The sequence below is a fragment of the Sander vitreus genome, chromosome 18, assembly GCF_031162955.1.
Source record: "Sander vitreus isolate 19-12246 chromosome 18, sanVit1, whole genome shotgun sequence".
Taxonomy (NCBI): Eukaryota; Metazoa; Chordata; class Actinopteri; order Perciformes; family Percidae; genus Sander; species Sander vitreus.
In genome coordinates, this window is record NC_135872.1 from 27,141,101 (window position 1) to 27,198,917 (window position 57,817).

A 57,817-nucleotide genomic window follows, 5' to 3' on the forward strand; every position below is an offset into this window, starting at 1 on the left:
TCCAGATGCAATTTCCTCCGGAACAAACGATTCTGGGATTTCTAAGTCACATGGAAGAAAAAAAGGTTATCAATCTTCCCTCTTCCCCACACAGTTTATTTTGAAAGCATTGTTGTCCCATTTGATAACACCCTGTTTACCTGCTACATCCTGCAGCCTAAAGTGCTCCATGGCAGTCGTCAGAAGCAACGCAGTTGTGTCTGTGATGAAAAAAATGTTTGTATGCGTTGTAGGCACCGTGGGGCCCCCTGTTTCGCATTGCTACACCTGTGACACATACATATGTTAGTCAAAAGTTGGTACGCACTTTTCTATGTATCACTATCACTCTCCTTTTGAACCTATGGGGGTGTGTGCATACATGCACACATACACTTGCACGAACACACTCTCGGGAAGTAGCGGTACGCAAGAAAAAGTGCAGGAGTAAAATGTAGAAGTGCCGGTACTGCATACCGGTGAGTACCGGCCCACTTTGAGCACTGTACAGGATGACTGGAGTTTACGTGTCAGCAAAACTGCAGAGAACAATGTCAACAATTTAGATAACATTAGGTAGCAAGCTCAAAATAATTTCTGCTGGCCAAAGTGGCCAACGGTTCAATCACAGCAAAAAAGTAATAAATTCATAGTGTCAATGCAGCAGCTGTACCTTAACTTTGTCATGTTGTCCCATGGTCCTTTGCAGATTTCTCGCTGAAGAAAACTTTAAAGTGGACCTCAGTGAAATAAATAAGTAAAGACAACAGTAAAACCAAACCAATGGATAACAGCCTGCAAAGCAGCAAGGCACACTGCAGCATAACATTGTTCAACTACGACTACTGTCTAAAATGAAATAATGAACTGAATATAACAGTTAAAGCAAACATGTATCATGTTTCATTGTGATACATTACTTACTCCGAATAGCACCCTAATGGCATGCCACTCCTCAAACATGAACTCCATGCCATCAAACCCCTCCTCTATGTTGATACCATCAGCATAGGCCCACTGTACATTTCTGCTATTCGCTTCAGAGAGCCTATCACCTCCGACCAAAATTGTTGACAGTCCATCAGGTCCTTTTGGTACATACCTACAATGAAGACAGAGGCACTTGTTTTTATAACCACTGCTCACAGTGATTAGACTGGAAGGAATTGTGTGACCCTACTTCATGCTTACGTGTTCTGAAAGCAATCGTAATGGGTACTGTAAATGGAAAAAGTCTCAATTAATTTCACTACGCTGACATTGGTCGGTACAGGCGTTAATAGAATATTATTGGAAGTTCTTACATCAGTCGAACGCTGTGCCATTTCTGCTGAATACTGATGTATGTGACGCAAGACCACGTTGGAGAATGGCTTGAATACAGAGAGAGAACTTGTCAGGATTCGGCTGGTAAGGACAACGTATTCCCTTTGCATTTGCATTTGTTGACCCTCTCAAGGGAGTGACAAATTGTGGTTTGTCATTAGCCAGGTGATATATTGGGATCCGGTCTTGGACTGCAATGTGGTGTATCCAGTGTATTGACCGGTTGCTGCGTAGGATGGACTGGTGGTGTGCGTGCATGTAGAAATCCAAATTGTCAAAGATTATGGAATATGTATGTGGTGGAGTTGGCTATGTCTCCGTCAACGACTGGGATGTGATCCTCACATCATCAAGTCCAGAAATCTGGTCCACGGCACTGCTTTCAGCCACCTCCTCTGTTGTCATACATTAAAGACACATAGACATAAGACAACATAACCCCATACATGTCATGTAGATAACATTATCTGTGTGTGTGTGTGTGTGTGTGTGTGTGTGTGTGTGTGTTTGAGTTAGGGTGACCACATTTCCCAGAACTCAAACCGGGACACTTTGCACGTGACTGTAGTGCTCGTGCACGCACAAGCTTTTTTAACATTTTGAACATGTGCCAGCCCAGGTCAGACAGACACAGACAGATTAGACATAATTTTGCCAACAGCACTTATAGGCCTACTGCTCACAACATAATGGGGGATCTCAGTTAATATTTATGAATTTTCTTGGTATGTAGCCTACATATCTAAGAAATAATATTAAAAGACATTGAGTGGGTTTCGTGTGGGACCAACGTTATTTTTCAGACTTTACTTTTGGAAAATGCACCCATTGAACTTTGTGAAAAACTTTGTGAAAAGGTATTTTTCATTGCATGGCACTAAACGAATTATTTGGAACTGCTGCCACAGGCTTGAACTAAAGTTATGGTAACACTTTACGGTAAGGGTACATTAATTATGAATTTATGCATGAATTAATTCATGATTTGTGCATTACTTCATTCCTTTATATCTTATGAATCATCAGGAATTGATATGTGTTCATAGCCTCTCATTCATGACCTCATGCACATGAATGAACAACACATCAACTAAAGTTTTAGGTAAGGTGGCTACATCATCATGCACAAGTTGTGTTCAAATCAGAATTTGCGCAGTGATGACCACATTTCTTTGCAGAAAAATGTAATAATCATGCTTAATAAATCCTAATTCATAATGATGTGCCCACGTACCTAATGCTTTAGTTGTGTTGTTCATGTATGAGGTCACGAATGACACACCATGAGCACGTCAATTCCTGATGATTCATGGGATATTAAGGAATGCAGTAACACATAAATCATTGATTACATAATGCATAATAATACATAGGCCTACATCAATTAATTCATGCATGAATTCATAATTCATGTACCTTTACCGTAAAGTGTTACCAGTGTTATTCTAACCAACAACACACACACACACACACACACACACACACACACACACACACACATGTAATCTCACACTGCTCCCAGGAACTACAGACCACCCAGATACCAACAAGACAGTCGGAACTCTACACCCCACCCTCCTGCGGCACCACGCCCCCATACTATATCCCACCCTCCTGCCCCACCAAAACACAGAACACCCCCCCCCCATCATCACCAACGGATAACCTACCCATCTATGATGAACAATACTCCCCCTCTCCAATCACGTACATCGATGTCTGGACTTGGGGCGATCAAAGAGATGCTCCACACTCTGTGTAACAGATTACTGCAAACATGAGGTACAGAGATACCATAGATCACACACACACACACACACACACACACACACACACACACAGTAATTGGTTTTAGCAGGTTAGCTTTGTCCGTCTGTTTCGTTTTATTCATGTTTTTAGTTGAATTTAAATAGAAAATGTAATGCCAAATGGCTGACGGGTCGTGAATGGTAGGCCTTTCACCGACTTCGCATGCATGTGTCAGTAAGTGAATTAACGTTACTATTTACATGTTTCAGAAACAGTGCAGTGATGGAAGAAGAAATGGTCTACGTCAGGAGTGCCAGTGAGGGAAAGGTAAAAGCTGTCTCAAAGCCAGATGCTACAAATATAGCTGAAGCAGTGTGCAGTATAATGGAAAGTGGAGTCAGCACTGATTGGAAGAACAAGTTAGTGGCAATCACCACAGATGGAGCATCTGTAATGACAGGAGTAAACAATGGTGTAGTTACAAAACTGCGTGTAGACAGACCAAATGTGCTGGGGATCCACTGCATGGCCCATAAGCTAGAACTTGCCTTTTCAGACGGAATAAGGGAAAAATGTGATGGCCAGGAAAGTTGAGGACCTGTTGAGTGGACTCTACACCTTGTATCATAAGAGTGGAGTGAACAGGGCCAGCCTAAAGCAACACTTCAGGGAGCTCCACATGAAGGCTTTGATGCCAACCAGAGTAGGTGGAACCCGGTGGCTACCACATCTCTTCAAAGCACTATGTTCATTTATAGCCTACTAAAACCAGCAGTGTAGATGGATTATTTAATGTCTGCTTTCTTGTTCTCTTCATCAGTTTTAAATGCTGTCTGATATAATGCAGTTGTTTTGTTTGTAGTCCCAGGAGGCCACGAACATCAATTCTGTTCTGAGGGCAAAAGCCAAGGGGTTCCTCAACATAGGCAAGGATGGTGGAGTGCTAGTCAATGTATGTATCTTATATCCTACAATTTATGATTTGATTTTAGGTTGTGTTGGTGTGTTTTCACCTCAGTATAAATAAAAATGAATAAAAAGACGCCCATCCATCTATCTCTGCACAACTGTAGACCTGGGCCTAAGCTGAGAGCAATGCTGTACACAGACTCCTATGAGGGAGTCCTCCTGAAGCCTACTGATGCCGACCAGCATGACAAGGCAAAGAATGAGCTAATCGATTCTCTGTGCCGGTGCATCACTGCTAGATTTAGCGATGTGAACAGTGGTGTCCTGCAGGCTATGCGGCTGACCAGTTTCCATTGCTGGCCAGAGGCAGACACGAGTTCAGGTTAGCAATTCAAATGTAATCTTTACGCATTTTATGTTTTAAGACAACTGCTTCACTTTATATTAATGTTTTCCCTTTTGTTCTCAGATTTTGGTGATGAAGAGGTAAACAAACTCATCAGTCACTTCCGACCTCTTTTACTGTCTGCTGGAGTGGATGTGGAGTTGATCCCTGATCAATGGACAACTCTCAAGACTGAACTGTACACAGCAGGATTCAGCCAAGGTACTTATCTCATACTGATGTACCTTATCAGTAGCATTTTTAAACAAGTGCTTGAAAAGTTCCCAAGCTCTATAGAAATGTCTAATATTGTGAGACAATTTTATTTTGTTAATCAGAAATCAGAGTAAATGTCATTTGTTAAAGACACAATCCAAATTTGATGCCATCTTTTAATAACTAAAGTTGCATTTGAAAATGTATAATTGTTTGCAAATGCATAATGCATATTGTCTGTCTCACCCTGCTACAAGAACCTTTGAGAAGACCTGGCCTACTGTGAACAGAATGCTGCGCCATCGGTGTCCTGATGTCCTTGATCTTTTTGATGCTCTCCTCACCATCCCTGCAGCTACAGCTGACTGTGAAAGAGGGTTCAGTGTTATGAAGCAGGTAAAGAGTGACTGGCGCTCACGCCTAAAAGGTGAGACCCTCTCCGACCTCCTTAAAACCCAGTTGTGCTCACCTGACATCAAAGACTTTGATCCAACCAAAGCCACAGCCGTCACAGCATGCTGACAGTTTGCGCTCACGCAGGCCTGACTTTGTGCGCAAACATGGAACAAAAGGAACAGAGGGTGGCTCAGATTCTGATGGCACCACCTCTGAAGAAGAAGAGCTCTGAAGACATGTGATTCAAATAATAGATAGATAGATAGAAGAAACTTGAAATGAAATGTTTGCACTTTCTGTGTATATTTTGTTGTATGTATTGTACTTTATATGTATTTTTCAAGCCAGCAATGTAATAAAATGATCAAATACATTCAGTGGCACTCATAATTTCTCTTATTTTCACCGGAAAAAATTTAGCTAGTGGAAATTCTGATTGGCTGGTGATCAAAAAGGTTAATTTAGAACCCTGCATATAAATGGGCTCCAAACAGTGATGAACAATTTATACACACTTTGAGCTCAAATGAAATAAAACATGCAATAAACACATTCAACATAGTCCACTATCAAAATAACTCTGGAGGCATTAACAAAGCAACAAAAGACATTACCCATATCTTCCAAAAAGCTGCATTAAATGCCAAACTTGAGAAAACAAAAGAAAAACACGTTCACAGTGAACAAAAAACCTCTGACCAAAAATGGTTTGACGGTGAATGTAAAGAAATGAGGAAACATTTAAGACAGCTATCAAACCAAAACCACAGAAACCAACATGACCCAACACTACAACATGAATACTTTGAAACTCTGAAACAATATAAACAGACCATAAGACTAAAGAAATTCCACTATACCAACCAAACATTTCAGGAGATTGACAACGCAGTAGACCAGGGTCAGTTCTGGGACATGTTGAACAGTGTAGAAACCACAAAGCCACAACCATTGGCAATACAAGATGGAGACATCTGGAAAAAAATACTTCAGTGACCTTTACAAAAGTATCCCACCTGGTCAAGTGTAACGCTTATCAGGGATACACTGGCTAAGCAATTTACAAAAATGTCTGTGCTGACATAAATAGTTTATATGAGAATACATTATAATTTTGGCCCAAAGTTGGAGATCATGTAGAAATTGTGTTGCAATTTCAAAACCAGATTACCCGGGAACCGCTTGTTGTACCGATGCATTGTTGAGTGAAGAGTTTGTGAGATATTTCACAGAGAGTAATGGGTGTGCAAAGATGTATGCAGAATGCAAATATGATAACATTTCATGTAAGTTCAATGTTAATTTTCTCGCAGCAACTGGCGCTAATTGGAAAGCTTAGATTGTGGTTGAGGTGGTTGTGCCAGACTCACGCCTTTAGCTGAGTCTCTATCTGTCAGAGGGAGAGCAGGAGTGCGGTTGGAAGAAGTTGGTAATTTCATGGTGCAGATTAACACTTTTGCATGCACTATATCAGAGTCACACTCTCATTAGGGGCTGAGCCCCCCTAAAGGTCTGATCCTAGAATCGCCCCTGCTGCTACTTCATACTTGTACTCCACTACACCTCAGAGGGAAATGTTGTAATGTTTACTGCACTACATTTATCTGTAGTTATCATGTATCTCACTCAAAACAGCATGGATGGTTTTTTTGTCAAAGTTTATATGCGTGTGTAAGCACCAGAGACACAAAATAACACTCCAAATCCCAGAAAAAGTGTTTTTTTTCATAATATGGGTACTTTAACCTGTTTTTCCAATTTTCTGTTTTTATTCAGAGGATCAGAAATATTGAAAATTACATCACAATCACAATTGTGTCTGGCCTCCAATTATTCAATACTGCAATGATATTCTCTCCCTCGTTCCGCCTAGCTACGCCCTGCCCCCCCCACTCGAGCACAGCAGCCAGACCTAAAGACAGAATGAGAATGGACGACGTGTTCGAAGTCGAATATCCAAAAACAGTCAGCGTTCACCGAGAGGTGAAACGCTTGTCAAAATCCAGCACAGACTTGAATCAAGATCGCCTATATTTAAAGTAAGTACATTTGGTTCTTTTAACTTAATAGCTAATTTAATTTTAACCATGTTCACGGACTAGCTAAGTTAATGTTAGCTAAGTCAGGGCTGTACAGTGCTACGTAGCATATGCTTCAAAAAATGAGTTGGTGTTGTGGATAATTTAGCAGCATAACACCGTAATTAAAATGTTTTCTAGGGTGTAGCCTACAGATGTGGTGTTTGTAACTACATACTAAGGCTAGATATTTTGTGGATTGTGCTACAAAACTATCAACCTCCATAGCACTAAGTTAGTAAAAAAAGTACAGCCCTGCTAGTGTTGATGGCCATTAGCTAACTGTTGAATGGCTAAACTGCAGAGTATTGTAATAAACATTACGAAACGTGATGCACTCAAATTTACCTTAAATTACCCCTGAAAACATACCAAAAACACTTAATTTATATTAAATGGTCCTTATTTTTTATAAAACAGGTCCTTAATTTTACCTTAAAATGCCATTTTAAGGTGTGACCCCTTAATCTACATTTAAGGTGTCAAGTAAGGGGTTCCCTTTATTTGGTGTGATTAAGGGGTAATTAAGGACACTGTAAGTATATCTTAATTTTATTTTAAAGTGTCAATTCAGGGATTCCTTGATTAAGAGGGGAAATTAAGGGGAAATCGGAAAAGTATGGGGTAAATTCAGTAGGTTTTTCTTCTTAATCGACCTTAATCTATGCCAGTGGTTCTCAAACTTTTTCGGTCATTCCCCACTTTGGACAAGGGGGAATTTTCAAGCCCCACCTGCCCCATCGCCCCAACACAATGCTAATGAAATACGCAACAAACTTAAAATGTTCCAATTTATTTAAGTACAAATGTTGAGGTACTTGTACTTTACTTGAGTCTTTTCTTTTCATGCCACTTTCTACTTCTACTCCGCTACATCTCAGAGATAAATATTATACTTTTTACTCCACTACATTCATCTGACAGCTTTAGTTATTAGTTACTTTACAGATTAAACTATGATGTTTTATTATAAAATAGACTATCCAACAATATAACGGCCTACAAGTCCAGCTGAAACGATTAGACCATTAAACACTTAACTACTAACAACAAGTAGTATCAGTATAGTAACAAGTTGTATCTAAATACAAACTATCTACATCAAATAACAGCAATAAAGAAAATAAAAGTGCAGCTGTGTCAAAATTTGTATCAAGTTCAAAAATAGAAAAGAAATAAAAGTGCCACTTTGCAATCTGTTAAAAAAAGAAAAGAAAAGAAATCCATTTGGCAAGACAGGTCTATTTATCCCTGCATTAGTGGCTGCAATGAGCCTGTTTTGCATTGCACAATTTCTCAAAGCGGGGTTGCAGGCTTGATACTGCCACTCTCAAGTCATGCTCAATGTTCAGCTGAGATCTGTACTTTGTTTTCAGTGAAGCAACAGCTGAAAAGCCCATCTCACAGAGATATGATGTGGCAAAGGGAAGAAGAATGCACACAGCTCTCTGCCCGATGAGTGGATACTCCCTCTCCACTCCAAACCAGAATTCACTAAGAGTCTGAGCTTTAAACATGAGCCTCAGGGTGGAGTCAGATGTCATCTCAATAAACTGGTCCTCCTCAGCAGACCTAAAATCAGCAGGTGCTGCAGACAGAATATAAATAAATAGGCTTACTTTATTTGTCATTGCATAATAAACACAAAGAAATCTGTTTGACAACAATCCATTCCAGTTAGTAAGTAGCATACAACATAAATATGTTGTAAATATGTATAATATGAGTATAATATTCAATAAAATGTCAAAATACCAACCTGCTGCATTGAATGGATCCATAACCCAGGCATACTGAGCTGAGTTGTTCGGGAAGTATTTTTGAAACAATCCTCTCAGGGAAGAGATGTGCTGCTTAATGCATGGGATCACTGTGGTGGCTCCAGAATCAGTGGTTTGAGCAACTTCACTCAGGTTCTCAAAGACATCTATGTTTTGCTGATCAAGGCGCCTGCCCCATACCTCAAGCTTTCTGGTGAATGCAGTGATCTTGTCTGCCAGGTGAGGTAGGTGCTTGTCTTTGCCTTGAAGCTGAAGATTTAATTCATTCAGCTTGCCAAACATATCACTGAGGTAGGCCAGTTTAAACAGAAATTGTTCATCACTGAACTTGCTTGCAGCCTCATACATGCGCTCCTCCACCAAGAACATCTGAATCTCTGCCCTGAGCTCAAAGACACGCGACAGCACTTTCCCCCGAGAGAGCCACCTTGCTTAACTGTGAAACAGCACAGATGTGTGATCAGCTCCCATTTCCTCACAAAGTGCGGAGAACAGTCGCGCTTTCAGGGGTCGGGTTTTGATAAAATTTACCACGCTCACAACTTCTGTCAAAACCTCATTTAGTTCAGGGCTGAGCTGCCTTGACGCGAGCGCTTCCCTGTGAATGACAGTGCGTCCAGTGCGCATCTGGCGCAACCCTCTTTATTAGTGCCTGCAGCCCGTTTCTTGACCCTGCCATGGTCTGTGCGCCATCAGAGCAAAAGCCCACACAGTTTTCCCATTTAAGGCCGTGTTCTTTGAGGTAACTGTCCATGATCTTAAACAGCTCATCAGCTGTGGCTCTATTTTTTATGTATTTGCAAAACAGCAAATCCTCGCACAGTGACTCGCCATTCACAAAGCGGACGTATGAGATGAACAAGCAGTCTTTATTGCTGTCAGTAGCTTCGTCCACTTGTAATGCAAAACGACTGTCTTTTAATTTTTTCTATGAGTTGTTTCCCCCAGATCACTTGAAATGTTGCATATACGTCTCGCAACTGTGTCGTTTGACAGGGGGACAGCTTTTAATTTTGCTGCGCTTGTCTCGTCAAGCATAATTGACACCATGTCTAGGGGGGAGAATGAGCTACTCTGCAATTGTGCGTGGTTTTTTGCATTGTGCAATTCTGTATGCCACTCTATATGAAGCCATCTGTGCTTTACTGTTTACTGATGCAGCTTTTACCATGCGAGTCTCCTGTTGACGGGATTCTGCCAGTTTTCTTTGAAAGAAATCAAGTGGCTTATTGACGTGACTGGGGTGTGTGGTCTCTAGGTATCTTCTTAATTTGTTGGGTCTCATACTGTCTGCTGCTAGCGGTTTAAGACACAGAACACACATCGGTCTCTCCTCTGCCCCCACCACCGCTGCCGTGAATCCAAGAGCAAGATACCCTTCATCATATTTTCTTTTCGGTTGGCTTTTTGGTTGATTAGGCCCGTCTGGTTCGTGTCTCTCTGCTGGCGCTGGCTCCACAACTTTTGAGGTCCGTGTCACAAATTTATCCATGTTGTGTTATTGCCCACACTAGCCTGCTACCCATCGGCGCGAAAAATAGATATATACACATAATATGCGGGAGACTCCCGGAACTTCTGGGACAGTTGGGATGTCTGGATAAAGATATAAAGGCATAAAAAGGAAAAATTCCTCCCGTTTGGCACGCCCCACCTGTCACGTCTCTATTCCCCACCAGTGGGGCGCGCCCCACACTTTGAGAACCGCTGATCTATGCACATTTCTACTTAAAAACTACTTAATTATATAAGGGTTTTAAGGTCAAAAGTAAGGCATTTATAAGGGGTGAAATGAAGGGGTTTTGTTTCGTAGTGAAACACGTCTGTATATGTCACCAGGTGGAACCAGATGGAATTTATCTAGAAGATGACATCACCCACTACACATTTTTCCCAAGACCAAACGGATCCTTCCAGACAGAACGAATGAGAAATCAAGGGTTATTTGCCGTTTGTGGATCAGCCACAGACTTTGCTGGTGTGCATCCTGGTGCGCATCACGCATCTACAATCAACCAGCTGCCCTACAATCAACTAGGCCAACATCTGCTGCAAAGGTACCCCACCCCAATCCAGTGGAAGTCCTATGGAGGCGCATACTTTATGTCTAAGTAATTCAACAAGGCGTTAACACAGGCTTCTCCATTTATTTATTTTTGTCGTAGGCCCCAACCACCACCAGCAGTAGCCAGCTCATCTGTGGCCTTTCACAACCCCCAAAAGAAAAACAGGGCCATAAGAAAGCAAGTGTTTGTGTGCGATATCGATGACGTCGGAAAAATGTGCCCATATAGTATGTATTCATTTTATATCCACTACACCCACCTAATGGATGTTGAACGTTCTTATATTGATACTAAATATTGATTTATGTGTCTGCAGCTCAAAAATCCTATGAAAAATCGAGGAAGGGATGAAGTGACCCTGCCCGGAGGAAGCCCGGGGCCCCCGTCTGGAGCCAGGCCCAGATGGAGGGCTCGTCAGCGAGCGTCTGGTGGCCGGGTTTGCCACGGAGCCCGGCCGGGCACAGCCCGAAAAAGCTACGTGGCAGACATCTCTCCATCCCATGGGCCCACCACCTGTGGGAGGAACCGCTGGGGTCGGGTGCGCTGCCACATGGGTGGCAGTGAAGGTCAGGGACCTCGACGGACCAGACCCGGGCAGCAGAGGCTGGCTCTGTGGACGTGGAATGTCACCTCTCTGTGGGGGAAGGAGCCGGAACTTGTGCAGGAGGTGGAGCGCTACCGGTTAGATCTGGTGGGGCTTACCTCTACGCACAGTCTTGGTTCTGGAACCATACTCCTGGATAGGGGTTGGACTCTTTTCTTCTCCGGAGTTGCCCAGGGTGTGAGGCGCCGGGCGGGTGTGGGGATACTCACAAGCCCCCGGCTGAGCGCCGCTACGTTGGAGTTAAACCCGGTGGACGAGAGGGTCGCCTCCCTACGACTGCGGGTTGTGGGGGAAAAACTCTGACTGTTGTTTGTGCATATGCACCAAACAAGAGTTCGGAGTATTCGGCCTTCTTGGAGACCTTGAGTGGAGTCCTGCATGGGGCTCCAGTCGGGGACTCCATAGTTCTGCTGGGGGGACTTCAACGCGCACGTGGGTAATGATGGAGACACATGGAGAGCGTGATTGGGAGGAACGGCCTCCTGATCTAAACCAGAGTGGTTGTTTGTTGTTGGACTTCTGTGCTAGTCATGGATTGTCTATAACGAACACCATGTTCGAACATAGGGATGCTCATAAGTGTACTTGGTACCAGAGCACCCTAGGCCAAAGGTCAATGATCGATTTTATAATCGTTTCATCTGATCTGAGGCCGTATGTTTTGGACACTCGGGTGAAGAAAGGGGCGGAGCTGTCAACCGATCACCATCTGGTGGTGAGTTGGGTCAGGGGGTGGGGGAAGACTCTGGACAGACCTGGTACGCCCAAACGGGTAGTGCGGGTAAATTGGGAACGTCTGGAGGAGGCCCCTGTCCGACAGACTTTCAACTCACACCTCCGGCGAAGCTTTTCATGCATCCCTGTGGAGGCTGGGGGCATTGAACCCGAGTGGACAATGTTCAAAGTTTCCATTGCTGAAGCTGCGGTGAGGAGCTGTGGTCTTAGGGTCTTAGGTGCCTCAAGGGGCGGTAACCCACGAACACTGTGGTGGACACCGGTGGTCAGGGAAGCCGTCCGACTGAAGAAGGAGTCTTTCCGGGATATGTTATCCCAGACGACTCCGGAGGCAGTTGCAAGGTACCGAAGGGCCCGAAGGGCTGCAGCCTCTGCCGTGAAAGAGGCAAAGCAGCGTGTGTGGGAGAAGTTCGGAGAAGACATGGAGAAGGACTTTCGGTCGGCACCAAGGTGCTTCTGGAAAACCGTTCGCCACCTCAGAAGGGGGAAGCGGGGAACCATCCAAGCTGTGTACAGTAAGGATGGGACGCTGTTGACCTCAACTGAGGAGGTAATAGGGTGGTGGAAGGAGCACTTTGAGGAACTCCTAAATCCGACTAATACGCCCTCTATGGTAGAGGCAGAGCTGGAGGATGAGGGGGGATTGCCATCAATTTCCCTGGTGGAGGTTGCTGAGGTAGTTAAACAACTCCACAGTGGCAAAGCACCAGGAATTGATGAGATCCGTCCAGAAATGCTTAAAGCTCTGGGTGTGGAGGGGTTGTCTTGGTTGACACGCCTCTTCAACATTGCGTGGAAGTCTGGGACGGTGCCTAAGGAGTGGCAGACCGGGGTGGTGGTTCCCCTTTTAAAAAAGGGGGGACCAGAGGGTGTGTGCCAATTACAGGGGTATCACACTTCTCAGCCTCCCGGTAAAGTCTACTCCAAGGTGCTGGAAAGGAGGGTTCGGTCGATAGTCGAATCTCAGGTTGAAGAGGAACAATGCGGATTCCGTCCCTGGTCGTGGAACAACGGACCAGATCTTTACTCTCGCAAGGATCCTGGAGGGAGCCTGGGAGTATGCCCAACCAGTCTACATGTGTTTTGTGGATCTGGAGAAGGCGTATGACCGGGTGCCCCGGGAGATACTGTGGGAGGTGCTGCGGGAGTACGGGGTGAGGGGGTCCCTTCTCAGGGCCATCCAATCTCTGTACAACCAAAGCGAGAGCTGTGTCCGGGTTCTCGGCAGTAAGTCGGACTCGTTTCAGGTGAGAGTTGGCCTCCGCCAGGGCTGCGCTTTGTCACCAATCCTGTTTGTAGTATTTATGGACAGGATATCGAGGCGTAGTCGGGGTGGAGAGGGGTTGCAGTTCGGTGGGCTGGGGATCTCATCGCTGCTTTTTGCAGATGATGTGGTCCTGATGGCATCATCGGCCTGTGACCTTCAGCACTCACTGGATCGGTTCGCAGCCGAGTGTGAAGCGGCTGGGATGAGGATCAGCACCTCTAAATCGGAGGCCATGGTTCTCAGCAGGAAACCGATGGAGTGCCTTCTCCAGGTAGGGAATGAGTCCTTACCCCAAGTGAAGGAGTTCAAGTACCTTGGGGTCTTGTTCGCGAGTGAGGGGACAATGGAGCGGGAGATTGGTCGGAGAATCGGCACAGCAGGTGCGGTATTACATTCAATTTATCGCACCGTTGAGACGAAAAGAGAGCTGAGCCAGAAGGCAAAGCTCTCAATCTACCGGTCAGTTTTTGTTCCTACCCTCACCTATGGTCATGAAGGCTCGGTCATGACCGAAAGAACAAGATCCAGGGTACAAGCGGCCGAAATAGGTTTCCTCAGGAGGGTAGCTGGCGTCTCCCTTAGAGATAGGGTGAGAAGCTCAGTTATCCGTGAGGAGCTCGGAGTAGAGCCGCTGCTCCTTTGCGTCGAAAGGAGCCAGTTGAGGTGGTTCGGGCATCTGGTAAGGATGCCCCCTGGGCGCCTCCCTAGGGAGGTGTTCCAGGCACGTCCAGCTAGGAGGAGGCCTCGGGGGAGACCCAGGACTAGGTGGAGGGATTATATCTCTAACCTGGCCTGGGAACGCCTCGGGATCGCCCAGTCGGAGCTGGTTAATGTGGCCCGGGAAAGGGACGTTTGGGGTCCCCTGCTGGAGCTGCTACCCCCGCGACCCGACCCCGGATAAGCGGATGAAGATGGATGGATGGATGGATGGTGTCTGCAGCTTTTGTACATGTGAGCATCTTGGATGGTGGGGGGGTAGACCATGTTGCCTCCACTGTCCAGGAATACCTTAATTCGGGGGATCCAGTGTAATGGATTACTGCATGGAAGACTGAGTTTGCAAAAACAATGTTACACTTTTGTGTTATCAAACTGTATATACTCAAGGCTGCATCATGTCCTGTGTTAATGTGTCATATTATGTATTTAGTAGTTACACTGTAGCAAAGTTATTTTGCTGGTTGATTGATAATGAAATTAATGTGATTGGAGAGTCTTACACTTACATTCAGTTTAGTTGCTGGTTTCATTGTTGGTTCAATCACTTGTCATTTGTCAGTTCTTTCAGATTTAGCTTTTTCCTTGCTTTCACAAGACTTGCTTTCGTCAGCCTTGGACTTTTGGAAAAACCCCAGCGGGACGGTCTATGCCGTGAAAAGCACAGATCAAACCAAGCTGCACAAACAGGGTGCACTGTCTAAAACATTTTTAGGGGCCTGACTGAAGTCCTTTCCAAACTCGTTTAATGTCAGCACCCTCTGGCATCGGTGGTTAGATTCTCATGATGGAAACATAGGGGAAAAGGTTTCAGTTGTGTTCAGTTGTTTGTTATTATTTGTTTACTGCAAATTGGGCATTTTCAGACAAATACCTCTTTTAGCCAGGTCAGAGGTAAAAACACAAGTACATTTTACCAGGGGTACAAATAAATGTAGAGGGCACTGTACATGTTTTAAGACTCACTTTTGTAATACTGCAGTTAATGAAGTTGTTGCCATGTTGTAATAAAGGAACATCAATGTCACATTCTCACTTTATTTTTGATATGTGCAAAAAGTTTGTAAGTTTGTAATTTCAAAAACCAAAAAAACTTGACAGTACTTTTCTGAGTAGTATCATCTATCACTTATAATCACTTATAAGGGGTACAATGACTACCAGTATGGGTATAGTGTGTGAGTACATACAACACCCTAGTTTGATGCCAACTCAGAGATGGCTTTAAACAATAGATAGATAGATAGATAGATAGATAGATAGCTTACAGATATCACACACAACATACACATACATCATAAACAGGATGATAAAATAACAAATCCACATGAATAATATGGCCGATAAAAAAAATTAAAAAAAACAAAATAAAAAATTCACATGAATGTACTAAGGGATGTAAGCATGGTATGAGAGTGTGTGTCATGGTGGTAGTGCAAATAGGTCCAATAGTGCAAGGAAAAAAGTCTAGAGACCAGCATTAAATATGGACAATATAAGAGAATAATGTAGACATAGTAATATAAAAACTACAGCAGTGCAAGAATAAAGTTTAAAAACAGACAGCATTAAATATGGGCATTATAAGGGAATAAAGTAGACAGTTTGTGTCTATCCTACTGTCTACTTTATTCCCTTATAATGCCCATATTTAATGTATAATATTTACTTACTATTAAACTTAAATGTATCAATTCACACAGTAGATGTATACAAATGATTCAATTAAAGTGGTGAATTAGACTAAGTGTAGAAAACATACAAGACTGTACATGCAGGAAGGCTATTTTTTTGTACATACCAGCTTTAATTAGGGATCTAAGTTCTCCCAACTTGGCGAAGCCCTGCGGAATGGCGTCTGCCCTTTTGCAGCCTGACCCCTGATAGAAATAACAGAGTACATTATAATGTTTGAACTGTTTGTTATTTTGCTACAATGACACTAATGTTATGATTGTACTAAGTCTAAGTTAAGAGTTAGCAAACGTACATTGACACCTAGGTACAAGACATGTTTACATTTTATTCATATCACGACATTGTGAGTTATTTACTAAGTCTGACAGTCAGACTATCTCTTACCATTTGTAAGTGAGATGAACTTCATCCACCACCCATTACATTGGCTTGAAAAACATCGGAGCCTAGAATGTCCCTGCACTTCTTGTTCAGCAGCCATGATTCCGGGCTTCCGAAAAGGAGCTGGCAACGACCGTTGGTTATGTCCACCTCGTCGTGCACGCCGAGTTGCATCGCCGTGATGCCCATTTTGGTTGCTTCTTTCACTTGGTCCTCCATGAGTGCGACCAAAGGAGAAACCACAATGACCACGGGGTTTTCACTGCGCCCCATCTACTTAGCGACCAGCGGGGCCAGCTGATAAATTAAACTCTTGCCAAAGGATGGCAAAAACATCTTTCCGATCGACAAATGCCTTGATCGCGGTTCTCTGTTCCTCTTTTAAGATTAATTCGCTGTCGATATCTTCTATAACAGACACAATGGCGGAATCTACACATCTCAATTCTCCAGCGGCATCCATCTTTGTTAATTCAACCCAAGCGCTCTTTGGTGACGTAGTTGATCCCGTTACTCTTGATCATCTGTCCATCATCGTATAAAGCCCACCCTCACAATTTGATTGGTCCGAACATATCTTGTTCGAGCATAATTGCTCCACAACGGATCAAGTCCAGACCGAACTTCCCGACCTCGAATGTTGTGGGCGGGGCTAAGTTCGGCTGGCATCCAGGCTAACCGCTAGCACTATATGGAAGTGAAATGTGGGGCCCACTTAGTAGATTGGAGCATGACTCCTGGGAGAAACACCCGATAGAGACCCTACACACAGAATTCTGTAGAAGAATTCTAAACGTTCAAAGGAAAACCCCAAATAACGCCTGCCGAGCAGAACTGGGACGTTTCCCATTACTGCTAAATATACAGAAACAAGCTATTACATTTTGGACATCTTAATTTAAGCCAAAAAGACGAGCTGAATCCTGAAAACAGTCCCCACAGTCAGCTGATGGTGAAGCTAACTAACCAGGCTCCCATCAGCACTGGTTCAAAACAACACAACAGATCAAAACAGATTATGAATCATTCAAAATATCAATATTTAGAACATTGGAAAAGTCAAACAAAAACACAAAGTAGACTAAAATGTTATTTGACTCTTAACAGAGAATATAAATTGGCTGAGTATCCGCACACTGTCAGAGATCTAAAGCAGAGACGGATCCTGACTAAATACAGGCTCAGTGACCACAAACTGGTCGTAGAGACAGGAAGACTCAAGACAGACATGGCTGCCCAGAGAGGGAGGTAGAAACAGAGATACACTTCCTCCTCCACTGTGAAAAATTCTCTTTACTAAGAGATTTACACTTTGGAAAAATAGCCAAAAAATAGCAAATTTCACAATGTTAACATCAGAAAAGAAGCTGGTAGTTCTCCTAGGAGAAGGGACAGCAGCTCCACTGGCAGCTAAATATGGATCTGCCTGCCACAGCCTGAGGGACTCACCACTATAAGATCCCAACATTACACATTGGTTTAGCATTGTACAGTCATTATATTGTACAAAACCGTTTTATATAAACACTATTATATTGTGTTATGTAATTGTTTTGTAATGTAGTGTGTTGTATAACTATCAGTGCAGTATAGAATCTATGTGACACCTACTGTATGTATTTAATATGTGATATGTACTATGTATGCATTTTCTGCAAACTGCTTTGGCAACATGTTTTCTTTGTTCAAGCCAATAAAGCAAAATTGATTTGACAGAGAGACAGACAGAGAGACAGACAGACAGAGAGAAAGAGAGACAGACAGACAGATAGACAGCCTTTATTGATCCCAAACTGGGAAATGACTGCGTTGCTGGGATAAATAAAGAATTATTAATATAGGTAGGTAATATAGGTACTGAGGTAGGTGGATATGCCAGTATATATATATATTATATATATATATTATATATATATTTTGACAGATATTTACATGTTTAATTATGTGTTTAACAAAATAAATTACATCACAGTTACAAAGTTAAATGTTATAAATATAAACATGCGCCGCCCTCTGCTGGACAAACGGCTCAACTGCAACAGCTGCTTCTGTCAGAACCCCTGTTAGATACTTTTAATGAAGATAATGGAACAAACAAACTTAACAACAAGGTAACATTTTTTGTCTTATTTTCAAAAGATGCAAACAGATATATTACCCGCTGTGTCTTTCCTTTACGCCTTACTCCTTCACATTAGCAGGTAGGTAAGAGGAAACATCAAGACTTCAGGGATTTACTGGGGAGGTAAAGATAAATAAACTTGCTGTGCAAACAGAAAGAGGACACCGACACAGACACAAAGGTTTGTGGCACTATCTTTGTGGGGACCCGTCATTGACATATTGACTGGCATTCCCTAGCCCCTTACCCTAACCTTAACCATCACAACTAAATGCCTAACCTTAACCCTTACCCTCACCCTAACCATAACCTAATTCTAACCCTAATCCTAAAACCAAGTCTTAACCCTCAAACAGACCTTTAAACTTGTGGGGTCCAGCATGGCCCCACAAAGCTGTCGGGACCCCACAAGTATACTGTATATTTTGTTGGACCTCACGAATATAGTTAAACAAGCGCACACACACACACACACACATACACACACACACACAGTATATAAACTGTGCAACCTGATCTCACAGAATTCCACGGTCCCACGGATGTGATGCCTATGTAAGTCAATGACAGGCATCATCCATGGTCTACGCAGAGATTCCCTGATCACAGCACGTTTCTCTCTGCCAGTCGGGCTGCGGCAGAGAAGCTGTATAGCTTTGCTATTATTGGTATTTTTAGCCCAATAACAGCTGTTTTAATCAACATTTATTCACCAGATCGTATCAAGGTTTATTTGTATTTCTTTTAATGTTATTATTTCGGTCTATTTCGGCCAGGGAAGTTGGATTGCTTTGTTGTTTATTTATATTTTTAAAACTATAACGCTACATCTAGCAACATATATTTAGATGTTATCATAGTATACATTTCTTTATTTTAATAATATTTTTTCGGTCTTATTATCAGTGAAATATAACAGGATGCTGTAATACAGCATAAGACATAAAATACGTAATATTCGTAATTTTGATGTTTTTGTCTAATGTTGTATTTGAGGATGTAAACAATGAAGATATTAATAATAATAAAATACAGTCTCATGTACTGTTTGCTCGGCCGGCCGGTGGGCGGCGGCAATCTGAAATGGAATGGAGGCAGCAGCCACGGCAGACAGCAGAAACACAAGAGTCCCCCTACCTTTCCCGGAAGAACTACAAGTGCACAAGCTTTGTAACAGGTTCTGGGGCTCCTCTATAGTGGGAGTTATAGTTTTGAAATATATTGGTATATTTCTCATAATTAGAAGTTGGTAGAGTAGAATTTTGGATACACCCTGGGGTTTATTGGGATGGGGAACACACTGGGGTCATCAGATTTTAAAAATATAATCGTTGAATAGGTGAAAATAGCTTATTACCATATTTGACAGTGCTTACAGTGGGTAAACTTTGGTGACCATATCTACATGACAGCTGAGGTCCAGAGCTTTCTATAACAGCTGGTCCTATGTGTGTAGTACCTTCTAGAACAGCTGGTCCTATGTGTGGAACACCTTCTAGAACAGCTGGTCCTATGTGTGTAGTACCTTCTAGAACAGCTGGTCCTATGTGTGGAACACCTTCTATAACAGCTGGTCCTATGTGTGTAGTACCTTCTGTAACAGCTGGTCCTATGTGTGTAGTACCTTCTATAACAGCTGGTCCTATGTGTGTAGTACCTTCTATAACAGCTGGTCCTATGTGTGTAGTACCTTCTATAACAGCTGGTCCTATGTGTGTAGTACCTTCTATAACAGCTGGTCCTATGTGTGTAGTACCTTCTATAACAGCTGGTCCTATGTGTGTAGCTCCTTCTGTTGCTAAATGACAAGCCTTCAAAGATGGACTGGGTTCAAGGTTCAGAGGTCAATATTTCAAAGCAGGAGTAACGTATCCTCTTCAGACTGACATTTGTTACTGTCCAGGTTGAGAAGTTTCCAACGATGTCTTTGCTATAGTCCTAAGACATTTTCATTTTTACATATCATGGAGACCATGTTGCAGGTGATACTTTATTGTCCCCAGAGGGATATCTGCCTTGAGTTCAAATGCTTCACACATAACACTTGACATATTGTTTTATCATACAGCTGACATATAATTACAATAAAAGACATAAACAAAGTGATATGCAACCAGCCTTAAGCAATATTATTTAAATAAACTTTTAATTGAGGTAGGTCCAAATAAGGCCTATGGTTTAGAAATATTTAGTTTACATTGGGGTGCCAGCAGAGGATAGACTGGTTTCTGTTCCTCTCCATAACCTTCATGACAGTCACCTGACAACCAAACTTTAACTGAGATGTTTTTAGATATTGTCATGCTTTCTGACATATGAATATGCTCTGTAATGCAGCCTTGTATAACATAAACCCTTTGATTCACCGTGAGTGTCTGCTCTAAATGATAACACATACTTTGAACACGGCCTTCCAGCCAGGTGTTGTCCATATGAACACCAAGGTGTCTATAGGAGCAGAGCTGATTATTGGTTTATTATTTATGACCTCTGCTACCCTCTGACCCATGTCACAACGTCACAACCAACTGCTCAGTTTGTGAAAAAAAATGCCAAAACACATGTTGTATATGTACACAAACAAAGCTACATCTCTGTGAACAAAAACCTCAGCGACAATCTGCTTATCCTTTTAATTTCCTGAAATGCTTCCTAAAACTCGTCCCTTCTTAATTTTGAAGGCTATATAGCTACAAGCTGTAACCACGGTGATTGATATGAGGATCATCAATAATTAATATGTTAGGCCTACCATAAATTGATATTTCAAAAGAGTCAGTTATTTGCTCATTTTATGTTTCTCTGTTCGGTTCATATTGTGGAATCTGTTCTGTGTGTCTGAATGATAAATGGTGCTAATAAAAAATGTAACTAAAAAAAAGTCATTTATTTAAAACAACTAATAATGCAGTGTGATGTTAAATCAAACTAAGTCCCACCCATACATATGCTCATGTTTTTTTTCCCTTCAGTCTTTGTTATTAACATTCATCAACCACAAAATTAGAAAATTGCGTTTTTAAATAACGATGCATGGAAAATAAAATAAAAAATGCTTCTCTTTGTAAGTAGTTTATTTTTAACAACAGAACAAGTCAAAACAAATGCTAATAAGTCAAACATAAGCATAAAACACTTTATTGTATAAATTCTCCCGTAGGCTACAACGTGCAGCAAGCTTTCACAGACGCCGTGCGGTAATTACTACGTCACTTCCGGAGTCTTCAGCTGATTTGATTTGTTGTCACAATACATGAGACAAATACATGAAACTGTATTTTATTGTTATTAATATCTTCATTGTTTACATCCTCAAATACAACGTTAGACAAAAACATCAATATTACGAATATCGAGCCGAGCGGCACGTTCCACGTCACTTCCGGAGTATTGCGCGGATTTTTTTAAACGTTATTACGGTGCATAACTTACTGGAACAAAGCTGAGCAACGTGTTGTTGCTGGTGACTAAAACACTGATTGTATATATGTACATTGAAGTGATACTGGCGTTAAAAACCCGCTGATCACTGTAAATGAATGCATGCCCGCATTGCATTGTGGGATGTCGGCTTTGAATGCATGTCAGTAGCTCGGATCATGTCGTAATGTTCTGTATTACAGCATCCTGTTATATTTCACTGATAATAAGACCGAAAAAATATTATTAAAATAAAGAAATGTATACTATAACATCTAAATATATATGTTGCTAGATGTAGCTTTATAGTTTTAAAAATATAAATAAACAACAAAGCAATCCAGCTTCCCTGGCCGAAATAGACCGAAATAATAACATTAAAAGAAATACAAATAAACCGTGATACGATCTGGTGAATAAATGTTGATTAAAACAGCTGTTATTGGGCTAAAAATACCAATAATAGCAAAGCTATACAGCTTCTTTGCCGCAGCCCGACTGGCAGAGAGAAACGTGCTGTGATCAGGGAATCCGTGCGTAGACGTCACGGAATTTTCGGCGATTCCGTGAAACTGTCACAGAGTTTGAGTTAAGGGGCCGTGTTCATTTCACGGAATTCTGTGAGCTCAGGTTGAAACTGTGAGTCTGATCAGACGAACAGATAAACATTTCAGATCTTTATTTCCCTTCGAGGGCAGATTTGATTTGCAGTTGAAGGACAAAAATGCACAACGTGCAAGAGCCATTTAGCACAACAGTTACAGAAAACAACCAGATGGTTAAATGTATCAAACCGTTTGACTGCTTCAGTGCAAATTAAACATTTTTATTGCACTTGGAACAAGGGAAATTTGAAACTGACTCCTTTTTACCCAACATGTATCACTGTAGAGAAGGGAATCCCTCCAGAGAGCTACGATCGACCGTGCATCCGTCTCAAATATCTGTTAAAGAAAGCGTCTACGTGGTACCACGGTTTCTGTTCTGCGCTGTAAGGTTCCCAAACTAAGAAATCACAGAAAAGAAACAAACAAGACATTAATTATATCAAGGATCATTATTTCTTTCGATATTAACTCGATTGCTTCACACGTAATGTGTAAAAACATTCAAACATGAAACACCATTCTCAGAGTATAGTACAGATAATATATATAATATATAATAACTTGTTTCAATGAATCAAACTGGTTCTTTAAACAAATGTTTCTTCATTCAGAAACTTTGGATCAACATGTTCCGTTAATAATCACAACCAAACAATCGAAATGAAACATTTTAGATGCCTGTCATATTTTTCTGTCAGTTAAAAAAGTTGAATGATTCAGATTTGTATTGTATTTCATTAATTACAAGCAAACGATAACTGTAATCAGAGAAGAAACTGTGAAAGAGAAAACATTTTAATGTTCCAACTAACTGAGAAACCTCACGGATGTTCAGGTAGGAACCGTCTTTTTGTTTAACACTAGTGCCGTGCCCGTTGAAAATGTGCCTGTTTGGAAGGGCCGATTGCTTGGCCTGTGGTACTGCTGCTTGTAGAATTCTTCAAAACCAAATTGTACCCCAAAGTTACTTAGAGAAGGACCCCATACCACTTAATATGCAACTCCACTGCATAGCCTACTAGTGACTTACAGTGTAGGCTACGTCTACATCAGAGGAAGACGTTGTACTTACGTTGTACTTACGTTGTACTTACGTTGTATTTACCTGACAGACAACGGGGCACATTCAGAATGTAACCACAAAATATGACAATAACAATGTGGAGTAATCAGACATTAGTGTCATGGACTCATGGCAGTAAGCTACCCACCCGGCCCGTTATGAGAGCTAATCAGCACATATCGTTCATCAACCACCACAACCGGACTGTTCGTGTGTGTGTGTGTGTGTGTGTGTGTGTGTGCGCACAGAGAGAGAGAGAGAGAGAGAGAGAGAGAGAGAGAGAGCGAGAGGGAGGTTGTACAGGTTTAGTGGCTTGACGGTTAACGGTGAAGTAGGGGGTTTGATTCGCGGGGGTATTTAGGCGACGGTAATGTTATCAGTGTTGTAAGTTAGCAGTAGACTTAATTAACCCGACCCAGGGCGAGTCTGATGAAAACTGCTGTGTCTGCCCGGTTCAACTCTGAGATGTTCTCGCATTGCACAGCGCTCTGAAGGAATAATCTCTGAGATTACGTTATGTTCTGCCAGCTCACAGCAACTTAATACAATAGCAGGGAAAGAGTCAAAGGCTGTAACACCCCCCCCCCCCAACACGCCCCTAAACACGGACAAACATACAGATACGTCTCGCTTTATTAGATAGATAGCCTGCCTATAAGCGGCATCAGGCTCTGTCTGCCACTTGTCTGTAGCTGGCTGTGCTTTGCATGTGTGGGATTCTGAAACGTCCTTAAATTCGGGAATTGTCTTTTGTTTATTCAAAGTCGAAGACAGTCCAAAGTAGTGCTACTTTGCACATTTTTGTGGGTCTGAGGTGTATGTCACATTGTAGCTGCCAAAGCTCCGCTGCTCTCTGTCTCTGGTCCTCAGGGTGGGGGGAGTGGCCAGCGGCTAGAGTGGCAAAAGCCAATGTGTGCTTCTTTAACCGATATATATTTAACGATATCTTTTGCATTTCTAATCCAAACGTCAAACTTGGCACTGCACCTACTCGTGCCTGTATCAAGACACCTGTCAAGGTTGGAATCCATCGGACTAACGGTTCGAGAGATATGCGCATAACAGACAGACAGACAGACGTTCCTGCAATTTATAGATAGATGAAACAGCCCCGAAATCACTGTCACCAACCCCACCAGACTCCATGTAAATAATCAGTACTTTTAGCGTGTATAGAGCCAGCATATTTCCACATGTAAATGGGTGAATTAAAGGTTTATTTCAACCAAACCAGAGTGGTGATTGTTGGAACAGTGGAAAGATGAACCAACACGGCTTTTTATTTAGTTTCTGTCCACTTTGAATGAAGTGTGTTTTACGATGACAAAAGTCCTGATTATTTACATGGAGTCTGGTGGGTTTGGTGATGGTGATTTCGGGGCTGTTGAACAAAAAGGATCTTCCTCTTTAACTAAAAGGTCTATCTCTGTAGGGATCCTTTCATAATGTTGTCAGACACTTAGAATAATAATCTGAGTCTGTCAGCGCCAAAAACAGAACTTTTAGTGGACGCTAACTGATGCTGAACATTTGCCCTGTAGGGTTACATTACAGCTCCTTTCTTCCTGGGTAAGATCTGAACTGCTCAGCGCTTCACTTCCTGTTTGCGCAGCGGCGTGCTGCGCCGTGTGTCGCTTCATGTTCGACACTTGTGTGAACTTTTTACCGCAGACGGTGCAGCCGAACGGTTTCGGCCGCGTGTCCCCGGCGTGCTGGGCCATGTGCCGCTTCAGGTTCCCGCCCTGCGTGAAGCGTGCACTGCACACCACACAGCCGAACGGCTTCTCTCCCGAATGCGTCCGCAGGTGTTTCTTCAGAGCCCCGCTTGCCGCGAAGCCTTTGGCACAGACGGAGCAGCCGAACGGCTTCTCTCCCGTGTGGATTCTCATGTGCGCCTTCAAGTTGTGTTTGTGGTTAAATTTGCCGCCGCACTGCCGGCAGCGGAACCGTTTCTCGCCCGGCTCCGCCTCCGAGTTCTCCTCCGAGTTCGCCTCCGTCTGGCTCTCCGCCTCGCCGCCGCACTTGTGTCGCCTGAACCCGGAAAGCCAGGTGAACTGTTTGCCGCAGACGCTGCAGCAGAACTGTTTCTGGCCCGTGTGCACGGCCGTGTGCTGAGTCATGTGAACCTTCTGTGTGAAGCCTTTCCCGCAGAACGGGCAGCTAAACGGACGCTCGCCCGTGTGCAGCCTCTCGTGCGTCTTCAGGTTCACCAAGCGGCCGAAGCGTTTCCCGCACTGCGGGCAGCCGAAGGGCTTGTCCCCCGTGTGGCTGGTCATGTGACCCAGCAGCGAGCGCTTGCAGCCGAAGGTTTTGCCGCAGACGGAGCAGCCAAATGGCCGCTCGCCCGTGTGGATCCGAGCGTGGGTTTGGAGATGTTCCTTTCGGCCAAACGTCTTCCCGCAGTCGGAGCAGCGGAACGACTTCCTGCCGCCGGTACTTCCTGCGTCGTAGTTGGAACCTGAAGAAGAAAAACTGGGCTCAGTAGGGATGTAACACGCGCACACACACACACACACAGACACACACACACACACACACACACACACACACACACACTAGGGGTGCATGATATATCTACTCAATATCGTTATCGCAATATCACGTTGCGCAATATTATATTGAAAGTGTAGTCGCGATAAGTATGCAATATTTTGTTTATTTTGTGGAGCGTCCGTTGGCTGTGTGGCTTAGTTGTGTTTGATTTAGAGCTTGAAACGCTATAATGATCATCATTTCATTGGCCAGCTACCGTGCCACTTGCACATGTTCGTGCACGTCAGCGCACGGGTCCACTACGTGACAAACCCTATGGAGCGTACCACGTGACGTGTGTGCATATTCCGAGTGACAGTGCAACTGAAGAAATAGATAGAGACAACAAAACGGAACGAACATGCAGACATGCCCTTTATTTATTGCTTTTATACTGTACCCAGTAGAACATGTCTTGTTCTGTAGACATGGTCGTTATTTATTTATTCATGTTGGACCAGTCCAATTTGACAGTCAGTTGAAATAAACCTTGTGTTGTAAGAAAACGTATATCTATTTTGATGCGCTTTGTAGTGGAAAGTTTTAATCTGTCATACTGATGTGTGATTTTTCTTTCATATATTATCCATTGCTGCATGTTTTTTTATATTCTCATCACTTTATATGCATTTACTTTTATACTATATGATAGTTACTCTGTTTTCTATATGATATTATAATATATCATATTATAGGGATCCATTATAGTACTCTATTATTTTAAAAGGCAATCGTGGTTCCTTCTGCCTCCGTAGTACTAAGGCTACGCGACCCCCCTCTCTCTCGTGCTGTTCAGCACTAAGCAGTACCTGGCAGAGGGCTAACTTCAATAGCTCGAGGCAGTCTTTTCTCAAACAGTATAGACTCAGTAGTAAAAGAAGCAGAATCAGCAGAAAATAATTACTGAGTCGACGTACAGTCCCTCCCTTTGCATGCTCAGCTATAAAACCCAGAGTTTTCTTTGTCTCGCTGACCCATTCTCTCAGACTCTGTTAGACTGTCTCCTTCTCTTGCAAAAGAATAAAGAAAATAACTTTAAGCTCCATCACCGAACACCAAAGAGATTTTCCGCAACAGCTTTCCCATAACTTTTGTAATTTTACAGGTTAAAAAAATATTGAAATTAATATTGATATCGCAATATTCATAATCGATATCACAATATCACATTTTGTCAATATCGTGCAACCCACACATACACACACAGACACACAAACACATGTAGGGATGTAACACTGCATGGTGAATGGGTTAAACATGGATATAAATGTGTAAAGGTTTCAACCGGTTGAGATAAAAAAAAAAAAAATGTCCAAGGGCAAAATCTATAAAAATCTAGGAAGTCGTAATATTTCAGGAGAAAAGTCGTTAAAAAAGTCCTAATAATTTAAGAAAATCTAATTTTTGTTCTATAGGATAAAATCCAGTTTCAGTGTCATTTTTGATAGGACAAGTGTGTTGTTATACACAGTTTATAAAAAATAAAGATTATTCACTGATTTGTCTGAAGCTCATTCTGTTAAAGGAGAATTCCGGTCGATTCCAACACATAGCTCTGTCGTTTTTAAATTTGGAGTGCTCTCAGTAGCCAGAAAAACGAAAACAATCGGTGCTGCCTACACCGTGTTATCCTCCTGCTACAGTTAGCAGCCAACAGGCTTAAACAGGGCAAGTTTTAAACTTGTTTTTAGCCTCTAAACATGCTCGAAATGTCATTACAAGTGCCTACCCATGTGCAGTTATTCCTACCGAGGGAACACTGTGAATATGACTGCAGTAGCTGTGACAGAAATGCATAAAAGTTGTGTTAATTTACTGGTGTCTGGTGAAGCCCACACTAGTCGATTGCCGAACTCATACAATCCAATATTCCAAAATGTATTTTTCCCCCCAAAAAAAAGATTTTCCGTGGTTATTTCCATAGTAATGACTGTAGCAACAAGCTGTAACCTGACACCACACCACAGCTCAGCCTGCAGAGTGGCCGGCTGGAGTTCAAAAGTTCAACAGCTATCGCGCATGCGCATAAGGTAACCAGAAATCGACCGGAATTCTCCTTTAAAAACATCCTGAATCAAACCGTAACATCTAACGCTCAGCGATGGCGCTGCATTTAAGTTCCCTGCCTTCTTTTGTAACTTTAAGTCTTAATGTTTCATTCATGTTATTTATTTATTTCTACCAAATCAAGTTATTTTGTGTTACAGTTTTAAATTGATTGTTTCAAAAATTTCACAGTTTTCACTCTTATTCTTTAAGTCATAGTCATACAGATATTCAAACATACTTGCACAAAACATGTTTTGAATATTAACTGTCTCCCTCCCCCCCCCCCCCCCTCTCTCTCTCTCTCTCTCTCTCTCTCTCTCTCGGTTTTATTTTGTTCATATCAAACCTGAGTGAGGTCCTCTGCTCTCCGTCCCGTCCTCGTTGCCGAGTTCCACCTTAATGTTCAACTCGGAAGAGTCTCCAGTCTGGTCTTCAGTCTCTGGTTGTAAAAGTGGATGTGGATGTGAGTTCCTGGCTGGTTCTGGTCCTCCACAGTCCTCTCCACCAGCTTCTGTTCAAGAAGATAAGATAACATTAACACACAATAAACGTACATTTATCTCATACAAATGCCATCATCTACAGTTAACATTCAATTAGTCTTGCTTTGCCAGACCGTAAAAATCGATATTGAATCGAATCGTGAAATTTTCTGAATCGTTCACCCCTACCTGATACTACGCCACACTACTGTAGCCTATCAGACAAGGTATTCACAGCAAGTAACATCTCGAAACAAGCCGTTACATCTGTATTGAAAATAAAATACAAATAATGAAATGTCACTGGCTACAGTAACCCCAAATTACACAAACTTGTAATTATAAAACAGTACAGAGTATTACTGACAACCCTTTCAGAGATAAAGTAGGCTACTTGTTGTACCTGAAAAAAAAAAAAAAAACTGCACTCTGATGGAAGACAGACAGAAAGTGCAAGCTAGGATTTTTTAGTTAAACTTTTGGTTAAATGTGGTGAATTATTTAGCCCCCTTCCCTGTTTGTTAGCACGTTTTGAGTGGTACCAATGCTTGCCATAGTCTTCATCCTAGCAGCAAAAGTGAGCTCACTACAACCTCTCACGAAGTGAAATCGCGGTCAACCTGCGATTAATTTCTAACGCGTTTAACGTTTCAAATTAACCTAACAGAAATTATTAAAACACCTTAAGTTTGACAGCACTAAATGGCACGATATTTTTCATAGTCATGATGCACACCCATGCTGATAGCTGACTATGCAAAGGCAGCCTATTATAATGTGTCCTGCTCCTGGCACTTACCAGTAGCCTACTTCTTGCTGATGTGAAATTAACTCTGCTGTCTGTCCGTCATCATGACCAGGCTGTGGATGCTCAGGCTCAGCTTCCACTTGGTCCTCTACACTCTGGCTAAGTGATGCAGTGTGAGCTTTTTGCATTTTGCTGCATCAGTCTCGAGAGACTTGGCCCTCTTTTCTTTGAATTTTTCCCATCCACCTTTCTCCTTACGTTTTCTACTAGCCATGGTCTGGTGATAGCCAGACTAGTAGGCCTACTCTTCTCCCTCAGTTTTTTTTTTTTTACACGTAGCATACAAAATAAGTAGGGCTGTCAGCATTAACGCGTTAATCGCGATGTGATAAGCATAACGCGTTATTTTTTTTTAATCGCATGCCGGCATTTATTAATTTATTTTACACTTCACTCTGCTTTGCGTCGTGCCTAACAGGCTACTATTTTGACCCTTTGCAGCACCGTTACTTATCATTAAGCTGCCACTTCCTCGTAACACATCCTGCTGCTGCAGGCTGCAGGCATGATGGAGAAAGACAGCAGCAACACAATTCTGAATGACCCTTTTTATTTTCCAAAACTCCCAGACGGCTCAGTAGACAAGTCGAAAGCCATATGCACGTTGTGTAAAGCCGAATTAAAATATCACCGAAGCACGTCAAGCTTGAGCTACCACCTACGAGCTAAGCATAGTAGTACAGTTAACATGATGCTAGCTGCTAGCATACTACCCACTCAGGCAAAGCAGTATTTTGGAGAGTGCTACTTGCCGACCTGTGGATGAAACCAAATCCTAAAAAATTACTACAGCTCTTGCGAAACGGGTGGCAACTAACTGCAGACCTGTCAGCATCGTAGAGGACTCGGGTCTTAAAGACGTACTACGGTTGGTATGTTCTGACCCGTAGGGATTTTTAGTTTTTTAGTTAGGTACTTGGAGGAATTGTGCAACAATGACAGATTCACACATTTTTCTTTTGTTTACAGTAAATAAATAATAAACAAATACAAATCTTAAAGTAAAGCTCATAAAGTAACTTTCTTTGCATTCCTTTGATTCCCAATGAAGATACACTGGTAAGAATTGCTTTCCATTGTTTGTTGTTTAATTGTGATAAAATATGCGATTAACTATAGAAATTCAGCGATTAATCGCGATTAAAAAAAATTAATCGTTTGACATTCTGGACTTTTTTCCGAATGCACAGATTGTCAGTCCGTCCCTGGGTCTGGCTAGTCCACGCAGCATTCCTGGATGGGAGAAAAACGTGCTCTGGTTTATTGGCATTTCTTTAAACCAATCACAATCGTCGTGGACGGTGCTAAGCGCCGGACGGAGCCACGGTGCCTCTGCTAAATAGTCTCGGGAAGGAACTTGTTTTGGTGGAACCTGTGTACATTCAAAAGTTGTTTGGTGCTGTGTGTGGTGCAACAGAGAACTCAGATTGGACAGATAGTCTAGCTAGCTGTCTGGATTTACCCTGCAGAGATCTGAGGAGCAGTTAACCATAGTCCTCACAAATCCACCAGGGGTTAGAACGTCAACACAAAGAAAGAGGAAGGGGACGCACATCCGGCGGCACCGGAGCAATCCCGGAACTGAAATGTCGTGGATATAGACTAACATTCAGTAAACCTCACACAACCCCCACTCCCACACACACACACACAGAAGAAAGAAAACCTACTGCACATCCTCCCATCATATTGCACATTCTATCCAGATTGCACAAATGTCCCAATATGTAACTTATGTATTGAACATCACATTAATAATATTGCACCAATACCCTACCAGATACTGCACATCCTTGACCTACTGTAACGATGAGTACTACAGATCTGTTCCATGTGTTGAGTTTGTCGCTGGTGAAGCTGTGAGGACTGAGCTTCCTCTTCTTCGTCTGCACACGGAGAGGATTCTCCGCCACAGGTGTGTCTCTGCAGCTGGTAGCGCCAGGTGAATCTCCGGCGGCAGGCGCGGCAGCCGAAGCGGTTCTCCTTCCTGTGGACTGACATGTGCTGCGTCAGATGTCCCCCGTGTTTGAAGCTCTTGGCGCAGACGGAGCAGCTGAACGGTCTCTCTCCTGTGTGGATCCTCGTGTGGATGTTCAGGTTGTCTTTGCGGCTGAATGTTTTCCCGCACCGGCCGCAGACGAACGGCTTCTCGCCGCTGCCTTCGGCCTCTCTGTTCCCGCCGCTCTCTGCCTCTCTGGTCTCGTCTCTCCGACTCTGACGCTCGCAGACGCAGCGATGACTCTTGAGCTGCGTGTACCACGTGAATCTCTCTCCGCAGATGCGGCAGCTGAAGCGTTTCTCCCCCGTGTGCACCGACATATGGTACGTCAGATTCACCTTCTGCGTGAAGCTCTTGGCGCAGACGGGGCAGCTGAAGGGTTTCTCTCCTGTGTGAGTCCTCATGTGGATCTTGAGATGCGGGCTGCGGCCGAAAACTTTCCCACACTCGGAGCAGCGATACGTCTTCTTCTTCCTGCCGGTTTTATGTCTCAGATCGCCTCCGGGGACTCCGAGAATCTGCAGCGAGTTTAAAAGCGACGGAGACTCTGCACGGTCTTCGTCTGAAGAGTTGTCGGGTTCAGGGTGGAGATGTGGAGCGGTGTTCGAGTCGCAGACGGTTTCGGTTTCCTCCGGTTCCTCGACTTCTTCTTTAACCACCAACAGCTGCTGAACATCTGCAGGAAACAGGAAACACACACAGAGACGTTGGGAAGAGACAGTATGATTTCAGTATGATCTCTTTGGGTCAAACTGCAACATGTGGATTTAAATGTGGATCATTTTTCTGGCTGAATGGATTAGTTGTTTGGTCTATAAAACCAAACAAAAACCTTTAAAAAAGGGACTAAAACTTTGGAACAAAACGTCGAAAACATTTTAAAAAGTGACATAAACGTCAAAAAAGTGGCGCGTAAGGGCAGGAATCTTCACTGGTCTCAGGATTCAAATCGATTCGATATCAAGATGCGTCCTAGTGCTGGGCGCCATAATAGTTTAAACCGTATACTGCTATTAATTTCCCCCATGAAATGAATTTTTCATATAAGGTATTACTGGCACATTGGTGCAGAGAGCGCTGCTGCAGAGGTAAACAGCTGTGTACCCTTCTCCCTCATAACGTTACTCGGCCGTGCTAACGTTAAAGACCTGGCAGCTCGTGGCCGTTTAGCTCAGTTGGTACGGAGGCTTGTTCCTCGACGTGGAAGGTCCAGGGTTCGAATCCGACCTGTGATGGTTTTCCTGCATGTCTTCCCCCCCCCCCCACTCCCCTTTCATGTCTCAGCTTTCCTGTCCAATAAAGGCAGAAATTCCCAAAAATAAAAAAGACCTGTCAGCTCTAGCATGCAGCGGAACAACAATCCACCTACGGTCCTGCTACAGACGGGTTCACAGCAATGATTCAAGCTGACAGCGGAGCTACGCTCACTTTTCTACAACATCATACCGTTATCTGTGGCCAAGGTAACGTTAGTGTTTATACTATCTTACAACTAATATGTTTTGAAAAGGAAGTAATGTTAAAGTTGTTGGTATGTGTATTTATTTGATCATAGGTGTGATTGGCAAAGAAGCAGGAAAATATACACCCATGATGCCGCGACAGAGCACCCCCCCCCTCGCACACACAGTTTGCACTGTATTTCGTTAAATGTATATAAATTTCATGAAATACAGTGCAAACAGTGCACATTGAATGACAATCTATCCTTTTAGGAAGGCTATATACCGTTTGTTTTTCTTTGACATGTTTTCGTTCAGTTAGATGGCTTAGAGTTACTGAATGCCAGACTGTTAACCTGCATACTCAGCACGCGTTCTTTATGAGATGTGTAATAGTACCGTTGATGGGTGATTTAGCAAATACAAGCACTTCAGGTTGTAGGTTTTTAGGCAAAATTAAAACTCTTTAAACTGATTTTTATCTATCTGAATGTTTTCTTCACTCTGTCTGGAAACAACAACTAACAGTGGCTAAGACCATACTATTTGAGAATATATAGATTTTTGTTGGTTTCTCTAAATACCTGAGGAAAAATGTCATTAGCACCACATAATTAACTGTTTTAGCTGAAAAGGAAGGTACAGAAATTGTGGCCAAGGTATTGCGTATATATACAATTTCACATGATGTTTTTATGAAATCATATGTTTTACTACATGTAGTTTTTTTTTTTTTTTTTAACCATTTGTCTTAGTCATTGTCATGTTTACCCCTTTTGTTGTCTTGCCTTGTCCTTCCGGGTCAAAATTGAAAATTCACTTTTTTCAGGCTTTTGGCAATTTTTTTTAAAGTTTTTGTCAAAAAAGCTTTCAAAGTTTTCTTTATTCATGGTCAATAAACCGATTTTATATGACATTATACTTAATTTTTTTAGGTAAAAAAGCAGAAATGATGAATTATTTTGACTAACAAGTGGATCACAGACTGGTGTATGTTAAAGTTTAGTCAGGATACTGTTTTAAAACCATTTCAACTTTTTCAAATGCTATAAAATTCAATGAAAGTAATCATTGATATTACTTGCATAGAACGTTGTATGGAACATGTATTTACCACTTCAAAAAAAATGTATGTTGGAACATGAAGACGCTGGCGTGAATATCACCCTTCACAAGCCGTGAAATTATTATCAGCATTACCGACATCTACTGGAGAGCGCTGGGATCGTCACTTGAGACACAAGTTGTTTGTGACAACAATGGCACGGAAAAAACAGTCTCAAAAGTACCCAAGGAGATTTACAAATATATTTACATTGAAAAATACTAAATTCATTTACAAATGATGAAATATGAGTTACAAATTAGACGAATGGACACAGATACGTATTTGCGGATACAAATCGCTCTGCATTCATTTCTGAATTGTGTTTTACAAGTTGCAAATACTTGAGACTGTTTCAGCACCATAGTGTGTGTGTGTGTGTGTGTGTTTGTGTGTGTGTCTGTGTGTGTCTGTGCGTGTCTCGCTGTGTAAGTCAAGACAGCCAAAATCATCATAAACCTGGGTTTTATTTTGAATTGTGTTTTCTTTTTGTGAAGTATCTGGGTGGACTGTGGCCTTCTTGTATGTGATTACCTGTCTGGCTTGACACATGCACTCGTGGAAGAAATAGAGGAGACGCCGAAAAGATCACTGCAGCGCGTGGGCCGACGCAGCCGCTCTGCGCCTGACCCGCAGCCAATGTGGCAGGACAGATTGAATAACATGGGCGCCAAAATGAAAATAGCTCCGATTTGCAGCGCTTCTGCATGTGGCGTATTTCTTGCGTCACAATCATACACTGTGTGGCGCTGCAGGTGGAGACGGTTACAGATACATTCAGCGGCACATCGGCTCCGAACAGTCTGCATACATTATGTGTGATTTCGGCTCGGATCACAAAAACTCAGAAAAAAATATTATTTAGCATGTTACGTTTTGCAGGTAAAGTCTTATTGTTCTGACTGAGACAAAAAAAAGTGTTTTTACTGTTGATTTGTTTCAGTGTTTTTTTATAAATCCAATAATTGCAACATCTTTCTAAAATAATCAAGCAGCCCTAACTGTCACACGTCAGACTGTTTAGCTGCTAAATAACGGCGTCCACGTTGTTCCTACCTTCCTCTTCATCATCTTCACTCTTCACAGGGACAGGAGTGAATGGGAACTTGGTGATATCAGCCTCCTCCAGCCCTTGAAGTTGCTCTCCTTCCTCACTGCTCCACAGTTCCTCCTGTTCCTCTTTAATGTGTGGGAGGGGCTCTGGCTCCTGCTGGTCCACACTGGAGCTACACTCCTGCTGCTCAGGGGAAACCTCTTCTTTAACCACCAACAGCTGGTCAACATCTGCAGGAAACAGGAAAGACACTCACGGTGCATCTCATGTCCCTTCAAATATTTACTAGAATTTTGTCAAATTGCTTACCAAGATTATGTACCACCTTTTTTAGTCCAAACACACGCACACACACAGACACAGACACACGCACACACACGCACACACACGCACACACACGCACACACACACACACACACAGACACACACACTAGGGGTGCATGTATTCGTACTGAACCGAAACGGTACAGGCGTCACGGTTCGGTGAATAAATTTACACGGGGAATACACGGTATAAAAATAAATAAAACTTGCGTGCAAATTAATTAATGTAATGCGGAACTAATGTAATGTGGAACTACTGTTAGATACGCGGGTTCTTTAGGGACACTTAACCTGTAGCCCCGCCTTAGCTCTGAAGCTCTGATTGGCACGCCGCCTATGTAGCCGAGCTCAGCCTACGTATGCAGTTTTAGTGAGTCAGAGATAGCAGCACTAAGGACAGGTATGGCAAGTGGTGGCGACCCACAAGAGTTAGAGGACCCACCAGCCTCTTTAAGATCGCAAGTTTGGGAAAACAGTAGTAGCCAGTAGTACAGGCGAGAGAGTGGTGGATAAGACTGCTGTTGAAGATTAGTGTTACGTTTCCAGCGTCGCAGCTCTGAACCGTAACGTTAGTTGGGACAGACGCCTTGTTTCTTCAGCCAGCTATATTAGCTTTAGCCAGGCAGGGAGCAGCTTTCTGCGTTGATAAAGTTGCATTAATCAGGTAATTTAGTTTGTCTTTGCAGAGAACAGAGATGCTGTATTTTCAGTTTAATAGCTGATTGTCTTATTTTGTTTACAAGTTACAGCCGGAGGCTGGAGATGATGTGGGGTACTTATTGTTTACATCTTACTTTACACACTTCAGGGTGTTGCAGTTAGCTCAGGGGAGAGACTGTTCTCTTCTGCATTTTTGTTTTGCTTTTCCCTCCATTGTACCGAACTCATACTGAACCGTGATATCTGAACCGAGGTATGAACTGAACTGTGACTTCTGTGTACCGTTCCACCCCTAATGCGCGCGCACACACACACACACACACACACACACACACACACACACACACATGTACATGCACGCACGCACAAACACACATACACACGCACACACACACACACACACACACACACACACATAGACACAGACATGCACGCACGCACGCGCGCGCACACACACACACACACACACACACACACACAATTTTTATTTATTTATTTGTTTGATTTTTTGCTCTGCCATATCTGAGAAGCTTGAACAGAATTATTTCTGAAACAATTATCTAATTATTTAAATAGCTGATTCGTCTTTCAGATGACTCATCAATTATTAACCAATATTCATCTGAATCACAGTTTTAACAGCTACCGCGCACGTAACCATGGTGATACACGCCAGGGTTAAAATGTGATCTGACGTGCTAACATAGCGTTAGCTTCGTGCCAGCAGAAACCCTGAGTGCAGCCCCAAGAACATATAGCCCCTAACGTGCTAAGCTAACGTTTGCTTCGTGCTCCGGGCTGCAGCTGTGAAGCTTCAGAAATCTAATAAATAAACAGCGTTTAAAGTCCAGCAGACAATCTGAAACCAGCTGTTAGCTTAGCAACATTACCAGCAGCAGAAAGTAAACAAACCTGTTGTTGTTCTCGGGTTCATTTCCTGTTATAACCCCTCCACAGAACAGCAGCAGTATCAGGGTTCGGTCTGCCTTTCTCCGCTTACTGAACTAAACTCTGACGGTTTGTTTTTCTGCCGTTATTCAGTTCCAGCTAACGGTTCACTCTGCTAACACACCTCACTGTCAAACCGGCGGAAATATCAACTACTACTTCCGGGGACACGCTTCAAAATAAGAGTTATTCTTCTCTTTTCTTGTGGCAGGTTGTTCGGTGAAGTTCAGCAGGAATGTGTAGAATATGTAGAAAAGACAGGGAACAGGAAGTGGTGGTTGAGGCAGCGCAAACTTCCCTTATTTAATGTCTTGCAGAACACAAAACAGAATCTCAGTCAGTTTCATAAATTAAATAAAAATAAATGAACTCCAATCAAAAAGTCTCTAATACAACTATACGACAACATACCCATTAAAATCCTCAGGAATTACTTCAATTCAAATGTATCACTTAACTGGCTGCACGTCTACCAAAGTATAGTTATGTGTGTATATGACAGGCTTGTGCACAATTCAGAATTGAATTGAGAATGACTCTGAATTTATTGTCAAAAACAGGATGTAGAATTACAATTCAAATTTGAATTAAAGGAAGCAGAATTGCAATTCAATAAAAATTCAAAGAAACCATATACATAATTTAAGTCAAGTGTTTAACAATGAAGCTTTACAATATATGTCAGACTTGATTGCATTACACATTCTATAAATGATATTAGTTTGAACTACTTGTACAGATTACATTAACAGGAAAGGTTTTCCCCCAGCAATGAATGTTAAAAGCTGTAGTCACAGAACAAATAATTAAGTTTGATTTGTTGTAATTGTAATTTTGTGGAATATGATGGAACATGACTCCATTTCCCAGAATGCTTTACTTTAACCAAGTATTTAAAATGGTTACCAAACAATTTGAGGTGGACATTTGTTTGAAAGCTTCTTTTCTACACAATTTGATGGTCAACACTGGACCTTTTAAGTTTCAGAAGTTCCTTACAACTTCAGATTACAAACGTTTATAGATTTGACACCTGTAATAACAGCGACATGGAACATAATAGCAGGCCTAAAAGGTCATCTGTACTAGTTCATTTTGAAGAACCAATTCCAACAAGAACACCTGGAAACCACAGAGCCATATCCAAGCACTGCAGTGCTCCATCAGGGCTACTTCAAATTTCAAAAGGCATCTACAAGTAAGTTAACAGACAGTCTTTTATTTTGAAAACCATCTCTTGATGGCATTATGCTACTGATTTGATATCATCAGTGTTGGGGTCACTACTCAAGAACGTGTAATACACATTATTCACTTAAAAAAAACAACAACATAATGCATTACCTTACTTGTTATTCTCTATGGATAGTAACTCATTACTCTACTCATTACATTACTGTAGCGCAACACAGCAAGAGCCTGGCATATAGCTCATAAAGGGCTTAAACACACGTTCAACTCACAACACAACAGTAACAGTAACATTAATGTGTTACATTACTCAGTTACAGCCAAATGTGATTATATTATGGCATTACTTCGTAAGGAGTTACCCCCAACACTGGATATCGTATGTGTTTAAAAGCATGCAAGCACACTTTTTACTTATTACTTATTGTAAATCAAGAAAACAATTCTTGTCAATTGTGGAATTAATAGAAATATTTGTTCTCTTAAAGAGTGATCTACATTGAGGGACTTTTTTTCCTACAGAAGAAACATCAGGAAATCTTGATGGATTGTAAAACCAGCGGTTACAAAATCCAACCAAACCAGAATGAAGATCATGGTGGTGTTATTTGATTACTTTTAAATGAAAATAACATTGGAACAAAACTAATTAAACAACACTGAGAAATTTTAAGAATTTGATCATTATCTATATTTTGGAACAAAATGTATGTAGGGTTGAGGAGTGACTAGTTACATGTAATGAAATTATGTTATTCAATTGCAAAATTAATGTAATTGCATTTAGTTGTATTACTGAGGTAAAATGTCCATTAGTTACTAATCAAATTAAAAGGAAATTGCTTTGCATTGATAAAGTAATCCAAATAAAGTAATCCAAACCACATTTATAATGGGTAACTTATAACAGTAAGCAATTACATTTCCAGAGTAACCTTCCTAACACTGAATGTATGTGAGATTCAACACATTCTTTCTGTTGTGTGACTGTGTGGAATTTCTTCGAATTGCAAGGAATTTAATTCCACTTCCTGTCATTCCAATTCCAATTCAACTTCCTGTGGGGTGGAGTCAATTCAATTCAAATTCCAATTCATGAATTGAATGGAGGCCAATTCTGAAATTCTGAATTTTGCACAAGCCTGGTATATGCCTGGTGTATGCATAAGCCTGGTATATATATGTTTTAGTAATCAGAATCAGAAATTAGTTTATTGCGAGAGTAGTTACCCTACGTGGAATTTACCTTGGTGATTGATGAATACATACACAGAAACAAATATATACAAAATAGCTGTTTACAATGTTTAAACACTAGCTGTGTTGGTAACCGTTCCCTCACTCACTCCCTCACTCACTCCCTCACTTACACCCTCACTATTCCCTTTATGGTGTTTATTAAATAATGACCAGGAACGACCAAACCAAATTTCAGACACTAACTAAAAGTATCGTAGCGTCAGGAGATGTGCCGGTTATTTGTGTGACAGAGGCATCATGTAAACAAACAGAAACAAAAATACTTCTACAGACAGACGGACAGACAGACAGACAGAGAAACAGACAGACAGACAGACACACAGACAGGAGATGGGCCACCTGTCCAGTGTTAGTCCTCGTTACCTGGTGTATTTAGTTCCTGTTCTGTCTTTGTCTCTTGTCGGATCATTGTATTTTGTTGCGTACGGTTTCTGTATGTCGGATTCCGTGTTTCGTTTGTTTCCTGCCAGGTTACCTTCCGGCGGACATTTTGTGTGAGACTGTTTTTGTTTTAATAAATTACTTCTAAACTGCATTTGGGTCCAAGCCTCGCCACACACTTGACAGATCGTGACAGTTAAACAATAAAAAAAAAAAAACCTGTTCAACTACTGTATTAATTTATATTATGGCAAGAAATACTCAACTAAGTAAAGAGAAACGACAATCCATCATTACTTTAACACATGAAGGTCGGTCACTCTGGAAAATTTCAAGAACTTTGAATGTATCCTCGCGAAAACATCAAACGCTATGATGAAACTGGCTCTCATGAGGACCGCCCCAGGAAAGGAAGACCAAGAGTTCCCTGTGCTGCAGAGGATAAGTTCATTAGAGTTACAAGCCTCAGAAACCGCAATTTAACAGCACCTCAGATTAGAGCCCACATAAATGCTTCACAGTAGCCCAGTCTCATGGCAGTTCATGAAATGGTTACGTTATTGATTCGTAAACGGGACACGATTATGTCGTTTTTTCCGTGTGGTGATTACGAGTTTTTATTTAATGTATTGAAATGGGAAGCATGTTTCGTAATCACAGCACTACAACGGTAGGTAGGGAGTAGTATGAAAAAGCAGAAAATCCACGTAGGGAGGTTGGTCGGGGTGGTGGTTGGGTCAAACAACACAGGACTTTCACCCCGGAGACCGGGATCACGTCCGGCATGTTGCAGTTCCTTTCCACGTTATTCTCTTCCTAACCACAGCCGTCCCATTGTCAGCGTGTCCTGCGTGTGACGGTACCTTTCCCAGTTCCTCTTTTCCTAACCTCAACCGTCCCGTTGTTGTGGCGTTTCATGTCCCCGTTGTTGCGTGCCACAGAGACCGCGGATCGTGTCCCTGCGCCCGGGGATCGCGGTCCTGTTGTTGTCGCCGGCGTGTTGCGTTTAATTTCCCCGTTGTGGCGTTTAATTTCCCCGTTGTTGCGTCCCCCAGAACAGCCCAGTGTCATAGCAGTTCGTGAAATGGTAATGTCCGAAAATCGTGACCTGTACACGAAATAAACGAGAAAATCGTGACCTGTACACGAATCAATAAATCAAAATAAAGTGACTATTTACGAACTGGCGTGAGATCGGGTTGTTCACAGAGATCAAGTAGCAGACACATCTCAACATCAACTGTTCAGAGGAGATTGCATGAATCGGCCTTCATCACGGTGGCCGACAGGGGCAAACGCACTTCCGCGACGTGTAGTTACATTTTCGAGAGGTGGCATCAGGCTACGGCGTAGGGTCGGTATGTCCACGTACCTACAGACGTAGCCACAGTGTAGATTTAACACAGAAGTGTAAATCACGCTTTAGAGAGAACAATTACTTTTTCCACCATTGTTTTTATTTTCATTGGAAAACATTTCAAAGGTCATAGTGTGATTTTTGCAGAGATTTGCACCAAACAACTTCTCTGCAGCACCGAAATATTTTATTTAAAATGGTATTTTGACACATTTAGCCTCTTAACAAATATCGTGCCTACTGCCAGTCGGCCATGTTGTGATTTTGATTATATTCTGATTCATTGTTCAGCCCTACTCGAAGCCCACGCTTCAGTTTCCAGCCCGGGTTGGTGACATGTTTTCAGCACTTTCTCATACAAATATAATTTAATAAGAAACGGAACAATAGAATATATTGAACAATAAAAATGATTCTTGCCGCAGGTCTGATGTTGCTGAAACAATCGTCAAATCAAAAATAATTACACGTATCCAACATCCAATAGTTCGCTCCATTTTATTTCAGTCTGTTGAAGAAAGGAAAAACTCCAAACTGACTCTTAAATAAGAGTCCCGAAGAACCCGACAGCTAAATAAATTAGATTAGATTCTTCCCGAGGAAACAATCTTAGTTGTTTGGTCTCTAAAATGTGGATCAGTGTTTCCCAAGAAGCCCAAGATAAACGTCCTCAAATGTCTTGTTTTGTCCACAACTCAAAGATATTCAGTTTACTGTCCCAGAGGAGAGAAGAAACTAGAAAATATTCACATTTAACAAGCTGGAATCACATACGTTTTATTGTTTTCACATTATTTATTGATCAATTATTTTATATTTTATTAATAGTTGACAACTAATCCATTAATCCGGGACTTCTGTATTTTTCTGAGATGTTAAACCGGACTGCTCTCTTTCGACTCATCGCTGACTTCTCTCTCCGTCGGTTTGTCGTTTGTGTGGTGTTAGACAAATTTTGATTTACATTTTTTTTCTCTCTCCCTGACCAGATAATTGTGACGTCATCGACTCTGACAAGACAACTGACGACATCAACTCTGTATTATGATTGTATTTCACACATAAATAAGCTACTGTTTGAGGCTTACGTTAGACACTTCTGTACTTATGCTGTGAGTACTGTAACTATCTCCTTGTTCTGTTCACGAGTAAAAATGAACTTTGCTATAACTTCAGTGGTTCTGTCCATCCTTTGATAATGTAATTATTCTAACATGGATTGTCATGCGTTTCCCGAGATCTCCTTTGAATTTAAAACGTCTCTCACAAACTGTACAGCTGTATTTTTTTTTTTTTCTCTTCGGTGTGACGTGGCACGTGACAAACAAACTTCCCCATCTGAGAAAAACTTTTACCACAAACTGTGCAGCTGAACGGTTTGTCTGTTTCCAGTTTTACGTCTCTTACCGCTCACAGGGACTCTGTTACATTTCAGAGTTGACTGAGGTTTAGTCTAATAAACACCGCCATCTTTTAAACCCAGAAGAGTCTAAAGAATTCTCACCAGTAGTTTGACGTTGATGGAGCTGTAATGACTGATTAAAACGCCGGGCAAATCTTTTGTTACAAACACTGCAGCTGAAAGGTTTTTCTCCTGTGAGCTATCATGTGTTTCTTCAGATGTCCACTTTCAGTAAAAGCTTTCTCACAACACAGCTGAATGTTTTCTTACGTCTTGAATCATCTTTCAGAGAGTTTGAAGCTGACTGAGGTTCTCTGGTCTCCTTCCAATCAGCACTGTCATCAGTCTCATGTTCAGAAGAGTCTCCAGTCTGGTCTTCAGTCTCTGGTTGTAAAAGTGGATGTGAGGTTCTGGTCCTCCACAGTCCTCTCCATCAGCTTCTGTGTTTATATGACCAGCACATTTATCTTTTTCTCCTGTGTGGATTCTCAAGTGTTTTTGTAAATTTCCTCTCTGTGTAAAATATTTCTTACAGACAGAGCAGCTGAAAGGTTTCTCCCTTGTGTGGATTCTCATGTGTGAACGTACATGTCCTCTCTGTGTAAAAGATTTATTACAAACTGAGCAGCTTAAAGGTTTTTCTCCTGTGGGAGTTCTAATGTGTGTTGTTGTTTTTTTTGGATTTTTTTTTTAAGATTCAACTTGCGGTCAAATCTTTGATCACAACAGGAGCAGCTGAAAGGTTTTTCTCCTGTGTGACTTCTTATGTGCGTCTTCAGATGTGACTTGAAGTTAAATCTTTTCCCACACTCGGAGCAGCTGAATGTTTTCTTACGTCTTGAATCATGTTTCAGAGAGTTTAAAGCTGACTGAGGTTCTCTGGTCTCCTTCCAATCAGCACTGTCGCCAGTCTCAGGTTCAAAAGAGTCTTCAGTCTAGGCTCCAAGTCCAGTGGGCGGACCTCAGTCTCTGGAGGTTTAACTCCCTTACTTGCTCTATCGAATGCACACGCCGCCATTCTGGAGAACTTAAAGGAGATGGAGCTTAATGAGGTTCGACATCAGATAGAGGACTCATGCTGATATTGAATGCCAAAGCCTAGAGCTGCAGGCTAAGGAGGCCCAGCAACAGCAAGAGGCAATGTTGCCTAAAGAAGGCTGAGAATAGATTGGAGGGATGTCACATCCCTTTGTTTCAGATGGCTAATTGCAAATTTGCTCTGACGGTGTCAGAGTTCAGAAGCTCCACAGTCTGACGTGACAACCTGCTAGGTGCCTGCCGGGTTCGCTGGCGGGCCGCCTGGCCTGTCCACCTTCACAGCCCCCCTATGAGCTAGCTGGAGCTCTCTCTCAGGAGACTGGCGGACAAGAGGCGTTTATTTCCCCGATCGTTTCTTTAAATAACACAACACACATAACCATCATTATAAGATTAACTGGAACCTGTGGTTGTATGCCGTGTCGGAGTTATAAAGCTTCACAAGAGGTTGCGGGCGTAACATAACAAGCTCGCGTGCACGCGCGCACAGAGGCGAGGCAGAGCAGCGTCTGAAAGGGCAGAGAGATACCCGTCTCTCTTTGACAGCCTTGTAAATGAATTATAACATGTAATATTTAGGTTTATAATTAATGTTTGTAAGAAATTAAGTTTCAGTTTCTTAAATTTTAAAGAGCTTGTTCAAAGGGTCAGCCTAGCCTAGCATACTGCAGAATAAAGCAGTTTAACCGTTTTCATACTGCATACTACTGATGAACATATGCAGTAGATACTACATACTGCAGTATGCAATCGTTAGCGATTTCGAAAGCGGCCACAGGGAATGGGGGAGAAAGGGGGATGGCATGCAGCTAAGGGCCTTGGGTTGAATCGAGTAACTGCTGTACTGCCGCAGAGGAGCGATCGAGGCTTTAAGCGTCGACAGGCTGAATGTTTAACGACCAAACATGCTGTCAGTTTAAACAGAGAGAGAGGAAGAAGTAAAGGGACCAAACCTGCTCTGTGTAACCGAAGCTGAGGGTTGTAAACAGCGTCCAGTAGTTCCCGTTGTCGCTCGTTCTCCTCTTTTGAACGACAAAGTTCCTCCTCGTACTCTACTATCGTTCTTTCAAACAGCCCAAATATCTCTTCAGCAGCCGCAGTTAGTCGCTGCTTCACCAACGCTCTCAGCATCTGGACTTTACTCATTTTCACTCTTTCTCAACCCAACAAAGAGACTCTGCTAACACACCTTTCTGCTAGATGCCATCTTGTTCAAAGTGTGACGTTAGTGAACCTGTTTGAGTCGTGACTTAATAACTGTCCCATCAAAAGCTTTACATAACTCTAATGAAAGGCTTGCAACTGTCTTGCTTCTTGTAGTTCAATACAGTTAATATTGTCTGATCTTACATGCAGGCTCAGGTAAGCTACTCACTGTTTCCAACTGTCCAGCACCCAGTACAGACAGTAGGTTGTTTTTTATTTTATTTCATAATGATCATTATGTGAGAAAATAATTGTTATTAATGTGTTTGAATTTCTGTCAATGAATATTTCATTTTCTTTTTTGTAATGGTAAAAAGAGCAAGAGAGACAGAGAAATCCCCACAGACTCCCTGCAATGATGCTAACTGGCATGTCATTGAACACAATGTTGCTCACCTTCTTCACTGGGACAGGGAGGGGCACAGTTAGACTGGGGTGCTGCTGACTCATCTCTCTCTCTTTTCTTTTTTGAAAACTAGATTTTGATTTAATGTTACTTGTAACATTGTGGTCACTGTAGTTCTGACGCATCTACTGACTGCAACTAAACACCGTCACTGAGTGCTCTAAGGCAGGACCAAACCATTTCATGCAGATACAGGGGGGTGGTCGGTCTATATGGATGTTTACTTTTTGGTCAATGGGGATATTTAACTTTTACTGCCAAAAACAAGTAAAAACAAAGAGATCATTAATTTGATTATTATATTTGAAAAATATATACTGAATGTATATATGAGAGTATAATTTGGTTGATTACCATTCGAGTATATTTAAAGTGGCCATATTATGCTAATTTTCAGGTTCATAATTGTAATTTGAGATTGTACCTGAATAGGTTTACATGGCTTAATCTTCAAAAAACACCATATTTTTGTTGTACTGCACATTGCTGCAGCTCCTCTTTTCACCCTGTGTTCAGGTCTCTGTTTTAGTTAAATAGTGAGACCTCTCACTGCTGTAAAATCTTTGTCTGTCGCACATGCGCAGTAGCTAGGTAAGGATTACATGAGCTAGCTAGCTGTTTCTGCAACTTCGGCCTGTACAAGGCAGGATTAGCCGGGAGACTTCTTCTAAATGAGGGCACACTTCCAACTTTGTGTGGAATACCTGCAGAACAGGGACATGGAAGTAGTTCTATACAATTTATTTTGTAGATTAAGGTGAATTTGTGTGTGTTTAGCAGTGTTTTGCCATTGAGAACGAGCTAGCATGCTAGCACTAGCATGCTAACTGTTAGCCCCCTAGGCCCCTCGTTTCAGCTAGTGACGTAGAAAGCTGTGCAGATTTTGAACAGCTCACATTATGGCAAACATTTCACTGATTTAGGTATGATTTCTGGTTGATAACATATATAATTTACCAGAACATGCGGTACATTTACCTAATAATCACATGAGTGTCACCTATGATGGATCAGTGTTTTTATTATTATTTAGGAGAAACATCGCCATCTGCCGGCGACTCTATGGTATTACAACTTCAGCGGCTTTACATCCGTGTAGTTGGGTCAGCTGACCAAAACACGCTGCGCTTGCTTGTTGTGAAGTTGTCAGCCGTGTGTTAAAAAAAAAAAAAAACTGCACAAAGTCACTTAAAGTTTTTAAGATTTAACAGAAATATGAGAACACATACACAGATACCCACCCACACACACACATACATACAGACAAGACGCACGGACAGACACTCTTATCTCTAATACCACAAACCCACCCACACGGTCTTACTCTAACAAAAAAAACCTAGAGCTTTAGTTTCATGCTTTAAAAAAGTCAAACTTGTAGATAGTGTCTCCTAAAGTTAAACCTTTAAATCGTTTTACACTTTAAAAAACTTTACCGAAGAAACTCAACAACTTTATTCTTATCAATTCAAGTTTATTTTGTAGTGAAAATAATACAAAACATGTTCCTAAATCCCAAAGGGCTCGTTGTACACTAACAGAGTTCTTACTGTTGACTCACACTGATAACCATCTGGGTCAATAACACACACACACACACACACACACACACACAGACAGACAGACAGACACACACACACTCGGTAATGTCAGCCTGGTAGTAAGTGTAAATAAGTCCAAAGGTTTATCTGCTGCAGCCGCCCACACACACACACACACACACACACACACACACACACATTCTCATCTCTAAAACCACAAACCCACCCACGCAGTCTAACTCTAACCAAGGTTATAATCGTTAATGAAAACGAACGAAATAACGAAAACTAGGTGGGAAAAAACGTTGTAATGTCTGCAAAACTAACTAAACTAAAATAAAATGATTGAGTGAATGTCCTTAGTTTACGTCTTTGTCGATGTCTTTCATAGAGCAAATAACGTTATAGCTTTCAGAGTTGACATTTCAGTCTATGCCGTAGACATATATAGTTTCCAATTGGGAACCCAGAAATTCCGACATTCCATGTCAAGTTGAACACAACATAGTCCGTGCCCCTCGCCTCGTCGCCTGGCATCACGGCGGTACCGAAAGTCGGAAGAAAGCAGCAGTCCTATTTGATTATGACTGTGTCAGATAAAGTGCCTTGCAGTGGAAGGTGGTAAAATGTGTGGACGATTTATTAAAGTGAAAAATCCCACGAATTTGAAAGTACATTTGAAGAGCACACCCAAGCTAGGAGGCTAACTTAGCTTACCTTAACAAGGTAAAGGAGAACGCAAAGCAGTGCTCGAATTACGTGGGAGCCAGAGGGAGCCGAGCTCCGATAGAGTGAGGACTGGCTCCCATGAAAGCAACAAAGTCAAAAATCTGGAGGGGTCTCTCATATCTGAAGGTGTCTGCCATATGTGGCATTGTAATTTAATCTTAAACAACGCTCATTATCCATCCCTGAGCGGTCTCTTACCATTAAAGACGTTAAATTAAAATATAGGCTACTACGGGACGTAGACCTGAGCCTACCCTACGCTCATGAACGCAGCATGACTGCACTTCACCACCACACCACTAGGCTGTGTGAGCAAACCGCATACTGATCGATTTGACAGCATTCGCAAGTCCGAAGAAGTCACCTTGCTTGTGGCTTAATGTGCTTTTGAGGTAAATACCACCAATACATCTTAAATATAAATATCACTGTCAGTTATGCCTCCGAAAAAAAGGCCACCTGCGCCAAATTCATATTCGGCCCTGACAAAAATAGTTGCAGATTTAGAATCAGAAAATATGGCCCTAGCAACAGCTAGTTCTAGCCAGGCGCCTACTAGCTCTACCGAGGCAGAGGACGTTGTGGCTACTACAACCAGTCGTCATGATGTTGCTGCTGGGGCACTTACCAATGACGAGGACGTCGAGGAGGAATTGGACGTAGACGAAGAGCCTGGGGAGACGTGGTCCGGGTCCGGGACCGATATGATGGAGCTGAAGCACCTGCACAGGTGCTGCACATTTGAACAGCTTACAAACTCAGAAACTAGATTACAGTAACTGCTTTCGATGCGAGTGTCTTGTCTATTTACATAGGCGTTCATTGGGCTACATGGTTTGACAAGTGCTGAAAAAGTCCTGTTTGCTGTTGAACTAGCGCTTCACCTCTTCTATATTGATTGACAAAGCCAATATACATAATGCAGCCTACTTCAATGATTGTGTGAACTGATCTGTAGCTATCCTCCGCCATTCAGAGCTCCGGAAAGTTACTAGATATTTTGAAACAACTGTCAGCAATCTCTGATGGCGGAACATTCAGTGAATAGGCTACTCGACATCTCAGTGCAAATTCCAAAATTGTTTGTCTATTTATTTCTACGGTTCAACACACGAGACGACTGAACACCCAGGTGGTGTTATCACTACGTGTACATTATAAGACTAGAACACAGTTTGGCTGTGCAATATTAATTTCCGCCAGTTAGTGCATTTTCCCTGTGTATAAGTTAAAGACTACATGCAATATTGTGTTTGACACTGAGGATATCTGAGACGGTGGTCTGGTTCAAATGAGTTCCGTTTTTATTTCATTGTGAAATTGAGAATGACACGAAATCGATGCCTTTTTCAACTTTAAAAAATTTGAAAAAATATAATAGTTTCAAATTAAGACATCTTAACATGACAAGAAATTGTGTTGGGCCATCTCAAGCTATGCCATTTATTATTTATATGTATTATTGCACTGGGATAGTAACAGGACTGATGGTAACTGATGGTAACAGGACTGATGATTTCATGCTAATATGCTAATTTCTAGGTAACAGGTCAACGTCAGATAGGCACATGGTATGTAATTTGAAAGGTTATTACTTCTAGATATTGGTAATATCAGGATCATTGTTTATATGTACACTTTAAAAAAATGGTAAGGTGACTGATGTTGTATGCCGACCCCTCTCTAACAACCCTGATAAAACATGAAAAAATAAGACATTTAAGAAAAGAGAAACTTAACTTTAACAAAACTGTGGAACCCACTTCCTCTAAATGATGTCACTTCCTTGAAATTATGTCACTTCTGGTTTGTACCATTATGTTATAGGGTTTTTTGGTGATAGTAACAGGACTGATATGAAATAAGGGACAATGATAAAATGACTTATATTTCTAAGAAAATATATCTATGTCAAAACCATTGCTTAACAAAGATATTACACTTGAGACAATATAAAACTGTGAAAATGTTATCATTTTACCAATATTTTACAAATGAGAAGTCCTGTTGAAAAAGAACAACCATAGCGAGGACAGGCCAAAATCGTCCAAAATCCTTACCCATAGCATATAATATGTGATTTTAATTATTTAAATTATGTTTTATTGGCTTTTACTTGGGCTTATATTGATGCATTTGAGCTATAGTAACATTAAGTTTTTTAAATTACACATTTATTTGTTGTAATTTAAAAAACTTTAGAACTTTAGAACTGATTATTTGTTAGGGGGACGCAAAAGGCACAGATTTCGTGGAATAGACCAAAAATTGAAATGAAATAAGGACTATTACAATCAATAATATGTTGAAATGAATTGAAAGGAATCCATTTCTGTTGTGTGCTTGTGTAAAGTTATAGCCTAGGCCTACTGCGCTAAAAGCACCACTCGCGCCTAGGCTATTTAATTGTATAGGCTTGTTAGGCTATAGATGTGCGGGTGTGCCAACTTTTTTTTTATGAGATAGAGAGACCCCCTTAAAGACAAAAAAGATAATTCGAGCACTGACGCAAAGAAACCGAAACAGAAGCTAACCCCGGTAACGTTACCGGGCCAGGCAGCATGACGGAGACAACCGCAGGACAGAGAACACTACAGGAGGGCTTTCACCCAAGACCCGATAGCTGCTGGTTAGTAAATACACAGGAACATCACAAGCTGGAAGAAGCGTGGGTTAATATGTGGATTATTATGGGATGTCTACACAACTGTGTGAGTCGATTGACTTCAAAAAGTTCCCCACTTTACTCGCACCAAAGATCAAAACACCTGTTCATGTCTGTCTTCTTTAGTCTGTTGGCTATTTGGGTTTTTTCCTGGAACACGTCACTTGCACATTTTGCCCTTACTGCGGTGTCTTGTGTGGACTGTTTACATATGTGTGCTCATCATATGTACATTTGATGTACTGGTGTTATTGTTGAATACATTGTGAATACATATTTCTAAAATTGTATGATGTTTTTGTTGTGTTATTATTACACAATACATTTTCTGACTTTTTAGAATCTTGGCCCTGACAAATAACCCATATTACAAAAAAAGAATACAACTAATTAAAACTAAACTAAAACTAAGCATTTTCAAAAAATAAAAACTAAACTAAATTAAACTAGCAAACCCGCTTTAAAAACTAGTTAGTGAACATAGACGGTATTTATACAGAGAAATCTCAGAAAGCCTTTTTTTTCAGGTAAAAGTGCAAAGATACCAACATGTCCAGGTAAGATGTCTGAGGTTACATACACAGCTATAAAAAAGAAATGTGAAAAACACTATATCTTTACTATAGTAAAACTGCTTTCTTACGGTTTTTCAAAAAGTAATGGAGGTGAAAGCAATGGGAACACCACATTACTGTAATTTGTATTTAGAGCTGATGCAGACATCCAGTGTGATGAAGAAAACTTGCTACATGATGCTGGAGAGAGGCAGGATTAGTCACACTATTCTTTGTTACTGTTATGCACCTTTAGTTTTTTCCCAATAATTCCATAAATTACTAGAGACAAAATACTATATTGAAGCAAATTGCTGATTTTCATTCCTTCTTGTTTACCTTACGTAAAAATTGGTATATTATAAAATCTATATCTTTTCTTTAAAGAAACTAATGAGTAGTGTAAGTCACTCAAACTGTAAAGATGAGAAAGTATGTAATTTCTGTATTGGTGTTTGATGCTAGTGTTTTTCCTCTCAGTGTGTGCTGAGTGACAGTGTGTGTTATCTCAGTGAGGACTGTTTTGAGACGTGTGTTATGAGTTGTGTTGCTTGGAATGAGTTTTGCAGGTGATGTGAACTGTTTAGCTCAGGTGACTGTTGGTAGTGCAGACTGTAGTTTGAGTTTTGCACATGTTCAGTTGTGCCCAGTGTCGTTTAGCAATCGAAAAAAACCTTTAAATCGTTTTACACTTTAAAAAAAACTTTACCAAAGAAACTCAACAACCTTTTCTTTTCAATTCTAGTTTATTTTGTAGTGCAAATATTACACAACATGTTCCTAAATCCCGAAGGGCTCGTTGTACACTAACCGAGTTCTTGCTGTTGACTCACACTGATAACCATATGGGTCAGTAATTACACACCAGTACTCCCCTGCATCTCCCACTGAGATATTAGAGATAACCAAGGTACCTTCATTATCGTACCAGCTCACTCTGCTCATGCTCTGATACGTTACACTAAAGATTCTTCCCTCTGTTCGGTGTGACTTGATAAACCAACCATGGTCCTTACCCTGTCCCCAATCTCTGCATCTGAGAGTGACTTCTTCTCCCTCTGAGTAGAGCTCTACAACACGGGGGCCAAATTTGGGGCACACCACCAGCACATAATGTTGCTGTCTCCTAGTAGAGGCTTCACAGTGGTACCGACCTGTGTGATTTAACATTAGAGATGAAAACACCAGAGAGTAATGTTGGTCTACTGAAGGAACAGTCTGGTTTTGTAGATCTAGGTCAGTGGAGATCTGAATCTTCCAACGTGGGGGCTGGTCATCAGTGGAATCAGCAACATTGCATGGCAACACAGCGGACTCTCCCACTGAGCGGTAGATTCTCTCAGGCCGTAGCAACAACCGTATAGGTTGACTGCTAACACACTGCTGTTGGTTCATCACCAGACAGTTGTAGTCTCTAACGTCTGTTGCTGTGATGTTGGAAAAATGAAGAGCTGATGTGTTTGTCACCACTTCGTATCTTCCTCTAACATTGTCCTTCACTGATGTCGTATTGTCCCCAAAAACTCTGCTCCATGTTTCTTGCTCATATCTTAAGTCCTGTTTGAGCCACAGGATATCCAGATTATCAGCTGCTCCCTCACATTGCAGGTCCACTGTGTCTCCAAGTCTCGCTATGATATATCCCCAGTGTATTGAAGTACAAACCGTAATAGTGAAGTTGTTCTCATGAGTCACGTTGCCCTCAGTCCAACACTCCTCTTGGTACGGGCCGGAGTCTGAATGAGTCAGGTGTCGGATAGTGTAAGAAGTTTCCCCCGTGCTGACAAGTCGTTGTTCCAAGTGTTCAGGTACTGAGGAGTTGTTGGACCAGAGGTCAGAGGTGTTGGACCAGAGGTCAGAGGTGTTCCACAGGACAAGCTTCTCCTCACCAACAGATCTGGAGATCAGGCAGGAGTTGGTGTTCTCGGTGAGGTTGAAGGTGTAAGAGTATCTTTTCATTTTGATGATGATCCGTTCTTCTGCATGGATGTTGTTGATGAGAGCAAACAGCAGGAAGGAGAGCTCTGTGACTGCAGCCATTCAGCTGCTCTTTTTCTTTTTTTTAACAAACATGATGTCTGTGTATGTGTTTTTTAGAACAGGTTTTTTTTCTAACTTTTTTCCCTCAGAATTTGTTATAAAGGGACCAGTCAACATTTTTTTTCTTTACTTTCCCGACTGGACAAGTGAAAAAACAACCTTAGCGTTAAACCCTGAATGAGCTGAATGTAAACAGGAGTAGTAGTACATGTTTATGCATAATGACGAGTATAAATATACAGAGGTGTTCACAGGTAGAATAGATATTTATTGCTGTTCGTACAGGTGAATTTTTGCACGTTGCCCTTAGAGTCAGTTTTACATAAGAATTATAAGAAATACTGTAGATCACTCTGGTGAATGATTATGTTTGTGCTCTGTATGGACGCCACGACACCCCTACTTGAGGAAGGCACATGCGCAGTAGGTTTCTGGTTCAGGTGCACACCTCCCGCCAAGTTGTAATGTGTAGTTTGTTACTCTGACTGAGTAGGTTCAATATGGTTTCTGGAAGTTTATTAAATAAACATAACCGGCTTGGATTCAAAGTAAGGACTCCTCACTTATTACAACATGGTGTCAGAAGTGGGATAAATTAATTGCCTGTGAGTTCCATGTGATCGAGCGGAGCGGACAACTAAGCTAACGTCACAACTAAAAGAAATAATGGCGGATGGATTTCGCAGACCAGACCCCCCCTCGTTTTTGACGGGAACATTGGTGAGAATTGGCGGATTTTTGAACAAGAGTATGATATCTTCATGGCAGCGGCGCACTCAGACAAGCCTGCCAAAACAAAAGCATATATCCTCCTCAATCTCGCAGGAGCGGAGGCCATCGAACTGGAGCGTTCATTTGTTTAAGTAGCGGAGGTGAGGGCGCCTGGTGAAGATGGAGCCGTCATTGTTCCAGCTGAATCCAGAGAAAACGCTGAGTGCTTGAAACGGAAATTCAGGGAAGTATGTAACCCTCAACACAACAAAATCATGCTGAGACACAAGTTCCATTCACGAAATCAAAAGCAAGGTGAGACTATTGAATTTTACATCAGTGATTTGAGGATCAAAGCTAACTGACAGATGAACTGATTTGTGACAGAATAGTGTGTGGCATCAGAAATGACAGTATAAGAAAGGCTTTGCTACGTGACAGTGAATTAACCCTAACTAAAGCCATTACAATCTGCCGCATATATGAAATGACTGAGGAGAGTAATAAGGCTCTAGCCCAGCCCCAAACAGCCACCACTGTTGACGCCAAACTCTGGTGGGTGGCACCACAAGCCAAGACATAAACCTCAAGCAGGCCAACCTAAGGCAAAATCCATTACAAACTGCAGTAACTTTGGAGGCTGCCATGCTGCACAGAAAAACAAATGTCCTGCCTTCGGGCAGCAATGCTATAACTGTAAAGAATTCAGTCATTACAAAAAATGCTGCAAGTCCATGTCACACGGCCAAGGCTATGAAAACAAAGGCTACATAAAGAGAGGGGACTGCACCAGTTAGAGCTAAAAGAGCCCGATAACAGTGGCAGTGACGACACTTTGTGGATGTATGCATGTGTGCATGTGGATGGTGTCAAAGTGGACACTATCAATCCTCAAACAGGGTGTCAAGATGAAGGATTTGTTACACTGCATGTACATGACTGGCCAGTCGAGAGGAAGGTTGATTGATAAGGTGCAAAGTGCAATGTAATGTCAAAAGACACTTTCCAACAGCTGGCTAATGGAAAGCGACCAGTGGAACACAGCATAAATACCAACCTAGTGGCTTTGATGCAGGAAACATCTCCTACCAGGCCCGGATCTGTCTGTTTTTTGGTCGCGAGGGCCGGCATTTAGTCATGGTCCTGGGTTAAAACATATAGTTGAAATATATCATTGATGCTGTTACTAGGCTACCTGCACTCGCAGTTAGGCCTGCACGATAAATCGTTATAAAATCGCGATCTCGATTCACACCTGTTTGCGATTTCATTTTTATGACTTTTTTTTTCATTCATTGAAAGCATTTGACATTCGTGATATCAATTCTAAGCTAAAAAAATCATGATTCATATTTTTCCCTGAGTCGTACAGGCCTAATCGCAGTCTACTCTTTTTATTTATTTATTCTTGCAGCCCACTACAGAGTGCAGTCTGGTTATTATGACGTGCCGTCAGACACCGCCTACCAAGAGCCTGGGTCTGGCCGAGGTTTCTCCCTAAAAGGGAGTTTTTCCTCGTCACTGTCGCACTAAATGCTTGCTCTTGGGGGAATTACTGGAATTGTTGGGACTTTATGAATTATAGAGTGTGGTCTAGACCTACTCTATCTGTAAAGTGCCTCGAGATAACTCATGTTATGATTTGACACATTTTGAAATGTATCCATCTCTGCAGTCATTTCAACCACCGAATACAGCAACAGGAAATAACACTCGTAGACGAAGAGATTGTAACGGGTATAATATTACCGAAATTTTATTAGTAATGCGTTATATTACTGCGTTACAGCAAAAAGGAATACATTACTGTAATTGCGTTACTCCCAACACTGCTATAAAGTGAAAAATATTATAATATAAATATTATAAGAACTAGATTTAATATCAATGAAGAGTATGGTGTAGACCTGTTCTATATGAAAAAATACCCAGAGGTAATCAATGATGCCAGACAATTCACACTAATGAAACTTACTTGACTTGATCAGAAAGCTTTGTAAAAAACGGGGAGATTTGTGCTGAGAAGTATGACCATTTTTTAAATGTGATTTAGGGGCCTTTTTTAACGATCTAAGTGCACGACGTGAAGCGCATGGCGCAGGTGTGTTTAGGGCGTGTACAAATCCACTTTTACTAGTTTAACGGCGAGAAAAGTCTCCGTGCGCCAGCCGCATGGTTCAAAGGGGTTGTAATTAATCTTCTCCATGTGTGTGTGCTGCTGCATGTCCCTGTGTGTGTGTGTAACAAGCATAGTGTGCGCTCGCTGTGCACGAGCCTAGGAGCATTTTACTAATGTGCTGTTAAAATAACAATGAAATGCTGCGTTATTGACTTTAGACCAGGTTTTTGTTGGTCAATGGCACGATCACTTACGCTGCCGGGCGTTGTAACTCGCATTACTGAGATTGTAACGGGTATAATATTACCAAAATTGTATTACTAATGCATTATTTCACGCAATTACAGTAATGTATTCCTTTTTGCTGTAACGCAGTAATATAAACGCATTACTAATAACATTTTGGTAATATTATACCCGTTACAATCTCAGTAACGCGAGTTACAACGCATTTAACCCGGCAGCGTAAGTGATGGCGCAGTGGATTCGACACATTCCTTTGGTGTGGGAGCAGTGGCGGATCTAGAAAATTTGACATGGGGTGGCAAAGGGGTGGCGAAAGGTCTTGGCAGGGTGGCATTGGAAGACGGTACACGGAAACTCCCATATGTAAATGGCTTGTGTGGCAAATACAGGAAAAACTGTAAAACTGCATAACATAATTCTATTATTTGTTTGACCTTTCGGTTGATCATAATTGGTTACTCCCACAATGGACAATGTACAAGATAAACATGAGCAGGGGCTAAACGGCTTTTCAAATCCAACATAAAAAGTATTGGACAGTTTGAATAAAAGTACAAAAAAAAAAATTGTATTGTGGTAAATGCACATCTTAAATAATAGATAGTTGCTGAGCGCACATGGTTATTGGAGTTAGAGAAAATGGCGTCCCAACTGGCGCATACTTGGGTGTACTGCTCTTGTGCAAAGACATCCATCGTTTTCCTTTCCATATTTCGTAAAGTGTTCTTTCTTTGCCATATTTTAGGAATCATCAGAAATCATTACATTCATACTGTATATTCAAACATAAACAAACTGGTATCCCATAGCAACAATAGAATCAAAGATAGAATGGAATAGAATCAATAACCATTTGGATTGAAAACATAAGAATACATGTTGTTGTTGTTGTCATAACGACACACTATGAATACTGGGACCCAACTTTAGTTCTGACATAAATTCACTCAGACAGCAGTTTGTATCAGAGAGTCATTTGACTGTGAATCCAAAGGTGCAGATTGCAACAAGAGAAAAGACACTGGTCCAGCAGAATACAAAGTTGGAAAACATGGAATTCCACTCCAGAGTTGAACCGCAAATTAATTTCTATCTGAGTTCACTTGAAGAACAAGTACGCCGTGAACTGAAGGACAGCGAGGCGAGGCTCACCCAATGTGAATCTGAGGGAAGAGTTCACCTGATAATCCGAGAGGACTTGCTGGCCAATGTCCTCGATCAGCTCCAACAACAGAGAGAGGGCAGCACTTTGAGCCATGACAAAAAGCTGATGCAGAGGGAGATGTGTGACTTGAAAGTTCAGCTGGCTGAACGTGTCCACTCCCCACCCAGGGAAACAGAGTATCTGAAATCCCAGCTGGGAAAAATCAGCAACAGACTGCAGCAAAAGACCGTACAGACCTGAAAGATCTCGACCTGCAGTACTTCATTACTGAAGACCTGAAAGTCGAATTGGAGCAGATGAAGGGAGAGAAGGAGGCCCTTAAAAATAATGTGGAGACTCAGAAGATCGAGCTTCGTGAAGAGAGACAGATGCTCGCGGTAGGTAAGACCACCAACATGATGTTGGAGAGCTATCTGGAGATTGAGAGGGCTCAAGCTCAGGAGCTAAAGGATGAATTGAGCAAGATGGAGGAAGCTCTCCAAAAACAGGACGAGGAGGCAAAGGAGATACTGGAAAGATCCCAGGCTTCCCATAGAGCCCAGCTGGATGAGGCTCTGGCTGAACGTGTCCACTCCCCACCCGGGGAAACAGAGTATCTGAAAACCCAGCTGGGAAAAATCAGCAACAGACTGCGAAAAGCCCAGAAAGATCTCGACCTGCAGTACTTCATTACTGAAGACCTGAAGGTCGAATTGGAGCAGATGAAGGGAGAGAAGGAGGCCCTTAAAAACAATGTGGAGACTCAGAAGTTTGAGCTTTGTAAGGAAAGACAGATGCTCGCGGTAGCTAAGACCAACGTGGAGTTAGAGTTGGAGAGCTATCTGGAGATTGAGAGGGCTCAAGCTCAGGAGTTAAAGGATAAATTGAGCAAGATGGAGGAAGCTCTCCAAAAACAGGACAAGG

General features: G+C 41.9%; 1 protein-coding gene across 1 annotated transcript; it reads right to left on the reverse strand.

Moving 5' to 3' along the window:
* Window positions 1–21,951: 21,951 nt before the first annotated feature.
* Window positions 21,952–37,034, reverse strand: LOC144533886 (uncharacterized). The gene is made up of 5 exons (XM_078275473.1): window positions 36,868–37,034; window positions 34,974–35,201; window positions 31,174–32,046; window positions 28,428–28,592; window positions 21,952–25,958 (listed from the first exon to the last, which is right to left on the reverse strand). Exons 1-5 carry the CDS (start codon window positions 36,887–36,889, stop codon window positions 25,003–25,005), a joined length of 2,244 nt encoding a protein of 747 aa, XP_078131599.1. The 5' UTR covers window positions 36,890–37,034; the 3' UTR covers window positions 21,952–25,002.
* Between the last annotated feature and the right edge of the window lie 20,783 nt (window positions 37,035–57,817).

What these genes read in the sequence shown, in the direction of transcription:
- LOC144533886 (XM_078275473.1), bottom strand. Translation starts at nt 36,889, where the DNA reads ATGAACCCGAGAACAACAACAG. An exon ending in GAACCCGAGAACAACAACAG is followed by an intron (nt 35,202 to 36,867) that starts GTTTGTTTACTT and finishes TGTTTCCTGCAG; the next exon opens with ATGTTGACCAGCTGTTGGTG. An exon ending in TGAAGATGATGAAGAGGAAG is followed by an intron (nt 32,047 to 34,973) that starts GTAGGAACAACG and finishes TGTTTCCTGCAG; the next exon opens with ATGTTCAGCAGCTGTTGGTG.